The sequence below is a fragment of the Neodiprion pinetum genome, chromosome 5, assembly GCF_021155775.2.
Source record: "Neodiprion pinetum isolate iyNeoPine1 chromosome 5, iyNeoPine1.2, whole genome shotgun sequence".
Taxonomy (NCBI): domain Eukaryota; kingdom Metazoa; phylum Arthropoda; class Insecta; order Hymenoptera; family Diprionidae; genus Neodiprion; species Neodiprion pinetum.
This window is the reverse complement of record NC_060236.1, coordinates 14,130,212-14,202,300: the sequence shown is the minus strand read 5'-3', so window position 1 is coordinate 14,202,300 and position 72,089 is coordinate 14,130,212. Positions and strand designations below refer to the sequence as shown.

Sequence of the window (72,089 nt, the reverse complement as noted above, 5' to 3'; positions counted from 1 at the left end):
ACCAAAACTTTTCGGCACAAAAACTGGAAAAATAGTACGACATTTTTATCGAAATCTTTGCGATTTCAACGAGTGTTGGAATAGGTTTTCCAATGCACTGTTTCGACGTAATTTTGCCGAAGAAATTGATTTTTCGCAGTCACAATACGCTGCTATTGATTCATCAAAAGTTACAACTGAATATCGGAGAATTTTGATTGATATTCCTCTGCGGTTGATCTCACGCTTATTCGGCTGCGTTTTCCGAGTCACTGTGTGTCCAATCAGTCAAAAAAGGGTCATTTCAATCAGACCTGGAACGAGAACTTTTTGGCTTTGAAACTGGCGAAATATCAGGACATTTTCGGCGGAATCTTTGCGATTGCAACAAGTGGTGTTATGGGTATTCTCATGCTCTGTTCCGACGTAATTTTGCCAGAGACATCGATTTTGCGCAGTTACATTACGCTGCCATTTACACATCAAAAGTTACAACCAAAAAACGGAGAATTTTGTATGCCTTTCCTCTCCGGTTGATCTCACGCTAGTTCCGTTGCGTTTTCTGAGTTCCTGGGTGTCCAATCAGTCAGGAAAGGGTCATTCTGATCAAACCTCAAACCTGAACTTCTTGGCTCCAAAACTGAAGAAATAGTAAGACATTTTCGGCTGAATCTTTGCGATTGCGACAACTGCTGTGAAAGGTGTTTTCATTTACTGTTCCGACGCAATTTTGCCAGAGAAATCGATTTTGCGCAGTAACAGTACGCTGCTATCAACTCATCAGAAGTTACGAACAAAAATCGTAGAATCTCGATTACCATTCCTCCGCGGTTGATTTAACGCTCATTCGGCTGCGTTTCCCGAGTTACTGGGTGTCCAATCAGTCAGAGAAGGGTCATTTTGATTGAATCTGAAACCATAACGTCTCGGCTTCGAAACTCCAGAAATAGCAAGTCATTTTTGGCGAAATCTTGCCAATTTCGACAAGTGCTGGAAAAGGGTTCCTCATGTACTATTCTGACGTAATCTTGCTAGAGGAATCGATTGGGTGCAGTCAGAATACACTGCGATTCACGCATCAGAAGTTACAACTGAAAATCGGGGAATGTTGATCGCCATTTGTCTGCGGTCGATCTCACGCTCATTCCGCTGCGTTTTCTGAGTTCCTGAGTGTCCAATCAGTCAGGAAAGGGTCATTTGAATCAAACCTGGGACCTGAAATTCTTGGCTTCGAAACTGGGGAAATCGTAAGAAATTTCCGGCGGAATCTTAGCGATTGCGAAAAATGCTGTAATAGGTATTCTCATGCACTGTTTCGACGTAATTTTGCCGGAGACATCGATTTTGCGCAGTTACAATACGCTGCTATCAACTCTCTAAAACGATCCAACGCTCAGTCGACTGCGTTTTTCGAGTGACTGGGTGTCCAATCAGTCAGAAAAGGGTCGTTTCAATCGAATCCGGAACCAAAAGGTCTCGTCTTCAAGACTACAGAGATAGTAAGAAATTTTCGGCGAAATCTTGCCGATTCCAACAACTGCTGGAATAGGTTTCCTTGTATACTGTTACGCCCCGACGTACCGCCTTGGCGAACCTTTTTCAAAATTCCATTTTACTTTATTTCTTTGATTCCTTCAATGCACAAATATTATTTCATCAAAATCTCATATTCCTATAACGGCGAGTTTCACCCCTCCTGGCAAAAGTTACGTAGAGACCAACAATGATCCCTCGTATAAGGTTTAACTTACTTCTGTTCAACTGGTACCAGGAACGGAGATAAGGGACTGCTGAATTAGCATCAGTAGCGCTTAGTCTGGAAATATCCCTTCTCTCAAGTTGAAACTGTAATCAATAACTAGGATAAACCACTAGCTTTGGAACCACTAAATCAAAATAGATTACTTATTAGGATGTTTGAATGAATGTGTGAACATTGCATGTATACATCTATCGTTTATATCTTCAATGTGTCACCGACTAGATTGAGAATCGTCGGAACACCGTCGAAGAGCGAGAAGTAACGCTGACCATGTGGATTCGGGCGCTAGGAGGTCGCCCTCGCACCTCATTGGCTAGTTACCGTTGCAACTTATTACAACTGCAGCTCCTTGGACCCTCGGGCCCAAGAAGCCGCGTCTTTCGTCTGTCAAGTCGCGAGGTGCGTGGACGTCAACCCGTATTAGCCCTTCTTGAGCAATAGCAGCGTTCGGAAAATCTTAGTTGTGACCGGCCTCAAGTCTCGCGCTAATTCGTCAAATTCGAGCATTCAGTTATTCTGTTAGCTGCAGAAGACTCACTATCTTCTACGTTTCCATCTTTTCTGTGCTTCACTAAATCTCATCATTTCAAGAATAGACATTTTTATGCCATTCCATTTTCCATGATCAAATTGAGTTCGGCCCTGATTCAACCGAATCAGGTAATTTTAAGTGCTAATAATAATAATTACACTATCATTTTTAATAAATAATCGTTGGAATCATTTTTAACATACATCAAAATCAGAAAATTGACACTTTCAACTATAGCTTTCAAAAATAAGATATCATTCTGAATCTACAAAGACTAAGTGACCGACGTTCAACATCGTTCGATTGATCAACTCTTCCGAACTTGAGGTGAGGCCCTGGTCCAGAATTGTACTGACGCGGACCGACACGATTCGACGGCTCTCAATCTCGTCGACCGATTCACCCGAAGATAAGTCAATCCGAGTGTTAATCTTCGAAATTGAACAAATTCTTGTTTCACCTTTGTAATCAAAATTTAGTTAAGTAATATTCATTTAAAAGCAAGTCTAGAATTGGTGGCTAGCTTCACTACCCCCAATTAAATTATACTTATTGTTCCCAAGAATTAACCAACAAGACTTAACAATGGGATGTATAATTGATTTAAGATAATCTAAAAAGAGAGATACAATATCGAATAATCACGACCAGCTAGTTATAACCATCGTTCAGAGTAGGTGTTCCTGGTACCAAATAATAATATCCTTTAGAATAGAATAACACACGATTTGTATAAACTCGAATACTTTATAAATTGTTACTTTCGGCTCTTATGTCATTATCAGCATTGATTGTTACTAGACATTTCAATCACCAAATCGGAACAGAATATGCTTCATCTTTTACCGGTTAAAACATAATAAACCATTTATTTTGAACGACCTTTTTCCCATTCTCATTATTATAAAATTGCCTCAACAATTTGAACAAACCTCACAGACCTGTACAGAACTATAGCAACACGATCCTACAAATTACCGGCTTATCGAAAGGTAGGTCTTTTCTCAGTTTTAATATTTGTTCATTGTCATTACGTGGGAGCTTGATTATTCAATCAATCATTCACTACCACCGCTCAGTACACTCTCACCCCCACGTAACACAAGAATTGATGGCAGCGGTTGGATATTGTTGCTAAAAGTGAGATTTGTCTAAATAAGAATAAAAAAAAAATTAAAAAAAAAAATTCTAGTTTTTGTGTTGAAATTGAAAGACTGGTCTAACGCATGAAAAAACAAGGTATCTTTCTTTCTAGATAATAATTATATAATTAACGACAAATTGTGCATGAAACTCCGCGATTTATTACTTGTGTATTTCTATGTATATGTATGTCATAATATCCTTATATCGTATATTGCCGAATTTTCCACCGGTCATTTGTGTAATGACTGTGTTCTCAATATTCACCTTAAAGTTGGTCTGAATTATTTCGTGTGCATAAACAACCCGTTACGATTTTGAAATGCCTAGCGACACGGGAAATCAGAGTGCGGAACGAACCAATGTATCCGCCCCAGACGCGAGTAATGCGATGATGACGTCAATGGCGGAGTGCTTTGCGTTGCAGCATAGCACATTGAATATTTGATATTTTAACGGGAAAAACATTCGTTTGAAAGATTTCTTACAGGACGTGCAGAACGGTTTAGTGTATGTTCCGCCGAATTCGGAAAGCGCATACGTAAGGTGCGTTCTGGGAAAATTGCAAGGAGCAGCTCGCGATAGTACATATGGCGAGACGTTCAATACGGTCAACGAATCAACAAAACATCTGAAAAGTCGATTTGCAGCTGAAAAGACTTATCCGTATTATCAACAAAAGATCGCGAATATACGGATGAAACGTGATGAAGACGTGAGCGATCTCTACGATCGATTAAAAATCTTGGTCAGTGCAGCTCGCGTAGCTTTAGAAGACGAGTACGGAAAAACTGACGTCGACGTGGTAATGAAAGTACTACAAGTGAACGCGTTGGATGCTTATATTCGAGGACTGCCTGAAGCTATCGAAAGATATGTTGAAGGACGTGTAAAGACATTGGAAGAAGCGTTTAAGTTAGCGCGAAAAACAGAAAATCGTATGCGTCAGGGAATAATATCTTCCGGAGAAACACAGAGAGTACAAATTCCGCGACCGAACTCTCCAATAAACTATAACCAAAATAATGCGCCGCGATTGTACTCGAATTATGGCATCTCAGACGGAGCGGAGACACGCGCGAGGAGCCCGTCACCGAACGCGGCGATGTACAGACACCCGACGGCAAACGTCACCGATCGACGATCACCCGAACCGAGGGGTTATTACCCATACGGCATGCCCGCTCACTCCCAGTCTCAGTACCAGCAACCGCGTGGTTATCAATATCCGCCTTATTTTCCACAACACCCGTATTATTATCCGCCGATGACATATCCGTATTTACCACCTTATGGATATCCGCCCACAATAAATCCTGCATCGTTTCCACATAGATTGGGATCGCCGGGAGCAAATTTAAATACGGGCAGATCGAATTCGCCAAATTCAAACACCCGTTCATACGACCCGAATCAGCAGTCCCGCTTTAACCAAGCAAGGTTTGATAACTCAAACGTCAGAACACGGTCACCATCTCCGCGTAGAACGTCCGAAACAGCTGAATCTTCAAACTTGAACGCGACTCGTCGTCCGGACGCAACGGCGAGGTACGCGACACCCGAGCGTCAACCGACGGTCCGTTTCGCAGAACCGCCGGCCGGTGCATCGATACGTGCGGAACAGATCGAGAATCGCCACTGATCAGGATGACAGCTCCTGAATTAAAAGAACACTCAGCAATTTTTCTAATAGACACCGGCGCAGATATCAGTCTAATTGAAGCTAATGTTTTACATCCTGACGTTTTAATTAGTGTACACGAAATTTCTACGATAACGGGAATAACAACCGATAAAGTTAAAACTTTGGGAATAACAAATTTGACTTTACAAAACGAACCAAGTAAATTTCACGTCGTACGGTCAACCTTTTTGCTAAATTGCGACGGTATATTAGGTAAAGATTATTTGCGCGAGCGTAAGGCTGAGATCTCTTTTACACATAACACCTTGGTAACGAAAACTGACCCGATTAGACCGATACGATTTATCGGATACGAAGAACATTCCGATATCGAAACAAAACCGCAAAAACGATTCTCTAAAATTCGTGCGCGCACAAAGCAAGCCATTGGCATTGACGTAATCCGTTGTGGCACAAAAGAAGCATATTTGCCACGCGTAAAAACCATAGACGGCGTATACATTGGTGAGGCTGCAGTCTCGGTACAAGATGGCGTATGCCATGTTCTTGCGATTAATACCTGGGATAGAGATATTGGGATAGAAATTCCACCACAAGAAGTGATACCTTTTGAATATCACAACTTACCGGAGGAGCATGAATATCACGATTCAAGTTCAGAAGACTTAAATTTAGAACCTGTAGTGACTGATCGATTTACAGAAATTCAATGAAATTGCATTTAGATCGTTTAAATATAGAGGAATGCGACCACGTATTAGATATCATCGAGGAATTTCCAGAATTATTTCATTTACCTGGAGATAAATTAAAATCTACACCCGGCATTCAGCATCGTATACCAACCGAGGATGATATACCGATTAATACGCGACAATATCGGTTCCCTCCAATTCACAAAACCGAGATTGAAAACCAAATCAAAGTTAAAATTGACAACGGAATAGTTCCTTCAAATTCACCGTATAATTCACCCGTGTGGATTGTACCCAAAAAACCCGGTTCTGCGGGTAGAAAACGATGGCGCATGGTAATCGATTTTCGGAAATTGAATGAAAAGACAATTGGGGAAGCGTATCCATTACCTAACATTACAGACATTCTTGATCATCTCGGTGAAGCGCGATATTTTTTAACTTTCGATCTTGCCAGCGGTTTCCAACAAATTGAAATGGACCCCCAAGATAGAGCAAAAACCGCATTCACAACACCAAACGGTCATTACGAATATCTCAGAATGCCTGAAGGGCTTAAAAACGCGCCCGCTACATTTCAAAGATTAATGGATCAAACATTACGCGGACTACAAGGTGTCGAAGTTTTCGTTTATTTAGACGACATCGTAGTTTATGCAAAGAATTTAGAAGAACACGGTGAGAAAATCCGCCGGTCATTTAACAAATTAAAAGACGCTGGATTAACGTTACAACCAGACAAATGTGAATTTCTAAAAACAGAAGTGGCTTATTTGGGCCATATTATTGGCAGATCAGGAGTTAGACCGGACCCGAAGAAAATTAACGCGGTTCGACATTTTCCACAACCTGAAAATCCTAAGAACATTAGACAATTTTTGGGACTCGCCGGTTACTGCAGGCGTTTTATTAAAGATTTTGCGGGAAAGGATAGGCCTCTTACAGACTTATTAAAGAAGGAATCACCATTTATTTGGGGAAAAGATCAAAAGAAAAGTTTCAAAATATCACGGAAGTATCTATACCAATATCCTATCTTGCGGTACCCAAATTTCAAGAAGCAATTCACGTTAACTACCGACGCATCCGACTATGCAATCGGAGCCGTTTTGAGCCAGGAAGTGGACGATTATGACATGCCCGTCGGCTACCTGTCTCGTGCTCTGAGCTAAGCGGAACAAAATTATTTCACAACTGAGAAAGACTGTTTAGCAGCTCTATATGCCGCACTACGTTTTCGACCTCACCTTTATGGCCGGAAATTCAGACTGGTTAGTGATCATGAGCCATTACGCTGGATCGACTTGATTAAAGATCCCGGGCAGCGACTAATACGATGGAGGCTTAAGTTACGAGATTACGAGTATGAATTTAAACACAAAGCTGGACGACTGAACATTGACACAGATGCATTGTCGCGCAATCCAGTCCCTGTTACCGACGGCATTAACCAATCGTCGGAGTCGTCTGATAGTGGAAACGATAGTGACAATCTGATAATCAAATCTGTAGACTTATTTCCAAAATATTCAGACTATTTGAAAATAACTAGAACAGCTGATATTGAAAATCCAAACATTATTGAAGTACACGAAAGCGTTTTCGATAAACTTGACAATTATGCGCATACTGTTTCTGTAGATCTTGAAATGAGTTCCGGTATAGCAAGCGATTTTAGGAAAAAATATGGGGTACCGGAACACCTTCGCAGTCAAGCCGATATGCATTCAGTAGCTGAATTAGAACTACTAAATCAGAAAATTTATTATATTATGACAAAATTAAACTTTTGGGACAAACCAGAGTGTGAAGACATGTACCTCAGTCTGATCAATTTTCGGAAAATTTTAAAGGATGACTCAGTTAAAACAGTTAGAATACCTAGAATGGGATGTGGTCTAGATAAATTAGCATGGAATAAAGTAAGAACCATGTTGCGATTTATTTTTAAAGGAACGGGAATCAAAATTTTTGCTTGTACAAATTTAAAACTAATAGAAAATCAAAAACTCCAAACGATATTTGCTATTATGAACCCTTGGTCAAACTTGAAGGTCAGGACTAAACGCAACCAATGGAAGATATCACCCATTGATTCAAAAATTTCAAAATGACCTGCTCCAAAAATAAATCAACCATTAGCTAGATCAGACTCAGTCCCAACAAAAAAATCAGCTGACGAAACATTCCGTCCAAAAACAAAGACTACCATAGAGCCTGATGAGAACGCGATCTCAACAAGAACTCGATCGAGAGCTAGGACAACAACAGGAAGTAGGCAAGCTCTTTCTGAAGACTCATCCGACGATGAATCTTCCGAACCGCCGGCCTACCGGAGGCAAAGAAGCGTATTGCCGAATTTAGGTCTTGAACAACCCACTACATCCCAGGGAACACAACAACCTGAACAATCAGACATACAGACTGACGCACGAACCGACGACGACAATGAATCTGATTCTGAGCCTGAAAATATAACTGTGAAATTAAAATCACCGCGTGACAGAGATAGCGATTCGGATGATGATGTATTTTTGCAAGCACAAGCGAGTCATAAAGCTAAATAATCTATAGATCCTAAAGAACAAAGGAAATCATTTCACTTTTTAATAAATCTTTGCGCAAAAGAAGTAATCTGAATCCGAAGGAGTTGCAAGATTCATTTGAAAGCTTTGACAAGACCTTGCACGAAAGGAGTCTTCTAGACGACTCCAGTAACTCGAATGCAGATGAAATGGAGATACCAGGCCATATATCAGAGGGTGAAGGATTAGACGAAACCATTCGTGAGGTACTCGACGAAAATGATGAAACTGATGACGATGAACCAAATAATAAAATTGAAAGATTTTTAGAAAAAGTTGAGAGAAATCAAGGAAATGATAGCGAGGCTGGACAGACTAGTACCAATCAAACTAATTTGAATGAGTCAGTAGTTAGTCGACCTTTGCAGAAATCGGCATTACCAACACCTATAGTCGCAACCAGGCCAATAGCACTCTCAACCCCGTATCCTTCGAATATGATACCTGAGTTGAATGAGGTGGGGGACGTTTCAGTAAAAAGCAAGGTCTGCAAAACGCCAAGGCGTCTACAGCCGCAACTAGAAGTCCGAGATTTACCAAACCGAATTGAAATCATGGAAGGTATATTACCAGATTTAGATACAGTATTGCCATTAGAAATTCTAAAAACGGGTTACCATTCACGGAATAGAATTTCATTCAGTCGGGAAAATTTGACATACAGAAAAGACAATTATGTTCATTTCATATCAATAGATTCAGAATTTTCTATACCAGTGGGCAGATTATATAAACGATTCGGAATTAATAAGTGCAGACGATCATCGTGATGCAAAACCAAAATTAGGCCAAGTCATTATTACAAAAACGGGAAAATATAGCATATTTAGCCTCGTAGTTAAACGAAAACACTTTCACAAAATTGAATTACATAACGTCAAGGTAGCCTTGGGAAATTTGAAAACGACTTTATTAGATTTGAAAATAAAAACATTTAGAATTTCAAAATTAGGGGATATGACTGACGAACTATCAATAGATATCTCGAATTTATTAATAGATATTTTTGAGGATGAAGACATAGACATTACCATCTGTTCAGGTATAACCGAGATACCACCATCAGAAATACGACTGGACATAATTTCGGAAATGAATAGTGGACTAATGGGAGGACACAAAGGCGTGACCAAAACATATCGAAGAATCCGCGAAAGATTTTATTGGCCACGAATGGGAGAGGATATCAGTAATTTCATTCGAAGATGCGAAAGCTGTCAAGAACAAAAGCTAGTTCGCGTAAAGACTAGAGAGCCAATGCTAATAACGGACACTCCGGCTGAGCCGTTTGAGAAAATTTCGCTAGACACAGGAGGTCCACTTCCGCAGACCCCTAGTGGCGATAAACATATCTCAATCTCGTCAACCGATTCACCTAAAGATAAGTCAATCCGAGCGTTAATCTTCGTAATTGAACGAATTCTTGTTTCACCTTTATAATCAAAATTTAGATTAGTAATATTCATTTAAAAGCAAGTCTAGAATTGGTGGCTAGCTTCACTACCCCCAATTAAATCATACTTATTGTTCCCAAGAATTAACCAACAAGACTTAACAATAGGATGTATAATTGATTTAAGATAATCTAAAAAGAGAGATACAATATCGAATAATCACGACCAGCTAGTTATAACCATCGTTCAGAGTAGATGTTCCTGGTACCAAATAATAATATCCTCTAGAATAGAATAACACACGATTTGTATAAACTCGAACACTTTATAAATTGTTACTTTCGGCTCTTATGTCATTATCAGCATTGATTGTTACCAGACATTTCAATCACCAAATCGGAACAGAATATGATTCATCTTTTACCGGTTGAATCATAATAAACCATTTATTTTGAACGACCTTTTTTCCATTTTCATCATTAAAAAATTGCCTCAACAATTTGAACAAACCTCACAGACCTGTACAGGACTATAGCAACACGATCCTACAAATTACCGGCTTATCGAAAGGTAGGTCTTTTTTTAGATTCAATATTTATTCATTGTCTTTGCGTGGGAGCTTGATTATTCAATCAATCATTAACTACCACTGCTCAGTACACTCTCATCCCCACGTAACAACGTACTAAATTTTCTTTGAGTTCCAACTATTGATGCGTCAATTGCAGCGTATTGTGACTGCGCCCAATCGATTTCTCTGATAAAATTGCGTCGGAATAGTGCATGAGAAAACCTATTTCAGCACTTGTTGAGATCGGAAAGATTTCGTCAAAAATACCTCACTACTTTTTCAGTTTCAAAGCCGAAACGTGTTGGTTTCAGATTTGATTTAAATGACATCTTCCCTACTAACTGTATAGCTAGGAACTCAGACGACGCAGGGGAGAAAGCGTGTGATGAATGGGTGAGGAATGGCGGAAGAAATTCTTAGTCTTTCGGTTGTAACTTCAGATGTGTTGATGGTAGCATGTTGGCACTGCTCGCAATTTATTTCTTCAGCGTAATGACCTCCGAATAGTGCATGAAAGAACCTCCTCCAGCACTTGTCATAATCGCGGAAATTTTGCCAAAAATTTCTCACTATCTCACTAGTTTTAAAGCCGAATAGTTTTGATCACTTATACGATTTAAATGACACTTTTCTGACTAATTAGCAACCAAGGGACTTAGAAAACGCAGCGGAAGAGCGTGCAATCAACACGAGAGGAATAGCGAACTATATTTTTTTGTTTTCCAGTTGTAATTTTTAAAGCGTCAATCGCGGCGAATTGTGATTCTCCCTCTCGATTTCTCTAGAAAAATTACGTCGGAATAGTGTATGAGAAAACCCATTCCAACCTTTTTTTAAAATCGCAAAAATTTCGCCAGAATCGCTTGACTTTTCCTCCAGTTTTCAAGCCGGAATGTTTTGGTATCAGATTTAATTGAAATGACCAGTACCCGACTGATTGAACACCCAGGATCTGAGAGAATGTGGCGGAATAAGCGTGAGATCAACTGGAGAAGAATGACGAACCAAATTTTTCGTTTTTCAGTTGTAACTATTGATTCGTCAATCGCAGCGTATTGCGACTGAGCCTTATCGTTTCCTCTGGCGAAATAACGTCGGAATGGTGAGGAAGGAGACTCATTCCAGCACTTGTCGAAATTGCGAATATTTCACCAAAAATGCTTTACTATTTCTTCAGTTTCGAGGCCTGAAACTTTAAGTCTCAGATTTGATTTGAATGACATCTACCTGACTGACTGTGTAGCAAAGAACTCAGAAGACGCAGCAGATATAGCGTAAGATCAACGGAAGAGAAATGGCGAACAAAATTCTCCGTTGTTCGGTTATGAATTTTAATGTGTTCATAGCAGCGTGTTGCGACTGCTTTCAATCGATTTCTCTAGCAAAATTACGTCGGAATAGAGTATGAGAAAACCTATTCCAGCACTTGTCAATATCACAAAGATTTTGCCAAAAATGCCTTACTATTTCTCCAGTTTTGAAGTTGGAAAGCTTTGGTATGAGATTCGATTCAAATGACCCATTTTTGATTGATTGGACACCCCGGAGCTCGGAAAAGGCAGCGGGATGAGCATGAAATGTAACTGAGACAAATGGCGAACAAAATTATCCGTTTTTCGGTTGTGACTTGCGATGTGTTGATAGCAGCCTATACCGACTGCGCTCAATCGATTTCTCTGAAAAGATTACGTCGGAATAGTTGATGCGAAAAAGTTTACCAGCAGTTGTCATAATCGTGTTACGTCCTCCAGACTTCTTATTCCTTTCTCACGCTTGATTACCTTACGCTCTGTAGTCTACTCTTATCGTCCGCGAGTCAGCAGATTCTTCTGTAACTCGCGGCTAGCTTGCCTTCTACATCCCGCTAAACTAAGCTGATCCATCCTAGCGCTCAAGCAAGACACCTATCCCTCTAAACCAAGACCATACCCTTTTCCCTCGACCGACTCCGTTGCATTGACTACTGATAAACAATCATATACCTTAAATCGTTTACCTTCCCTTAATACCGATCCCTTTTTATTCCATTCACTTCTTGCATTGGGAGTAGTAGCACGCAAGTGGATAGTCGACGTGAACGGACCCTTCAATAGCCAAATAACATCTTGGCTGGGCGTGGAGTAAGCTCCGATTACCGCTCATCGGAGCCTACGCAATCTACCCCGTAACATTTTGGTGGCAGCGGTTTCGCCCGTCGACCTACCCGTCAGTGCAGTGCTGCATGTTTTCTACGGAAGTGTTCAGTGCTCAAAATATCCAATGCCGTACCAATCAGTGATAGCCGTGATACAAACGTACTCTGGCCCACAAAGTACTGTGACAGGCATGCAGAACCTATTCAACTCGCCACGAACATAGGCTCTGCAAAGAGTCCCCAATTTCATTAACTCCGTCACATTTTGGTACTATTGAAATTCATCCATACGTACGACGTCGAATAACTGTGTAGCGAGTGGAAATTCAGTGCGATAGCTGAGTTAAGCTGCACACCGCATCTAAACACATCACTTTTCGAACCGACAAATATTAAATGGACCCTTCCCGCTCATTCGGACTCCTGCAACCCTGTTAAGGCGAGAATCTGGACCCGAAAGTGGCATCGCCCTAAGACCTGGATTACCACACTCATTTATCAACACGCCACGGAGTACTTCATCTATACCCTCCTCGTGCCGACGCATGACGTGTATCGCCTCTTTAAGTTTCACCTGCGTCCAGCTGCCTACAATCATGCTGTTCTCTGTTTTTGCGTTCACCTTCGCCCTGTGAGTCTATTTTAAGTCTTAGTGTTAAGTTGATATTTTCATTTCTGTACTTGCAACACCCTGCCTAAATCAATATGGCGCCAACTAACGAAACCGGTTCAAATTTTTGGTCAGTAAAAGATGACATGCCGACAATCCCCCCTTTCGACGGCCACAACATGCCCTTTGACTCATTTGTAGAACAATTACGTTACGAAGAGACTCTTATAAAAGCTTCGGATAAAATGACTTTCGCCAAATCTGCGCAATCAAATGTTACAGGCCCGGCTTCTCAATATTTAATAGGCATTAACTGTAATGACGTCGAGGACCTCATAATTGCCCTCAGCCGAGCATACCGCCCGGATATCCCCATACGTCAGTTATCTGCTTAATTAGATAGAATTACACAACAACCATATGAGCGCATCATAGATTACTCGTGCAGAATAAGAGCAATATCAAAAGAAATAAAAACAGCGATCATAACCAAGCGAGCACCAGACTTAGCAACGCTTCTACTGAATGATCTAAAGAAGAATACCGCTAGATCGTTCATTAGGGGGCTTCGGCCAGAATGGGAGTGGAGAATCGCTACTATCAGACCATTACCGACCTTCGAAACTGCCGTCACCATCGCCGAAGGTGAAGAAGCCGAGCTAATTAACCGTCAGATGCAATTCTCTGCACAATATTTTACCCCCGCTACACCCATGTGCCTGCCGTTACCCCCCCATACTGCCCCTCCGTCTCAGGTGCCCACCGCGGCCTCCTTTATCCCCCCCCCCCCCTGATGTCATTGCCCACACCTGGTTACGCTCATCAACCAGCGCCTCGTACCGAGCCCGGACCTTACGCCCAAGCGCTCGAACCGAAAACCTGTTCTGCTGGCTACATTAATGCTCTGCCCAGCAGTTGTCAATTTTGTAACCGGCAGGGTCACTCCATCACGTAATGTCACCGTCTGCAAAGTAAAAGATATTGTACCAAACGTCGCAGAATGGGCCACTTCCACAATGAATGCAACATAAACCAAGAACTACACTGCGACAATTGTAATCGCAGATGCCACACAGCAGACCGATGTAGATCTTCTCCGCGTAATATGTAAAATCAAGGCAATGCAGGCTCAAATAAACATTAAAACGGGAACATCGCCCGCGGGGAGAACGCGCCCGCGAGCAATGCAAACAACTAGCGTTCTGATCTTCAAGTCATATCCTCATAATAGCTTTAGCTGACCCTCCACTAATTTCGATCGACACCCCCGAGCTAATGAAAATATCTACATTTATTATTGACACCGGTGCAGACGTCAACTTGGTCAAAGAAAGTTCCGTTAGGCCCCTCGTACGACGAACAACCGACGAACGTTTGACGCTGACTGGTATAACAGACAAAAAGACGCAAACTATCGCAAAAAAATAAATCTCATACCTTTCACTTAGTCCCCGACTCGTTTCCGATTCCGCACGACGGTATCTTAGGCCAGCGCTTCTCACGAAAAGAGAAAGAAACTATTTCTTTTAACTCAAACTCGGTGATGCTTGGATCCTCATTGCCAATTCACTTTGATAAATTCGATGAACCCTCGTCCGCGCCCGAAAAAACGCGCGTAATTACAATACAGGCCCGTACCGTGAAAGCCATCCCACTAATAGTTGCGAACCCATACACTAGAGTAGGCTACCTCAAACGCATCGATTTAGGCAACAATGTTCTATGTGGTGAAGCGTTAGTTGAAAACCAGAACGGCATCGCTTACTCGTACGCGTTCAATTGTAACAAATCCGCCGTAGAGATAAGACTCCCAACAGTAACCCTAGACGACTTCGACGAGCCACTAAGTACAGTCATGCCCAACGCCACGCCCACTGCACCGAGTAACCACCACAGCGATGCCCGCGCCAAAACCCTCGTTTCGCACCCAGGCCCTCTCCTCAGCAACTCATTAATCCTTTCTGCCGCCAAGCGTACATCGCGACCGACTAATAATCCCCCCTCCTGCCCCATCCAGTCCACTGACCTCGCGCAACTGCAATCCGATCCTCCTATCCCTGACGACAGTACACCCTGTCCCGGTGCCGCAACAGTGCTCTTGACTGACAGTAGGTCAGAAAGATTGGACGTCCTAAAGAGTAGCTTACATCTTGATCATTTGAATGACACCGAAAAACAATCTATATTTGACCTCGTAACAGAATTTAATCATCTCTTTCATCTTCCAGGTGATAAATTAGGCCACACCAATTTATCTCATCACACTATCCCCACGACGGACAATGCGCCTATTCATACCAAACAATACCGTTTTCCCAAGATTGACAAAGACGAAATTTAATCCCAAGTTGATGAACTACTCAAGCAAAATCTCATTCAACATTCCTCATCTCCGTATAACTCCCCGGTGTGGATCGTTCCCAAAAAACCGGATAGTGACGGCAATATACGATGGCGTATGGTAATCGACTACAGAAAACTTGACGAAAAAACAGTCTGCGACGCATACCCCTTTCCCGATATCACGGAAATCCTTGACCAGCTTGACTCAGCTGAATACTTTTTCACATTCGACCTTGCTTCCGGGTTGCACCAAACTCCCATGCATCTGGATCACAGCACGAAAACTGTATTTTCGACACCTAGAGGCCATTATGAATTTTCTCGTATGCCCTTCGGACTAAAGAACGCCCTCGCTACGTTTCAAAGGCTCATGGGCCAAGTCCTCCTAGGCCCACAAGGCAACTAGATGTTCGTATATTTAGATGACATAGTTATTTACGCTCGAAACTTGCAAGAACATGAAATTAAATTTCGGAAATTAATGAAGTGACTAACGCTGCTGGTTTAACTCTACAGCCAGACAAGTGCGAATTCTTGGGCAAGGAAGTCGTTTACCTCGGACACCTCGTAACTGACTCACGAGTAAAACCTGACCCTGGTAAATTAATAGCTGTAAAAGAGTATCCTGTCCCCAAAAGTCCCAAAAATGTTAGACAGTTCTTTGGCCTTTTAGGTTACTACCGAAGATTTGTTCCAAATTTTGGAGAAATTGTTGAATGCCTTAACAATTTAACGAAGAAGGATACCCCTTTCATCTGGACGTCCGAACACCAGTCTGCCTTTCAAACCGTACGCGATTGTTTATGCAAAGAACCATGTCTACAACACCCAGACTTCAACAAACCATTTGCGCTCACTACAGACGCGTCAAAATTCGCGATAGGTGCAGTTCTCAGTCAAGATAAAGACGGTGCTGACCTACCGGTTGCATACGCATCCCGAGCCCTCAAGCCCGCTGAATTAAACTACTCAGTACCTGATAAAGTATTCTTAGCCGCCTACTGGAGTATGAATCACTTCTGCCCCTACATGTATGGTCAGTAGTTCACTTTAATAACAGACCACGAGCCACTCAAATGGGTAAAAAGCGTCAAGAAGCGTAATTCCCGTTTATTACGATGGAGCTCAGAACTGGCAGAGTACGACTTCGATACGAAATACAAGTCCGGAAAATCTAATACCAACGCTGATGCTCTGTCCAGGAACGCACCGCCCGACACCGCTCAAATTTTTCCTATAGATGCAAAACGCCCCCGTCCAACGACTGAAGCCTCTAGCGGTAAACCAAAAAAACGCACTAAAAAGACTCATCAGTACCCCAGACGCCCTCGACAGACCACAGACGAGTCCACCAACCCAGCTTCGCTGAAACACCCTAAAATCTCACAACCTTGTAAGATGATATACTCCTCTGATTCCTCTGATTTCTCTGATTTCTCTGATCTCTCCGACGATGAGTTCAGCGATAAAGAAACCCCGTTGCTCCTCAAACCCTCCCTTGTTACCCCGGCACCGATCCCAGTACATCGCCAAGCTAAACGCCATCGCGAAACAAATTCTTCAACAAATCCTGGGCCTCGTGAAAGACCATACCTGGGGGTCGATTCTGTACTAGGCGCAATCGAATAGCGTCCGACGCAAAGTCGACATAGCGTCGGAAGCGTTATATAATGCGTACGACGCGATTCTGTACCATCTCAAATTGGCGCAGTAACTGCGTCAGTGACGATGTTTAGCGTCAGAATATTGTGCAGGCTGTCGATCCCGTGCAATCGGGATTGCGTCTTTCATTGCGTTGTAAGGTGAGGTAAAATGTAACATGTGACGTATCTTATTATTGAATTACTTGTGGAAAGTGTGTTATAGTGAGGTTAGAGTCCCGTACTTTCGTGTTTCGCGCTACATTATCTTTTGTATTGTTAAATATTTGTGAACGGAGTGTTAAAATGTAAATACACTGCACATACGATTTACGCCATATACTTTAAGAACTAAGCAAACCAAAAATTTTATTAAATAAAAGATGCGCATCATATACATATATGTGTGTAAATTATACAACAAGGACGATGTAAAAAGAAATTACGATACACTTGTAAATGAGTAATTAGCTCAAGAACACAGGGGGAAACGATTACAGCGAGGCGTCAGTACGACATAACCTCAAACTAATACTAACAGTTTTTTCTGAAAGATCGTTTGACGGATTGGAAACTAAAATCATTGGGCTGTTTTTCTAATTGCTAGATGCAGAAGCCTTCACTATTTTAAATGCTTCTAGTCATTCATTTAAGGGAAAAATATGTTATGAATTTTTTGCTCCATTTCCCTCGCGCTAATCGCTGCGAAAAGGCAGAGGAGGGACTTAATTGGACCTCTTCTTGAGAGTATGTGAAACACCGACGGCCGATATCAAAAAATATTTAAAAATTTTTTTATGGGTGCTTTAATATTTTGGAAAAAAGCAAAATGTTACGGACTACGTTTATAAATTTTACGTAAGCCAATATTTTTCTTATTCCCAAAAACTCATCACTCTTTTGAAAAAATCTGCATCTAAGATTTGAGGAGGGAATAGGGATTCAACATTCCCTTAAAGTGTCTGGCTTTAGTACACATATAATATTTGAATGATGTCGAGTGTACGGCAATTAATATAAGGTGCTGCAAATTCTGCATTAATAGTGGTATGCTTAACAGCAGTGAAGTGCTGTTTCTATTTCTTTCCATAGATCATGTATCAAATATTAAATTTTTAGATGGCTATGGTAATGTTACTCGTCGATATAGCAGATTTTGAAGAAGAGGACGAAGAAATATTACAGTTACGAATCACCCGCAAGAGGTTGCGCCATGAGCTGAATGTATTCAATTTACCAGATATTCAGTTCAAAAATTTGTTCAGAGTTTCAAAAGATTTAGTGAGGGACCTCGTGACAGAACTGAGACCACATCTGCAACGTGAACGCCCAAATGGTCTTTCAGTGGAAACTCAAGTAAGTATATAATCTGAAAGTATGTCGATTGAGTTACAAGCAAATGTTATCATACGCGCATTCTGTGCGCTTATCACAAAAGAATTTCACAATTAATGATCCTTTCTTTATCTTCCTACAGGTTCTTTGCGCCATTCGGTTTTATGCAGTTGGTTCTTATCAAAGAGCAATAGGACAGGATTTTGCATTGGCTTTGAGTCAGACTGCAGTCAGCCGGTGTATCAGATCAGTGTCCGTTGCTATCAATGACCATATGCTTCGCCGATGAATTAAATTCCCTGCCACTCCGGAGCAAAGAGAGGCAGCTAAAATAAAATTTGCTAATGCTCCACAACCATTTCCTGGAGCAATTGGCGCAATAGACTGCACTCATGTCGGAATCGTTGCTCCTAAAGAGAATGAGGAAGCTTTTGTGAATCACCATGGTTATCATTCTATGAATGTTCAAATGGTTAGCTGAAATTGAAGTACAAGTGTAATGCATGATAGAATTAATGTAGGTATATTATCATACATAACGCATGAGTTCACTACCAGGTAATCACTCGAATATGTAAATAAATGGGTGCTTTTGATTATCATTATTTTCTTGATACTATCCATAAACAATAATGCAAAATACATTTCACTGTCGATAATGAATCCATTGAAATGAAAATGCTGTTTTTAGATTTGTGATCCAGAACTCCGTATTTTAAATGTGAGCGCCAGATTCCCAGGATCTCGTCATGATGCTGCAATTTGGATGCAGTCACCTGTGCGCAATCTTATGGAGCTGTGTCACAGGCAAGGCGAGAGGCAAACATGGTTGTTGGGTTAGTAATTCCGGAATCGGAATGTCAATTTTATTCTTTCCTTCTCCCTAGTTATATATTCCCAATTTCATCTACCTATCTTACTACTTAGGTGATTCAGGCTATCCTTTGGAACCATGGCTCTTGACACCAATACCGAATGCTCCAAATGGATCACCTGAGTATGTATATACCGCTGCACATTGTAGTGCCCGCTCAGTTATAGAGCGATGTTTTGATGCACTCAAATCGGTATGGAGATGCTTGTCACATGTGAGTTTGTGGTCAGAATAGTCAACAGTTATAAACTCAATTCAGAGCGAATTATTCTCATTGTCATTTTATATTTTTTTCTACTTCAGCAACGTTTATTAATGTACGAGCCTGATATGGCGGGAAGAATAATCAATGCTTGTGCCATGTTGCATAATATGCGTTTGCATTATCGAATACCATTTGAAGAGATCGCCGAGGAAGATGTCGCACAGGCTAATGCTATGCCAGCACCCGGACCTTATATTGCTGAACCTCTTGAAGGAAGAGCACGCCTTGCTGAGGGACGCCGTGTACAACAGCAACTTATCCGAGACAACTTTATGCACTTGTAGTTGGCGGTGTATATGTGACTTCGTGAAAAATCCGGAAAATCATATGAAATACAGTAGCGCCCAAAAGTATTTTGACAAACACAGTAATTGAGTTAATCACATGCAAGAATAAACTACAAAAATCAATAATATTATTTGTTGAAACAAATTCGATGTTCTATATAGTTGTTAAAAATGATCTCTCGATTACTCGAAAATAAAGTTGAAATAAAGAAAAGTAAGAGAAACGATCGATCAAAGTGATAACGAATTTTATATTCTCAAAATACTTTCGAGCATTACTGTATGTTTGTGGTGAGACTTGATAGATATATATCTTATACCATATCTCTAGCGTTGAGATGTCCTGTACGTGACGAAAATTGTATATAATTTGAATTTTTTTGAATGAGAAAGAGCGTGTGAGTTTAAATTTGTATTGCTTCCTTAAAGTCTACCGTCTTTCATCGATTTTTCGCTATGAAAAGTAACTTTTGTGATTTACTCTGCTGCTGACTGTGTTTTAAGGTTTCCATGGGAATCCTACGGAATTTAAGAAAAAACGAACAAAAAAATGTGCATAACCTGCCAAAAAAGATGGGCGTTCAAAAAAATTAAAAACTTTATTTAACCTGAACTCATTCGGCGTTTTTATTTTACATCTCAATTTCTGAGCATGTCACAGGAAAAAATTCTTAAAAACAAAACCACGTCCGTATGTAAGAAATCATACATAAAGTTTTACATAAAAAAAAAAATTTTAATAAGAATATGATAGAGATTAATGGAACCCTGTCATCGCTACCGCTATTGAATTTAGGGCCTGGCACATCTGCCTCTTTACTTCTAATTTGTCTTTCTCTAGCTCCAGTCGTTTGGCTTCGTTATTTGCAGACATTACCATCGCCTGTGACATTCTCTAAAACATATAAGTACAAATATTTGCACAACTCACTGGCATAATAATTTGCAGATCGATTTATTCATATACAGTTTAAACAGAAATACCTCAAGTATTTTGTTCTGCTTTTGTTGCATTTCTACAACCGTCTTAAAGACATCATCTCTTTTTTTGTTTTTCTTCCTGCGTACGGCTCTGACAGGGTGTGTGGCTGTTTTTATCTTTGGGGTTGTCTGCTGTAATGATGGGCGTGACAGTGTGTGCGATGATGATGCTATGCCATCATCACTGCAGACAACTTCTACCAATGTTTCAGCTTCTTGGATGGTGTTTTCCTCCTCCTGTCCTATTGCCGTGTCTGATTCTACGAATAAAACACGTTGCCACAACATCATATCATACATCATTATTGTTAGTAATAGACGTGGCTGCTCGGGACATACGCTTACCAATTGTGGTGTTTGCCGAAACTATATTGTATTCTTCAAATACTGATATATGAGTCGGTATCTCGGTTAAAACCGACTCGTCTGCTTCCCGCAGTTGTGTAATTCCAGACTGAAATATGTAAATGAATAAACATGTTTGGCTTTTCAATCATTTAAATGGAAGGGATTAATTTGTATACCATTTATGGGGGCTGAGCTAGAGCAGTTGATCCGACATAAATGAGTTTCTTTGTTCAGCGTTAAATTTAACTTACTTTAATACTATCAGTTATTATCGTTCATTCACGCATATTTTTCAAATTATTTGCCACAATTTTGATTTCGTCTTGTACTCGGTGTATAATCTATCTAAAAGAATATCTTCTGTAAGCAGTTTTTGTATTTCATGTTCTCATTACATACCATCTCTTCAGGCATCGAATCAGGGACCCTGCACCCTTCTGTTACAGCAGGTCCTATTAATCCGAGGATCATTAAATCTTCCTCGGATAGCGTATTGCTATTCACAGGAAAATTGCCAGTTTCAATGCGGGCATTTTTGAGGCTGACAGCTTTGGCTCTGACGCGACTTTTTATATCCTTCCAAACCTAAAAAATGCCATAAGAACTGTTCTTCAAAAACAGAGTTTCCACCGTCACAAAATTTTCAGTCTCGTTTTAAAACTTTTATTTCAGTTCTGGTAGAAACTTGGTGAATGAGAATAAAAAAGTTTACCTATTATGGTTTCATCTATAAGTAAATTACACTAACTGCAAATAAACAGTGTTAAAAAAATCAACGTTTTTATAAGGAATAAAGGTTTTCGAAGTTTACTCACTTTCTGCCACTGAATTTGGGTTTTCTCAAACCCTAAGGAGTTCAATTCCCTTGCCAATGCCTTCCACAATTCGTCTCCTTTTGCTTTTCCTTGAGCACCTATAAGGCGTCCTGCTGCAAATTCTCTGTGGTTGTACATATATTCAATCAAATATTTCCTTTGCTTAGTGTTGTGTTTGTGGGAACGTTTTGCTGCTTCAGTAGGACTGTAACAAATCCATGTTCATATTAATGTGACATCATAAAACCTGCCATTATCATCTTATAAATATGCCTAGTCTTATAACGTCTTATAACAGATTTTTTAAATAGCAATTTTGTGAATAAATGTAGCTAACAGAAGTAACACACAGAACAATGAAACAAAAGTTTTCTAGAGATCATAATTAAGGTTATGATCTCTTATATATTAATATAAATGTATTATTTCATTACTTATGTATTAATTTCATATAAATTTAATCTTATATATTATTTCCTTACTTACTTCATTTTGTACGTTGATTCTTCACAAATTTCGAAATCACAAAAATTTTATGGTTTATTTATGCAATACAATGTAACAAAACTGCAAATACAATGTAACACGTAAAAACTGTTATGTCGCCGCCTGACAAGTCTAGGCTCACGGCTTCCTTTAGAACGTTAGGTTCAAACCACGGTTTGAACGCAACCATTGCGCCGGCGAAACCGCTTGCTTGTAACGCCTGACGCAAAATAGCACCCGGTACAGAATCGCTTTTTATAATAGCGTCGCTTTCGCAAGCGACCTTTCGTGTTGCGTCGCTTCATAGCGACCCTTCATTGCGTCTAGTACAGAATCGACCTCCTGAGCTATTTTTCAGATTCTTCCCTTAGCTCGGATGACTTACAGACCCCAGAAACTGAATCAGGAACTGATGACTTTTGTCCAGCCACTGATTAACCGGGCCCTTCTTATATCGATTTCCTCATAGAAAGCGAAACTTTTCCTCTCATGCGTAATAGACACATCAAAGAACATAAAGCTGACCTTCCACAGCAAAAGGATAACTTGGCTCATTGCATATCGGCTGACTGCCAAATGTCAAAAGGAATTGCTCCAGAACTGACAGAACGTAAATTCATAAACCGCGAACAACTTAGAGAATTCGACCTGACTGTGACTGACGTTATTTCTGTGGTACATGGAAACCGAAAAATCTATAACCTAGTGACAAAGCCCAAATACAGTGACAAACCTGTGCCCCACTTTTTTTTTTAACACCTTGGTTAACTTTAGGAAATCCTTGCAAGAAGATGGCGTAACATCCGTCTCGATACCATTGATAGGTTGCGGACTCGACAAATTGGAATGGAGTGCGGTACGCAGAATGATCCATTATGTTTTTAAAAATTCGAAAATAAGTATCACCGTTTGCTGCCTCAGCCCTCCGCTTCCTGCCAGCGCGTGCCCCTGCATTACACCCCCACCCGTTCATACTAACCCCTCTGACCCTGCCCCTTCCACATCTGGATTACCTCCCCGCCGTCATCTGCTAAAGAAATCGGCACGTCCAACTAAACCTGCAGCACCTCGTCCGATTCCATCTCCGCCCCCATCGACTGACGTCCTTATGCCCCCCCTCCCTTCCTCTGTCGGGCCTCCGCGTCGCGCTCGGAAATACCCCCTAGCTACTTCCAGGCCGACGAACCCTTCCTTACACTCTTGTTCTCGTCCCCCCTCGCCTCTCCCGCCCACTTCTGATAACGACGACAGTTCCGACTTGCTCACAGACACCGAACACTATACGTGCACTCAACAATTCGACTCCCATACGGAAATTACTAACCATAACCATGACAGTGCTCTCAAAACTGACGATGATCAAATTAATGACCCTCACGGTTTCGCATATTTTATTGACAACTTGGACGACATACCAGTATCAGACAATGTCAAAGATACCAATGATGGACTTTTGATGCTCAAAACCAACTATGCGCACTTCATATCGACAGACTGCGCTTGGATTAAGAGTATACCAGCCCAACTTGCCGACGAGAATATCGTTGACCCAAAAATAGTAATGAGGCCTCGTCCGCGAAAATTTGATATCATTGAATCTAAGCACAATAGTCAACGTATTTTCACCCTAGCATTGAAAACGAAAAGCTCAGATAAAAGCAACCTATACGATATCTTCAAGCTATTGTCCAAACTCAAGACGGCTCCAGCCGATTTAAACCTAAAGTCTCTAGCCCTTCCGATAACCGATAATAATTTGGACGCTCTCGATCCCCGCGTTTTTCGAAAACTTCTATCCTATATTTTCGCAGACTTAGAAATTCAAATCATGCTTTGTCGAAACACGACTGTCATCCCAGACGAATGTTTATGAAAAGAAATAATCAGAGAATGCCACGAATCATTAGTCGGCGGTCATCAAGGTGTCACTAAAATATGTAACCGCATTAGACAGAAGTATTTTTGGCCATGTATGGAAGAACAAATCCAAGATTCCATAAAAACTTGCGAGAGTTGCAAGAGAAAAAAATTGGTCAGAGTAAAAACCAAATTGCCAATGATGACGGACACGCCTGCCGATGCATTCGACAAAGTGGCATTAGATATTGTCGGACCTCCACCCCTTACTCAATCGAACAATAAATATCTCTTGACGATACAATGCAATTTGACAAAATTCCTGGACGCCATCCCTTTACCTGATGCCACCGCCAAAACTGTAGGCGCAACATTCGCAAAAGCATACATTACACGTTACGGTGCTCCTCGAGCAATACTTACAGACCAAGGACAGAATTTTATGAGCACAGTCATCAAACAACTTTGTAAACTTTTCAAAATTAAGCAAATACGAACCACAGCTTACCGCCCACAGTTTAACGGATCGCTAGAACGCAGTTACCTTGTTCTTACTGAGCACATCAAACACTACACGGATGCTGCTAAAGACTGCGACGATTACATCCGCTTTGCAATTTTTTGTTATAACACCGCGAAGCAAGAAGGTACTAACTTTACCCCCCACCAACTAATTTTTGGCTCTCAAGCCGGACTCCCAACAGACGCGAACCCTGCCAGCGCGTATATCCGTTCCTACGATTTCTTCCTTCTAGACTTCATCGCTAATCTATCTAGCATACGAAAACACGCTAAGTCTAACCTACAACAAGCAAAGCATCGTTCTAAGACGTATTACGACCGTAATGTCAACAGCCAAAATTTCGAAGCAGGTCAAAAGGTCTATCTACTAAATGAAACCCGATCGAAATTCGACGACCACTATAAAGGAGTGTATACGATTAAACGTACAATCGACAATAATAACGCTGAAATTTGGATTACCCTCCGAAAAACTAAAATCGACTATTTCAGTAAATTGACATTGGCACACTTAACCGACTAATTGACCTAGACCGACGCTTGAACGAATACGAACTTGACCTGCCTGGCTTAGTAGATGCTATCCTCTTCGCCCAAAAGGGTATCGTCCACCCTAAAATTCTATCACTAGAACAAATTATTTCCAACCTGAAACATATCCCTCACCTGCGTCGTACAAAACTCCAAGTTCCTACGCGCCATGCCATCCACCACCCGCACCTAGAAATAATATCATTTCCCGATGACCTGCCTCCTCGCTCTTCGTCGCTGCTCCGGACCTAATCGGAATTGAGATGACGGAAATAGGCATATCCAAGCCGCGTAAATTGCTCCCCGAGCAAAGCCTTAACGATAGCTCCGAACCACTCGAAGTCTGGCGCTAAGCCCTCCGCTATTAGCGAACATATTCTTTCATTGCCTTATTCTGCCCGTAATAATCTGCAGCCATAATGTAAACATCAGCATGTTGCATAAGTTTCGTTTATAATATACACAATATCTTTCATATACAGGGTGTCCCTAAATTGCCTCCCACGGACTAGCCAGCATGATACCTCGTTAAAATCCAACCGAGAATTTCTTTTCCGGAAGCTCGTCCGACGCATAGTTTTTGAATTATAAGCGATAGCGCTAGGCCAATCAGAGTGCACCATTTCATCTAGATTTACCGCCACGGAAATTGCTGTTTTGTTCGACTGGGTGAATTATTATTATTCGTTTACGAATTGAATATCGGCACCTCCCCTCTCTTGCTGCTGTACCCTTTCTCGGGCGCTGACCTCGGTATTGTTGCCGCGGCACACGCTGCCGGCCGCACATCCATGGGCGCACACTTGTGTGTGTAAACAGAAGCGCATCCTCAAGCATAAGGAGTACAGCAGCGAGAGAGGGGAGGTGCCGATATTTAATTCGTAAACGAATAATAATAATTTACCCAGACGAACAAAACAGCAATTTCCGTGGCGGCAAATCTGGATGAAATGGTGCACTCTGATTGGCCTAGCGCTATCGCTTATAATTCAAAAACTATACGTCGGACGAGCTTCCGGAAAAGAAATTCTCGGTGGGATTTTAACGAGGTATCATGCTGGCTAGTCCATTGGAGGCAATTTAGGGACACCCTGTATACCACCACATCTATAAGATGTCATTCAGAGAAACTTTGTTCAAACGTATACTAACCTACTTAAACGCGCACTAACATCTAGGCGCTATATTTTAAGACTCTTCTTTGTAATATTTCGTAAGTGCGTCAGTACGATTAGATGTCATTTAGAAATTTTTTTTTTTATTTAAATGCATACTAACCCACTTGAACGCGCACTAATATCTAGGCGCTAGATTTTGAGACTTTTCTTTGTAATATTCTGCAAGTGAGTCAGTACATTTCATGGCATTCCACTTCCTTCTGAACATCCTATTCCGTACCCTCACCGAATGTTCTTCCCCAAGGGGGGGCATGTTACGTCCTCCAGACTTCTTATTTCCCTCCCACGCTTAGTTACCTTACGCGATGTAGTCTACTCTCATCGTCCGCGAGTTAGCAGATTCTTCTTTAACTCGCGGCTAGCTTGCCTTCTACATCCCGCTAAACTAAGCTGATCCATCCTAGCGCTCAAGCAAGACACCTATCCCTCTAAACCAAGACCATACCCTTTTCCCTCGACCGACTCCGTTGCATTGACTACTGATAAACAATCATATACCTTAAATCGTTTACCTTCCCTTAATACCGATCCCTTTTCATTCCATTCACTTCCTGCATTGGGAGTAGTAGCACGCGAGTGCATAGTCGACGTGAACGGACCCTATATCAGCCAAATAACATCTTAGCTGGGCGTGAAGTAAGCTTCGATTACCGCTCATCGGAGCTTACGCAATCTACCCCGTAACAATCGCGAAAATTTTGTCAAAAATTCCTTACTATTCCTTCAGATTTAGAGCAGGAATGTCTTGATATCTGATTCAATTACAATGACACTCCCCTGACTAATTCGACACCCAGGAACTTAGAATCCGCGGCGGAATGAGCGTGAGCTCAACCGGAGAGAAATAGCGAACAAAATTTCCCGTATTTCTGTTGCAACTCTCGATGCGTTGATCGCAGCGAATTGTGACTGCGCCTCTTCGATTCCTTAGTCAAAATCATGTCGCAATAGTGCATGAGAAAGCCCATTCCAGCACTTGTCGGAATCGCCAAGATGTCGCAAAAACGCCTCACTATTTCCTCAGTTTTGGAGCCGGAAGACTTGGTCTCCGATTTGATTGAAATGACTCTTTCCTGACTGATTGAACACTCAAGAACTCAGAAAAAGCGCGGAATGAGCGTGAGATCAACAGGCGAGAAACGGCGAACAAAATTCTTTGTTTTCCGCTTGTAACTTTTGATGCGTTAAGGTGCCGCTGACCTGGCATGTCCTATATATGTTTCGTGACGTCAGAAGCGGGGAAATCGCCCGCACAAATCCTGATAAAACGGGGGTACGAATCTGACTGGAAAAATTTTCAAAAGATAGCTTGAATAAAATTGTACGTCTGTATCTCAGTCACTACTTTCGCAGATCACTGATAAAGTCTGATAAAAATAATGATGAACTCAATAAAATCACGTCCCGTCAAACATGGCCGATCGGGCTAGCGACTTGTTGAATATTCACCGCTTGTACGAACTCAGAATTTCTTTTACTTTTGCCAGGGAGATACCGACGTACAAAAACACACACGTAATCCGGGAAAACCTATAGCACTAGTCAGTTTTCTGTAAATATGGCACAATTTGTGCGGGCGATTTTCAGGTGACAAGAGCCCGTTCTGATGCACGAGAAGTCCGTAATTTAGTTCAACGTTGAACCTCCAGAAGCGCTGTAGTCGACCGAAGTGGTACCAGATGGTAAAACGACATGGTAATACGCACACGTCCTATGTTTCTTCTGAAGCAACTATCTGCAGTGCCGACGAGAGCATAGGCTTTCAGGTGGATACGAAAAAATGTACAACTCACTCAGAATAACCGTTAGATTTTCAAATTCGTGCATATTATAAGGCATCGTTTGGAAATGGTAACATCAGTTCACAATCGCGGTAACTATTCGTAATCGCACGTAGTCCGACTATACGTGAACGGGGCATTCCATGCGAAACCGACCAACCCGTGACCCCGACCAATTTTGATTTTATTGAAAATTTTACACTTTCTTGTACCTGCCAAAAGCAGTCTTTCTGAAATATTTTAGATGTTTGTCTCAACCCATCCAAACACCATAAATTTATCAAAATATCGTACAATTTTTTTTTAAATGCTCATGGCTTTTCCAAAACCCGATATTAAAATAACGTACTGTTTCTTTTCTCGTTTTGAGTCGTAGTTCCGCAAAGAAAATTATTCTCTTTCATTTCATTAAAGGGTTTTGGGGCATTCTACATCGAGTACGCACTACTTAAATCTGCCTTTTTTCATCGATTTGATAGAAAATCATTAACAAAAACGAAGATACCTGTCTATTAATTCCTGTTCGTCGAAAAGGCAGATATAAATGGCGAATAATTGACATAGCATGCCCCATCTACGCTCCGGATATCCTCATCTAATAGTAGCATCGATGTCCGCGAAATTGTCATACTTAGAGATTATTTACCGAAAGATTAGATGCGGCAGTAAAATAAATATCGAAATTGCAGGAAAGACGCAATTATAGGCGTGAGGGTTTAGGGTCAAGATAAAAAATTGTGCTCTTGAACACACCACTATTTATTTATTTATAGAAAATTTGGGGGGGGGGGGCCGGTTGATAATCGTCCGAGCCTGTTTTGAAGATTACCCTAATACATACGCGAAATTGTTTCTGAACCGGATGTGTTTAACAATACTAGAAATACATCCCGCAAAAAATCTATGTCACTATACATACATACAATTACTGCATACTATGGTTCAAGATTTGTGGCAAATATTTTACAGGGCCGATCCTTGTTAAAATTCTGATGAAGATTTGCTTGCCAATTTTTTCTGTTTTTAATTCTCAACAAATAAGGATTTCATACTTTATTTGCTTCGGTTTATTTGTCAATCACGCCTAGTTTTGAATGATGCTACCAAAATTTTTTTTTACATCAGACGAACTACCTGAAATTTACTCACCAGGTGGAAATCGTTGTAAAAATACATACCGTGACTTATCGTAGATGGTATACGTTACGGATACGCCAGCGAGTTTTGGGTTGGTTTCTGCATCGTATACGACCTACGAAAGGTCAGGGTATGTGTTACTGCTGTACATCAAAGTCCAGCACAATCCTATAATATTTCACAGAAATTTGGAACTCTCGAAGGAATCAACTTCTTCGGATTCCAAGTACTATCCCTCACGCGCCACTGTCCCCACTATCCGCGCGGCCATCACTTCTGCGTTTCCTCGCGTACCGTCCACATCCACTTTTCGCGGCGAACGAAGCTAACGCGAGTGTTATGGTAATTTGCCGTGTCACGAGTTCTAATCACGTGCAAATTTTCACGCGGCCAGTGTGTATACATATATTTGTATCAAACAACAATAATCTGGTGAGTGCAACAATGGATAAGTTACGTCGCACGGCTGAACCGAAAAAAGGTTAAATTTGACGCGCCGATGAACGAATCGTTTGTTGCAATGGTAAGTGTTTTATACTGCAAATTTCTGTTATGCAATGAAAGACATCATTTACAAGAATCCTGCCAAATCTGCACTTGCTATGCAGGGTGATTCGTAATTCACAGCAAATACTTGACAGGGCGAATCCTTGTCAAAATTGGAGTTGACAGTTCCTAAGAAATTTTTCGGAAAAACGCCTTTTTTCATTCAAAGAAATCGAAATTTAATTTTTTCGGATTTCTGTTTCGATCAACCTTTTAATTTCTTGGGTCATCGTCAGAATTGATATCGAAATTCCCCGGTTAATTTGTAAATAATTTTGTACAAAAACTTTTTTCTCACAGCTGTCTCGCAGGGGTCACTGGGAGTGTAAATTCAAAATGACGACCAAATCATGCTTATGCGTATATTCGAAAAATGGTTTTTTAGGTTAAAATGGTTTTTCTTGAATAACTCGGCCGGTTTTGATTTTACAGAAAAACCGTAAGAACAAAACAAAAGTGGTATAAATTTTGATTTTCTGCAAGTTTAGTTCTTACAGTTTTTCTTCTAGGATCAAGATTTTTGGAATTAAACCTGAAAAAAGCGACAATTTCGAAATATTTCCATTATCTCGTTTATTTTCAACTTAATGGCATAAATTAATAGCAACAAACTTGTTGGGAATCAAATTCTGAACAACTTCGGTTCCCACCCCTTTTTCCAAAAATCGATATTTTCGGAATTTAACCCGAAAAGGAAGGATTCTCCGTCAACTCCGCCATTTTTTTTCGACCATCTCAGATCTGCCCCATAATTGGTTACATCAAAATACTACTAAAACGTACTCTGTGTGAATTTTTTCAGATTTTTCAATTCATTATTTGAGAAATTGCCGTATTTTTTGTAAATTAATATACACTACCGTTCATAAGTATGGAAACACTCGCCCCAGAGTGTTCTCACTGTACCCATGATGCTCATTGTATTTGTACAAAAATGTATACCGTTGAGGAGTGGGGAGGGACTTCCAGCATTTTCATAGTATAGAAAAGAAATGTGGAAAACATGTCTGTTTACGTTTGCTTCGAAAGAGTGGCGTTCGAAAGATCGTCGTTTTGTTGACATTTGTTTCGATCGTCGTTTTGTTATACATTTTTCAAAATATTGAGTAACCAAATTGTATACGTGTTTCAAATTTTCTTTTCTCTGTTCTCTTCATATATAATCATTCTGATTTTTCGTTAGGAGTGTGCAGAACATAAGAATTGTTGAATGCTTTGTTGCGAATACCACAATTTTATCGGAGCCTAGATTCGAATGCTCGGAGAGTTCAATTATTATAATCGTACGGTAATTTTCTTTTCCGATAATTAGAGAAATTTACACGTGTTGACATATACCCCAAGTACGATGCAAATATGCAAGAAATTTCAAATCTTAAGGAAAATGAATATTACGACTGTTATTTTTTCATCATATAAACCATAAAAAGTCAGTTGGGACGAAATTTAGGTTCTTGAGTCAGAAATATCATTGTGACAAAAAATGATCGCGTATTTTCCAAAACAATGAAAGCTTTTTCGAAGTGATATGTGAGCATAAAAAATCGAAACCTATTTCTACGATTTTTTTTTCCGGAAGCGCCGAGTCATTCAATTTTGTTGCAAAATGAGCGCGCAGTAAACTTGAAGAATCAATATCTCATCTCTGGTTCTATTTGACGTAGAAAAATTATTCACAGCACATTCGCGAGTAGAGAGGATAAGCTTTCGTAGAAAACTTTGGTTTATCCGGAAACATCGAACATTGTAATTGTTATTAACGAACGAATTGTTTAATGGTACCATTTTTTGGCGAGGCTTCTACCATTTTATACATTTTGTAAAAAATCTTTTCGATTACAAATACTCCGTCGGGTTTGACGAGGAATTTCCCATTCATATTCATTCCGAATGACCATACATCAGATATCTGCTATCGGTAGTAAAATATTGAACACGGTAAAAATTTAGAGTGATTCGTAAAAAATGAACATCTTAATTTCAAAAGAATTATCTCAACTTTTCGGATTATTCAAGATGATCAAAATTTTTAATCACACTATTCCATTTCATCAGTTTCGACCATTCACTTTGAACATTTTTGGGTATAGTGAGATGGCGCCGACACATGGTTGTAAGAGAACAGAAGAGGACCCATGTATTTGTATGTGTCTTTATATGATAAGGAGGGGAGGACACGAATTCTCTGCCAAAGTATATTTTTATCGACAAGTACTAATCATGTTATGGATTCTGCATTGAAAAAGTGAAACAACCAAATGAACACGCTTATATTTTACAGGATAATCCGTCGTAACCGTTGGACGGACGCAATGTCACATGCCGCGAGGATATCTTCATGGAGTGGTGAACTATGTTCAAATTACATTACTTCGCAAAGGATGTTAGAAACTCCCATCAACCGGGAGAAGGAACTGTTTCACACAACCCGCAGCTTCATAGTTACCTCGAATCTCAGATACTATTTCCTTGCATTTAATATTTCAGAGGATATAAAAATAATCGTCAACGTCGATGTCAACAATTGTTTTATATATCCATAGTAACACGAATAAAGTGTTCCAATATTATATACAATCATTTTTTGAAACCCTTTTCACTAGTAAAATAGCTTCGAACATAAAATTATTTCATTATTGTTAGTAGAGTTGTGTGTAACAAGCGATGTACAATTTCAGAATGATTTCGATACAGTAATACCCCGAAGTTACGCTATAGGTCGTTCCGGCATTGACGGCGTAAGTCGAAAAAAACGTAAGTCGGGGTGCACGTTTTATACAACTGTATAATGTATATATATATATATGTATGAATACTCACCAGAGATAATCATGTATGTACTGTAACGTGGCGTTTCAGAGTCGCCCGTCACAAGGGCACACAACCCTTATTATTTCTAGTTTACGCGTCCTCAGCAGGGTACTCCAACCGAACTCGATACAAAATAGGCAATAACTACCTCTAACTAATTCTTTCTTTGTAAATTCTTTATTCCGCGCTTCGGCGCAAGCTAATAAGGTACTTGGACGACAACGATCCCGACCAACGAGGGACCAATAGCTACCGTTTCCAGCTCTCGACGACTTCGCCTACCGACGGTCTAATCAGACTATACTGGCTACCTTGGTGCACCTTTATATACACCTGGGGTAGCATCCACCCGAACCTTCCGTATCGCCTCGACTGCCGGTGAACAGGGAGATAAAAATCCTCCCGGCAGCCGAGGGCACCGTTTCCCGAAGAGGAACCAGCCGCACGCTCTATCGGATGCCGTAAGGATGGCGCGAAGGGCAGATCGTAGCCTGCCATCTTCCGACTTACCGGCCTGGTGCCGGACCGACCCCAAACCACTACGTTCAGGTTGATAAAGCCATCGTTCCGAGGATCGACGCAGCCTTCCTGTCGGCAAGGACTAATTGTGTGGGTCGTGGTCCACGGTTTAGCTAGCCGTGTGACTGCACGACCTCGAGTAAAGGCAGCTAGCTACTGCCTGTACAAAAGCCGGTGGAGGTGAACAATGAGGCGTCACTCTCCACTCGGTAACTTTGGCCGAGAGGCACCCTGTGTATGCCTCTGTCAAAGAAGTCCCCGATGATAGGCAGCCTGGACCGTAAACCGAAGCAGCTACAAAATCGTACGAGATGGTGTCAACGACGAAATCACGAGCAGCACATTACACATCATCTAGCGGTAATTTTGGAAAACGCATGACCACGCCATAACCAATATTCGCCACAGGGGTGTGACGTTGGAACGGTACCTGGTGGAAATTTCCAGATGTTAGACACTAGAAACATTCACACAGCTACAGCTAGACTCACATCAGTAGTTTGGGTCACCAATTACCGATTAAGTATTGAAATACACTGAACAACGGACATTCTGCCGCTCTAATCGAACGAACCGAAGAAGGAGTAATTGTTGGATAAAAGATTTAATTAATTGGCTTACCTCTTGAGAACACTCTGGATGTGATGACTTGCAGCGTAGATTGGTGAGAGGATTTGACGGAATAACTGATTCTAATATATTTGAATACTTTGATTAACTTCGATTTATTTTATAAGTTTAATATTTCAAGTTACAACGGAGTTACAGAGTGTAAGATGTTAAATTAATATGACAAAATGGAGCTGAAAGCTCGCTGGACTTTTGGGCAGAGTAACGTTGTATGAAAAGTTTAAATGCAAAAGGCAAAAGGATATTACCGCGAGAATGTACCGGAACAAGATGACGAATCTGGTGGTAGAAACCAAGAGGACGATCGGGTGATCGGTCGTCGTTTTTATAGGGGTCGATCGTTGCGCAGAACGATCCCCCTCTTTAGATTTTTTGTCACCTTTGCCCCCCTCCCCCTTTTTCTAGGAATTCTAATTAGGACACGACATCTTCGCTGCATGCACGTCTGTTATCTTAGTTCATTAGCCATTACTATATTGTAAGTTTTTACATATGGTATAACGCTGCACTGGTGCGGTGGTGTAGGTGCGGGGACTTTGTTCCGTAATTTTCCTTCTGCGTGAGTTTCGTTGTTGAGGCGCAAGCCCCCCGTGGCCCCTCGGCTACTAAGCTTCTTCCTGTTTACTTCTTAATATTTTTACTATCTTGCTCGTTACAAAGTCCATATGTCATATTGGTTACCCGTCGTTTGTTAGTTTTATAGCATGAATCTATGTAAAATTACATATGTATTTTAATCGATTACTGTCGTTATTCACCTGGAGTACAATAGCGATTGTTACGAAACATAGTTGCTATTTGCTTAACATTATTAGAATCGCGCTGCTGCGAATATTCTTAGGTGTTTGTGTTATAACTATCTCAACAGATTTAGGGTATTTAACAATTCGATAATTCATATCTTCAGAGCAGGTTTACATGTGTGACTTTGTATATAATTCTCTTCTGTAATTATTAATTCTCATATTGATATAAATCGGCTTGGAAGCTTCTAGTGTCACGAGCGCCGCATATTTACTCAAAACTGTAATATATTACCGATTATATCAATTATTTTTATATATTATTATCATTTTCTAGGAACAAGGAAGCATAGTTTCAGTTAGTCTATACAAAATATTCCATTATAACCAGTTCGTGGAATAGCCAAGCGCAACGGCGTAGTTGGACAGCCAGCAACGTCAGCATCTTCGCGCCCGCCAGCTCCCGGGTGTAACCAACACCGGGATGAGGCGAGCGCGAAATCACGCGCTTCGAGAATGACTGTTGCGAGGCGAGCCTTTGTTCGAAATTGTAAATTCAGCGGAAACTCGCTCGCCGCCCGACGTTCCAAGGGATGTCGGACGAGCGAGCGAAGACAGTCCCCGTTAGAGACAGCTAAGAACGACATCAACGGAACCCAGGCTCCTTCGGAGCTGCTGTGTGAAGAGTATCAGACTTAGAATCACCGACGATTAGAGCGAGAACACCTCTAAATCTACAAGCGGTATTCCAGAGCATCTCGCGTCGCTGCGTCAGTCTGTGAAGCTAGAAATAAGCGCAATTGTAAAAGCCACGAACTATATAGAGCAGTGTAGCCTGTAAGTGAGTGTGTGAAGGTGTGTAAACTTCGGCACCTCCGAGGCCGAAGCAGCAACCGAGAGAGAGAGAGAGAGAGAGAAAACGTGAGTAGTATAGGAAAATATTGTAAGCTTCCTTGTTTAGAACCTTTTCTGCTTTTAGTTTGAGCTATTAAACATTTTTTTACTTTGCTTCCCATTAAACATTGGTACGATCAATTGAAATCCTCTAAACCTATTCCCAGGGAACGCCCTGTAGAGGACGTTCACCTCCTAATCCACCTAAAAATTAAATATAAACCTCAGTAAGAACAAAGAGGGTGAAGTCGTCGCGTGCGAGACCGCTCCGCACGTGACACTAGAACGTTTTCTTCATATTTGTTGGTTGCCTGTCATTGGGCGTTGCCACGTATGCATCTTTGAGTTTATTGCGAGTTGATTTACCTTCGATCGTTTGGTCGGTAAGTTTCCTAATGTGTTCTCTAGATGAATCTCTGTATGGCTCCACATTGGAGATCTGCATTGCCTTCAAAACGTTGCGCGTGTTGCCTACAATACGGCGTTACGGAGGAAGGTATAGTTCATGCTGGATAATGAGTATTCACGGTTTTGACGGTTTTGCAGTCTCTGGTTTTATGGGTTATTGCAGCAGTGCTATCTTTACGTTATATTAGTTATACATTTATCTATGGTTTTACAGTCTTCTATACTCCAGGCTATATGGTAAAGCGTAAGTTGCTTATAGTATAGCTCTCAGCTCCGAATGCACAAATGGCATTGTCGAGTGCTACATAATAATTGGATATAATCGTGTTAGTTAATTATGGTGTTAATATGATAGTGATATATAGTAACGTATAATAATATTATAGCTCTCTGTAGTGCGAAGATCTCGTAACATGGTTTTTAAGCTTTGGTTAGTAAATGTCATAGTTATTTCCATCTAGGGATATTCCAAATAGTTGGACAGTTGTTTTAATTGCTTATGGTTACAAGATTCTCGTACTTCGAGTTTGGTTAGTTGATAAAGTAACATGCAGTAATAATAGTCGATAAAACATACGGACGTTCCGGTCGGATGTTACAGGGCGATGGCCTATTTGCGGTGGGGGTCAACCCAACCAATCAAAGGGAAGAAGAATCACCTCGCGACAACCGCGAGATCGGCGAGTCGAACTCCGACCTCCTTCTATTCTACGCTTGACTTGCTGAGCGACAGCTGTGTTTTCCGTATCCTCCCGATTATTCTCTCGATTTAAGCTACCGATCCTTCTTCCTCTCATTCTACCGTTATTTCATTTACCGTTTTTCCATAGCCTCTATCGTTGCACTATCGTTAACTTCTACCTGTAAATTCAAGTCCTTTCCTTCCTTTCTACTTTCGTTTGATTATTCTAAGTTTGATTCAAACTAAATTCAGTGTTGTGTGCCTGAAGTCACCAACCAAGGTAAGACTTCTGCCTGTGTATTGTATCGTTACGAAGTTGCTCATAATTTCTATTCTTTTTATGGTATTCATCGACTTTGTGTGAATCATGGTCCACGGCTTAAAGTTGCAGTAAGCCGCCGTGTGGCTGCATGATTTCGGTCATTAATATTATATTTATTGTTTCTTGGTTGCATCGTGTGATGCCAGTTTGTGTAAATCATGGTCCACGGCTTAGAGTTGCAGTAAGCCGCCGTGTGACTGCATGATTTCAGTAATTTAATATTTTATTGTCTGAGCGACCTCGTAACTGGCGAATAATTATTTCTTCTGTATTTGTGATTTTTCTGACTATTTGTGAATTACTATTAGCCTGCTTCCGTACTTTCTATCGTATTTTGAGCCCTATTGGCTTTACATTTCATTTCGTACTCTTTTGTAATAGTGGTGTGCTTCATATTTTATTTCTGTTATTGCTTATTATATTTTTATTTATTTCTGTGCTTATTGTATCGTATATCGAGTTCCTTGGAGTACAACCGAGCGTAGAATCAGCCCCTAGATATTACCGCACTTTTTCTTTATTGCTATTGGCAATTTTAAATTATTTTTGCCTGTTATTCATTTCTCTGTATTTTGTTAAGTTAAGTTCTACGAATTATTCTTTTATACTGCGGTGTATTTAGTGTATTTCTTTATTTTGTAAACTCTCCGAAATTCTCACTCTCTCACAATTTGGTATTTTGTATTCTCTTAAAAGTTATGTTTAGGAATTCATTGTTTAATTCCTCAAGTCCGTAATAATTATAAATTAATGATTCTATCGTTTATGAATAATTCTACCGAAAGCTATCTAGTCGATCGTTTGCCGACTTTGTAAATTGTTAATGAATGTCAATCTCTCGTACTGGTTATAATTTATGGTAAATTCGTCGTATCATCTACCGAACTATCGTTACGTTGTTTTCTACCGATTGCAGTAAAGTTCTCTCGTTTCTAATTGACAGAATAATAATTTTTGTAGCATCATTTTTATGTTGGGTAAGATCACGTCGCCCAGTGACGTGTAGTTTTAAGCAAATTCTTGCATTATATCGCATCTCCCGACCTACGTCATTTTTCTCTGTTAACTACCATCTCTCGTTTTAAAGCTACCGTTTACTGCTATTCTACCGAAATTATTGTGAACAACGATCGCTTATTTTATTAACTACCGCTGTCGATACCATTTTATTTGCCTGTCTCAACCATGTAAACTTCTCGACAATATATGATCGATTGACCTGTTCATTTTCCTTTTGACTTGAGTTTATTCTTTATTTTGTTATTTTCTTTAATTCTGTAATTACTGTTAGCTGCCTTGAATACCGCCACTCTACCGGGTTGTACGTGTGCGTACCTGAGCCTAGTTAGCCATACAACGGGTTCTCTATTTATTTTTTGTACGGTTTTGTGTTATTTTTATTGATTCGTATTATTGTTTGAAAATTGACGCTAACGCGTCTGGCGCCCAACATAATTGATTTTGTTATAGTTTGATATTTTGAATAAGTGGAGAATCGCGCCAAAGTGTCAACGGTAAGTCCTCATCCGAGGGCAACAGAATTTAGCGTTACATTACCTCATAGAAAACCTCTGAAGAAGAATGAGATATACTCTTTATTTTCGAACTACAAAATGTTCGAGCACAGTCGTCTGACGACACAAAGATTTTTTTTTCCCGCGCACAGTCACTATCCGTAGACTGAGCGAATAATCGAATACAATGTAATGCACGGACGGAAAGTAAACATGACAATTCAAGTTTGCGACAAGGAGAAGCGGAGTTTGGGGGGGGGGGGGGGGGGGCGACCGATGGCGTAACTTCATAAAACGAGACCACAACGATTCGTATCCGTTTTGTTTCAATCGTATTTTTCGAACATATTTCCAAATATCTACAAATGGTGAATGGTGATATTTATGAAATCATTTTGAAAATACTTCGTGCTGTGTAAAACAAATATTGCGCGATATGTTTTAATGTATATGGGACATTCTTTTACAACCGAACACCTTTGTGACCGACACATTTTTGATTCAGCTGAAATTTTTTTTGACGTGTTCTATACCGAAAAAATAGGGATACGTATTCGAGGATTTTTTATTTCACATATTTCGTAAGATACAGGGGATCGAAAATTTGATAATTTGGTGTTCTTTGGCTTGGAAGACTCACTTGCAAAAAATCATAACGCCGCCGTGCCGGTTCTGTTTGAGCTGGAAAGTTCGTTTTTTTCATCTCAAAGCTGATAAAATGAATTTTATTACAACAATTCTTTCATTAACGATTATTCCTAAATTTATACTGTTATAAACAATTAATATGTTTTAATCGATCTTTAACAATTGCCCCAACCTCGTAGTGAGTTCTTAGCACAACCATCGTATTCTACGTCAAATTTTTTATCCATAACGTATTTTGAATTGATGGAGAAATTATTATTACTCGAGGAAAAGAATTAATTTATCTAGCACGCCACGTCACATCGGCGCGTGAGTTCCATTGCACGCCTCATCATCTTGCCTCGTATCGTTTTCCTCTGTAATATAAATGATTACTCTATATTTCTAATTGAATAATATTATTTATTAGTATATAAGACTTTATAAAAAATTCAACAAAAAAATAATAAAATAAAAAATATTATCGTGGCAAATAAAAAATTAATTTACCAAGATTTGAATCCATTATTATTATTTAATAAACACCTCGTTCTGCATTACGTCTCACAATATTTACATTCACTTTTAATATGTATAGTATTTTTCGTTTAAATATTTGTACAACCGTCTTTTTGTTGACACAATGAGAATTGCTATGTTTCCAATTCCTCAAGAGAGGTTGGAATCACACAAATTTTCAAGAATAAATGTAAATATTGTACGACGTACTGCAGGACAAGGTACTTATTAACTAAAAATAATGTATTGAAATCTTAATAAATTGATTTTTCATTTGACACAATAATATTTTGTGTTTGATGATTTTTTTGTCACATTTTTTATAAAGTCTTTCTTGTGTTACGTGGGGGTAAGGGTGTACTGAGCGGTGGTAGTAAATGATTAATTGAATAATCAAGCTCCCACGTAACGACAATGAATAATTATTAAAACTAAGAAAAGACCTACCTTTCGATAAGCCGGTAATTTGTAGAATCGTGTTGCTATAGTCCTGTACAGGTCTGTGAGGTTTGTTTAAATTGTTGAGGCAATTTCACAATAATAAAATGGGAAGAAGGTCGTTCAAAATAAATGTTTAATATGATTTGACTGGTAAAAGTTGAAGTATATTCTGTTTCGATTTGGTTATTGAAATGTCTGGTAACAATCAATGGTGATAATGATATATGAGCCGAAAATAACAATTTATAAAGTGTTCAAGTTTATACAAATCGTGTGTTATACTATTCTAAAGGATATTATTATTTGGTACCAGGAACATCTACTCTGAACGATGGTTAACTAGCTGGTCGTGATTATTGCATTGTATCTCTCTTTTCAGATTATCTTAAATCAATTATATATACTATTGTTAAGTCTTATTCGTTAATTCTTGGAAACAATAAGTACGATTTAATTGGGGGTAGTGAAGCTAGCCACCAATTCTAGACTTGGTTGTTGTGAATTTACTGAAATAGTTTTTGATTATCAAGGTGAAACAAGAATTCGTCTAATTTCGAAGATTAACACTCGGATTGACTTAGCTATTTGGTGAATCTGTCGACGAGATTGAGAGCCGTCGGATCGTGTCGGTCTGCGTCGGTAGAATTCTGGTCCAGGGGCCTCACCTCAAGTTTGGAAGAGTTGATCAATCGAATGATGTTGAACGTCGGTCACTTAGTCTTTTTAGATTTGGAATGATATCTTGTTATCGAAAGTTATAGTTAAAAGTGTCAATTTTCTGATTTTGATGTATGTTAAAAGTGATTGCAACGATTTATTTATTAAAAACGATAGTGTAACTATTATTATTATCGCTTAAAATTACCTGATTCGGTTGAATCAGGGCCGAACTCGATTTAATTATGGAAAATGGAATGGCATAAAAATGTCTATTCGCGAAATGATGAGATTTAGTAAAGAACAGAAAAGATGGAAACGTAGAAGAAAGTGAGTCTCTTGCAATTAACAGAATAACTGAATGCTCGAATTTGACGAATTAGTGCGAGACTTTAGGTCGGTCACAACTAAGATTTTCCAAACGCTACTCTTGCTCGAGAGGGCTAATCCGGGTTTACGTCCACGCACTTCGCGACTTGACAGACGAAAGACGCGGCTTCTTGAGCCCGAGGGTCCAAGGAGCTGCAGTTGTAATTAGTTACAACGGTAATCAGCCAATGAGGTGCGAGGGCGACCTCCTGGTGCCCAAATCCACATGGTCAGCGTTACTTCTCGCTCTTCGACGGTGTTCCGACGATTCTCAATCTCGTCGGTGACACATTGATGATATGAACAAAAGATATTTACATGCAATGTTCACACATTCATTCATACATTCCAATAAGTAATCTATTTTAATTTGGTGGTTCTAAAGGTAGTGGTTTATCCTAGTTATTGATTATAGTTTTAACTTAAAAAGAGGGATATTTTTAGGCTGAGCGCTACTGATGCTAATTCAGCAGTCTCTCATCTCAGTTCTTGGTACCAGCTAAATAAACGAAAGTTGAACCTTATACGAGGGATCATTGTTGGTCTCTACGTGACTTTTGCCAGGAGGGGTAGAACTTGCTGTTATTAGAATATGAGATTTTGATGAAATGATATATGCGCATTGAAGTAATCAAAGAAATGAAATGAAATGGAATTTAAAAAAAAAGGTACGCCAAGGCGGTACGTCGGGGCGTAACACTTACTATTGAATATTATTATTCAATTGAGAATATACAGTAATAATTTATATTACAGAAGAAAACGATACGAGGCAAGATGATGAGGCGTGCAATGGAACCCGCGCGCCGATGTGATGTGCTGCGCTGGATAAATTAATTTTATCCTACAGTAATAATAATCTCTCCATCAAATAAGGATGCGTTATTGATAGATAATTTGACGTAGAATACGATGGTCGTGCTGAGAACTCGCTACGAGGTGAAGGCAATTGTTAAAGATCGATTAAAACATATTAATTGTTTATAACAGTATAAATTTCAGAATAATCGTTAATGAAAGAATTGTTGTAATAAAATTCATTTTATTAGCTTTGGGTTCAAAAAACCAACTTTTCAGCACAAACAGAACCGGCGTTATGAATTTTTGAAAATGAGTTCTCCGTGCCAGACAACACCAAAATATCAAATTTTCGATGCCCTCTATGTTACGAAATATGTAAAATAAAAAAATCCTCGAATACGTATACATATTTTTTCGATATAGAACCCGTGAAACAATTTTCAGCTACATCAAAATTGTGTCGGTCGATTTTTATCTAAATCTGTCCGATTCGTCAAAGAATGTCCCATATTCAAAGGTGTTTTACGGAACAATACATTGAATTTGCTATATTCACCGTAAAACTATCAAAATAATCAGTTCGGTCGTGGTGCAATCGCTATACACATGACGTCATCATTTACATGCGAAATTCGGGTCAATCCTGTTGGTATGGTTACCGACTCAGATCAGGTCTTTTACCGACCGCGTTTTGTCTAATATTGTGTTGCGCTACTCCCCGGTGGAGAGTACTACCTTCGAATAGTTTGCAACCGAGGAAACTTATGCAGAGGGCGCTTCGATCGATTACAACTTTTAGATCCAGGTCAGCGGCACCTTAACCGCAGCGTATTGTAACTGCACCGAATCGATCCCTTTGGCAACATTCCGTCGGAATAGTGCATGAGAAAATCTATTCCAGCACCTGTCAAAATCGCGAGAATTTTTCCAAAAATGCTCTATATTTCTTCAATTGATCAATTCTCATTCATCTATATATCTTCAGTTTCCGAGCCAAAAATGTTCGGTCCCAGATTTAATTTGAATGACCCTTTCACGACTCATTTCGCCCCAGAGAATTCAGGAGACTCCGCGAAACAGGCGCGGGATCAATAGAAGAGAAATGGCGAGCGAAGTCCTTTGTTTTTCGGCTGTAAATTTTGATGCGTTGATTCCGGCGTATTGGGATTGCGCTCAATCGATTTCTCTTGCAAAATGACGTCGGAATGGTGCCTTAGAAAACCTTGTAGTGGTCTTCTCCGTTTGAATCATCGCACCCTGTTGAAAAACCTAGATGGAAGGGATTTCTCGAACATCATCGATAATCCCTTCCCCCAAATATCGGCGAGCTGACCAGACGGCTGGTGAATTCGCTTTCTTTCGCCCCGGATCCACTGGAGAGAACACATCGCGGACTACGACAGATCTACTCAGCATCGGCCTCATTTCGATCTGATCAATCGAAATGAGTAAATTCTAACGTCGTGGACCACTTATCGATTCTGGATTCCGGGGTGAGGAGCCAACGAGGGATCTCGTCGCAATTGAAAGATAAGAAGAATTTGTTTAAATTTAGAAGCTTATTTCCGTTTGAGCTCACGAAATCAAAATCATCAATCTCGAATATTGTAAATGTTGAATGTGCGGATGTTTGTATAAGTGTGTGTGTGTGGAACGGTATAACGAGGATTTATTTGTTATTCAAACGTTTATGTAAAGAAAAAGAAAAAAATCAAATTATAGACACGTGTGCGAGGAATAAAAATTCAAGAGTAAAAATAATACATTGGCGCCCAACTAGCGGCACGAGCTCACGCAGCTTATTTCGATTATTGAAAAAAAAAGTGTCGGTTCCGTAGCAAACGAACTCGTTCACCTATGAATACGAGCCTTTCGGAAAAACTTGTTGTTGAGCCCAGACGAACGCGATCCTCGGTGAAAAGAAGTGCCTCGCTTGGAGAATCACCGAGATGCAAGAGACTAGAATCGAGTAAACAAGTTTTATCAACAATACAATCAGGCGATAATTTTAATTATAATCTTATTCCAAACAGAAATTCGTCGATAATGCCTGACAATGAGGGAACCCGTGCGGAAATTAATGAGTCATTGGAGCAAGTGAGAGAGAAGCGAAGAAAATTCGAAGAAGAGAGGAGGGCGTTCGAAAGAAGCCAGCAAATCAAACAACAAAATGTACAGAGTGCAAATGATCGAGAAATTTCACCGAATAATCATAATGCTCCAAATCAGCGGGATAATGGCATCGGCGCTCGAATCGTCGACGGTTTGGTAAACCATTTACAGTATTTACGTATAAACATTGAAATTCCGAAATTTTGTGAGCAAAAAAATCCTCAGGAGTTTATCGAGGATATTGAGCGGTTTTTCAAATTTAAGAACGTTCGCCCAGAGCATCAGATGCTGGTTATTGAGAGTTTTATTGAAGGTCGCGTAAAGGTGTGGTACCAAATAAACAAACACAGAGTCGGGACGTTCGAAGATTTTAAATTGGAATTTTACAAAGAATTCTACTCCATTCCGGTGCAAGTACTTTTGAAAGACCAATGGAACGCGCGTCGTTACAAATGGAAGGATGGCTCGCTGCAATCGTATTTTTTTAAACAAATTCAAGAGTCAAAACATTTTAAACCACCGCCATCCGATTACGAAGTAAATTTCAAAATAATGCAACAATTTCCAAACAAAATACAAACAGCACTAGCCGCGGTAGATTATGCAGACACAAATCGTGTGGCACAGACGTTGACACAATTAGACACAGTTAATCGCGAAGGGGAATTTGATCGTAATCGAGATTGGAAAACCGGTGGCAACCAAAGTTTGAGTCATAAAAACAATAATGCAAACAGTAATATTAGCCGAGTAGAAATACGTAATAATCGAAATTCAAATAAACGGCCCGGGAGACCAATGAAGCGTAACGATAACAACACAAATCAACAAAATTTCAGTCAACCGATTTGAAATTATAGATTCGATCCATATTTTGGTAAGAATTTCGTGTGTCTTCCCACATTCGGTTCCCCCCACCAAATTTTCCAAACGCGTTTCAATATACACAGCCGTTGAATAATAATAGTGGACAGAACCAAGAGACGAGGGAAAACCAAACTCGAGTCTTAAACTGAATCACGACACGACCCAAAGCGGTCCAGGGTCGTGTCAGAAATTTTATGATTTTGTTGAGGACCTCCAGAATGAATTTAAAGGTGATAGAGCCCAACCGTATCAGTCGAATGTCAAGATAGCACCGTCTTCTCGGGTTTTAATTAGGATAAAAGATGTAGAAGTAAGAGCCTTTATAGATACGGGGAGTCAGGTAACTTGTATCTCAGAAGAATTCTATAAAAAATTATGAACTATCGGAGCGTTATTGGAAATGCCCGTGAGCAACATATACGTAACGACGGCAATAACTCAGAAGAAAACGGCAGTTAAACGACAAATTATGTCACCAGTTACAATTGAACAACAATCATTATCAGACGTATTCCTGGTAATACCATTCTTGTCATCTGACGTTATTTTAGGGAATGATTGGTTAGATAGACACGGAGCACGAATTTAGTATGATACAAAAGAAATTTATATCCATGGAAAAGCCCTCAGCCGGCGCGTAGTTTCGTTTGAATTGGGAACGTCGGAAAGACTGTTATCGGTGATCAAAGGAAACAATATAGAGATCACTTTAATACAAACGTCAATTCACGAGCAAAATGAAGTTAAAAATATCGAGGTGCAACTGCAGCCAGTATATACGCACGAAATCGTTCGTACAGAAATGAGATCGAACAAAAATCAGGACCAGGAGGTCGATTCTGTACTAGGCGCAATCGAATAGCGTCCGACGCAAAGTCGACATAGCGTCGGAAGCGTTATATAATGCGTACGACGCGATTCTGTACCATCTCAAATTGGCGCAGTAACTGCGTCAGTGACGATGTTTAGCGTCAGAATATTGTGCAGGCTGTCGATCCCGTGCAATCGGGATTGCGTCTTTCATTGCGTTGTAAGGTGAGGTAAAATGTAACATGTGACGTATCTTATTATTGAATTACTTGTGGAAAGTGTGTTATAGTGAGGTTAGAGTCCCGTACTTTCGTGTTTCGCGCTACATTATCTTTTGTATTGTTAAATACTTGTGAACGAAGTGTTAAAATGTAAGTACACTGCACATACGATTTACGCCATATACTTTAAGAACGAAGCAAACCAAAAATTTTATTAAATAAAAGATGCGCATCATATACATATATGTGTGTAAATTATACAACAAGGACGATGTAAAAAGAAATTATAATACACTTGTAAATGAGTAATTAGCTCAAGAACACAGGGGGAGACGATTACAGCGAGGCGTCAGTACGACATAACCTCAAACTAATACTAACACATTTTTCTGAAAGATCATTTGATGGATTGGAAACTAAAATTGTTGGGCTGTTTGTCTAATTACTAGATGCAGAAGCCTTCACTATTTTATATGTTTCTAGTCATTAATTTGCGGGAAAAATATGTTATGAATTTTTTGCTCCATTTCACTCGCGCTAATCGCTGCGAAAAGGCAGAGGAGGGACTTAATTGGGCCTCTCCTTAAGAGTATGTGAAACACCGACGGCCGATATCAAATAATATTTAAAAAAATTTTTATGGGTGCTCTAATATTTTGGAAAAAAACAAAATGTTACGGACTACGTTTATATATTTTACGTAAGCCAATATTTTTCTTATTCCCAAAAACTCATCACTCTTTTGAAAAAATCTGCATCTAAGATTTGAGGAAGGGATAGGGCCTGAGTAGGGGTTTCTCATTCCCTTAAAGTGTCTGGCTTTAGTACACATATAATATTTGAATGATGTCGAGTGTACGGCAATTAATATACGGTGCTGTGAATTCTGCATTAATAGTGGTATGCTTAACAGCAGTGAAGTGCTGTTTCTATTTCTTTTCATAGCTCATGTATCAAATATTGAATTTTTAGATGGCTATGGTGATGTTACTCGTCGATATAGCAGACTTTGAAGAAGAGGACGAAGAAATATTACAGTTACGAATCACCCGCAAGAGGTTGCGCGATGAACTGAATGTATTCAATTTACCAGATATTCAGTTCAAAAATTTGTTCAGAGTTTCAAAAGATTTAGTGAGAGACCTCGTGACAGAACTGAGACCACATCTGCAACGTGAACGCCCAAATGGTCTTTCAGTGGAAACTCAAGTAAGTATATAATCTGAAAGTATGTCGATTGAGTTACAAGCAAATGTTATCATACGCGCATTCTGTGAGCTTATCATAAAAGAATTTCACAATTAATGATTCTTTCTTCATCTTCCTACAGGTTCTTTGCGCCATTCGGTTTTATGCAGTTGGTTCTTATCGAAGAGCATTAGGACAGGATTTTGCATTGGCTTTGAGTCAGACTGCAGTCAGCCGGTGTATCAGATCAGTGTCCGTTGCTATCAACGACCATATGCTTCGCCGATGGATTAAATTCCCTGCCACTGCGGAGCAAAGAAACGCAGCTAAAATAAAATTTGCTAATGCTCCACAACCATTTCCTGGAGCAATTGGCGCAATAGACTGCACTCATGTCGGAATCATTGCTCCTAAAGAGATTGAGAAAGCTTTTGTAAATCACCATGGTTATCATTCTATGAATGTTCAAATGGTTAGCTGAAATTGAAGTACAAGTGTAATGCATGATAGAATTAATGTAGGTATATTATCATACATAACGCATGAGTTCACTACCAGGTAATCACTCGAATATGTAAATAAATGGGTGCTTTTGATTATCATTATTTTCTTGGTACTATCCATAAACAATAATGCAAAATACATTTTACTATCGATAATGAAGCCATTGAAATGAAAATGCTGTTTTTAGATTTGTGATCCAGAACTTCGTATTTTAAATGTGAGCGCCAGATTCCCAGGATCTCGTCATGATGCTGCAATTTGGATGCAGTTACCTGTGCGCAATCTTATGGAGCTGTGACATAGGCAAGGCGAGAGGCGAACATGGTTATTGGGTTAGTAATTCCGGAATCGGAATGTCAATTTTATTCTTTCCTTCTCACTAGTTATATATTCCCAATTTCATCTACCTGTCTTACTACTAAGGTGATTCAGGCTATCCTTTGGAACCATGGCTCTTGACGCCAATACTGAATGCTCCAAATGGATCACCTGAGTATATATACAGGGTGTCCCTAAATTGAGGGACACGGACCAGCCAGCGTGATACCCGACTGAAATGCAACCGAGAATTTCTTTACCGGAAGCTCGTCCGACGCATAGTTTTTGAATTATAAGCGATAGCGTTAGGCCAATCAGAGTGCACCATTTCATCTGGATTTGCCGCAACGGAAATTGCTGTTTTGTTCGTCTGGGTGAATTATTATTATTCGGTTACAAATTAAATATCGGCACCTCCCCTCTCTCGCTGTTGAACCCCTTCTCGAGCGCTCACCTCGGTATTGTTGCCGCGGCACACGCTGCCGGCCGCACACCCACGGACGCACACTCGTGTGTGTGAAACATAAGCGAATACCCAGCTACACAATACTACGAAACACACATCTACGAGTGAAAATAAAAATAAATCTCCAAATAAATCTGCGGATTCAAGATTTAATGTTATAAAACACTTCCAATCATCGATGTATGCATAAAACTAGAGATTTTAGATGATTGATATGCCGTTCGGGTTCATAATTAGTCATTCAATCAATCTGAATTATGCTTTCCGAACATTTTTTGTGTCTTTGCAACATAACTTTTCCACTAGTTTGAAATTCATCATTGACATCCGATTTTTCAATAATGCGAGGGAACAACAACTCGCTGAATTGACGTGTCAATAGGTTTGTAAATCAATTACGATTCACCTGAGTTAACACAAAATAACTGAATAAATGAGAATTCACTGAATCACTAAAAATGATAACTGACATCATGAGAATTATTTGAGATATAACTGAATTAGGAAGAGTTGTAATAAGTCAAGTTACTTTGAATAACTTTAAATTCGTGCCAAAATTTTATTTTTAGAGAGAAAAATAATTAAATTCAAATAAAAAAGTAATTTTAAATCCAGAAGAAGAAAATTTCCAAATACCTGAATTCAAATGAAGCAATTTGAATTTAATAAATCTATCCGAATTTAAGGAAAAATAATAATTATTATTTGGACCAAAATATTTTGAATAAGACTATGAATTATCAAAATATCTCTTCTGATATTAAGACTACACGCAGAAATTTACCAAATCAATTAATTTTTACCAATTCAATCGAGCCGTGCCCGATTATTTTGTTGAAATCGATTAATCGATACATCGATTATTCTCAGATAAGTGGCCATCACTAGCATTGATCTCAACAATTTCAACGTTACTTGCCACTCCAGACCCACATTGAATCGACGAGGAAATAACTGGGAATTTGAATGACACCGTATTTTTTTGAGTTGAATTAATTGAATTTATTTATGTAATTCGACTTCATTTTTCTGGTCCAAATAATAATTATTATTTTTCCTTAAATTCGGATAGATTTATTAAATTCAAATTGCTTCATTTGAATTCAGGTATTTGGAAATTTTCTTCTTCTGGATTTAAAATTACTTTTTTATTTGAATTTAATTATTTTTCTCTCTAAAAATAAAATTTTGGCACGAATTTAAAGTTATTCAAAGTAACTTGACTTATTACAACTCTTCCTAATTCAGTTATATCTCAAATAATTCTCATGATGTCAGTTATCATTTTTAGTGATTCAGTGAATTCTCATTTATTCAGTTATTTTGTGTTAACTCAGGTGAATCGTAATTGATTTACAAACCTATTGACACGTCAATTCAGCGAGTTGTTGTTCCCTCGCATTATTGAAAAATCGGATGTCAATGATGAATTTCAAACTAGTGGAAAAGTTATGTTGCAAAGACACAAAAAATGTTCGGAAAGCATAATTCAGATTGATTGAATGACTAATTATGAACCCGAACGGCATATCAATCATCTAAAATCTCTAGTTTTATGCATACATCGATGATTGGAAGTGTTTTATAACATTAAATCTTGAATCCGCAGATTTATTTGGAGATTTATTTTTATTTTCACTCGTAGATGTGTGTTTCGTAGTATTGTGTAGCTGGGTATTCGCTTATGTTTCACACACACGAGTGTGCGTCCGTGGGTGTGCGGCCGGCAGCGTGTGCCGCGGCAACAATACCGAGGTGAGCGCTCGAGAAGGGGTTCAACAGCGAGAGAGGGGAGGTGCCGATATTTAATTTGTAACCGAATAATAATAATTCACCCAGACGAACAAAACAGCAATTTCCGTGGCGGCAAATCCAGATGAAATGGTGCACTCTGATTGGCCTAACGCTATCGCTTATAATTCAAAAACTATGCGTCGGACGAGCTTCCGGTAAAGAAATTCTCGGTTGCATTTCAGTCGGGTATCACGCTGGCTGGTCCGTGTCCCTCAATTTAGGGACACCCTGTATACTGCTGCACATTGCAGTGCCCGCTCAGTTATAGAGCGATGTTTTGGTGCACTGAAATCGGTATGGAGATGCTTGTCACATGTGAGTTTGTGGTCAGAATAGTCAACAGTTATAAACTCAATTTAGAGCGAATTATTCTCATTGTCATTTTATATTTTTTTCTGCTTCAGAAACGTTTATTAATGTACGAGCCTGATATGGCGGGAAGAATAATCAATGCTTGTGCCATGTTGCATACTATGCGTTTGCATTATCGAATACCATTTGAAGAGATCGCCGAGGAAGGTATCGCACAGGCTAATGCTATGCCAGCACCCGGACATTATATTGCTGAACCTCTTGAAGGAAGAGCACGCCTTGCTGAGGGACGCCGTGTACAACAGCAACTTATCCGAGACAACTTTATGCACTTGTAGTTGGCGGTGTATATGTGACTTCGTGAAGAATCCGGAAAATCATATGAAATACAGTAGCGCCCAAAAGTATTTTGACAAACATAGTAATTGAGTTAATCACATGCAAGAATAAACTACAAAAATCAATAATATTATTTGTTGAAACAAATTCGATGTTCTATATAGTTATAAAAAATAATCTCTCGATTACTCGAAAATGAAGTTGAAATAAAGAAAAGTAAGAGAAACGATTAATCAAAGTGATAACGAATTTTATATTATGAAAATACTTTTGAGCATGACTGTATGTATGTGGTGAGACTTGATAGATATATATCTTATACCATATCTCTAGCGTTGAGATGTCCTGTACATGACGAAAATTGTATATAATTTAAATTTTTTTGAATGAGAAGAAGCGTGTGAGTTTAAATTTGAATTGCTTCCTCAAAGTCTACTGTCTTTCATCGATTTTTCGCTATGAAAAGTAACTTGTGATTTACTCTGCGGCTGAGTATGTTTTAAGGTTTCCATGGCAATCCTATGGAATTCAAGAAAAAACGAACAAAAAAATGTGCATAACCTGCCAAAAAAGATGGGCGTTCAAAAAAATAGTTCAAAAAATTAAAAACTTTATTTAACCTGAACTCATTCGGCGTTTTTATTTTCCATCTCAATTTCTGAGCATGTCACTGGCACAAAATTCTTAAAAACAAAACCACGTCTGTGTGTAAGAAAAGAAATCATACATAAAGTTTCATATTATAAAAAAAAAAAAATTTAATACGAATATGATAGACATTAATGAAATCCTGTCATCGCTACCGCTATTGAGTTCAGAGCTTGGCATATCTGCCTCTTTACTTCTAGCTTATCATTCTCCAGCTCCAGTCGTTTGGCTTCGTTGTTTGCAGAAATTAGCATCGCCTGTGACATTCTCTAAAACATGTAAGTACAAATATTTGCACAATTCCACTGGCATAATAATTTGCAGATCGATTTATTCATATACAGTTTGAACAGAAATACCTCAAGTATTTCGTTTTGCTTTTCTTGCATTTCAACAACTGTCTTGAAGACATCATCTTCTCTCTCTTTTATTTCTTGCACAAGGCTCTGACATGTGTGTGTGGCTGTTTTTATGTTTGGGGTTGTCTGCTGCAATGATGGATGTGACAGTGTGTGCGATGATGATGCTATGCCTATGCCATCTTCACCGCAGACAACTTCTACAAATGTTTTGGGTTCTGAAAGGTGCTTTGATTCATCAGATTCTTGTATGGTGTGTTCCTCCTCTTGTCCTATTGCCGTGTCTGATTCTACGAATAAAACACGTTGCTACAACATCATATCATACATCATTATCGTTAGTAATACACGTGGCTGCTCGGGACATACGCTTCCAATTATGGTGTTTGTCGAAGCTATGTTGTACTCTTCGACTACTGATATATGAGTAGATATCTCATTTAATACCGACTCGTCTGCTTCCCGCACTTGTGTAATTGCAGACTGAAATATGTACATGAATGAACACGTTTGGCTTTTCAATCATATAAATGGAAGGGATTAATTTGTATACCATTTATGGGGGCTGAGCTAGAGCGGTTGATCCGATATAAATGAGTTCCTTTGTTCAGCGTTAAATTAAACTTACTTTAATACTATCAGTTATTATCGCTCATTCACGCACATTTTTCAAATTATTTGCCACAATTTTGATCTCGTCTTGTACTCTGTATGTAATCTATCTAAAATAATATCTTCTGTAAGCAGTTTTTGTATTTAATGTTCTCATCACATACGATCTCTTCAGGCATCGAATCAGAGACCCTGCACCCTTCTGTTGCTGCAGGTCCTATCAATCCGAGGATCATCAAATCTTCTTCCGATAGTGTATTATCATCCATAGGAAAATTGCCAGTTTGGATGCGGGCATTTTTAAGGCTTACAGCTTTGGCTCTGACTCGAGTTTTTATATCCTTCCAAGCCTAAAAAATGCCATAAGAACTGTTCTTTGAAAACAGAGTTTCCACCGTCACAAAACTTTCAGTCTCGTTTCAAAACTTTTATTTCAGTTCTGGTAGAAACTTGGTAAATGAGAATAAAAAATTCACCTATTACGGTTTCATCTATAAGTAAATTACACTAACTGCAAATAAACAGTGTTAAAAAAATCAACGTTTTTATAAGGAATAAAGGTTTTCGAAGTTTACTCACTTTCTGCCACTGAATTTGTGTTTTCTCAAACCCTAAGGAGTTCAATTCCCTTGTTAGTGCCTTCCACAATTCGTCTCCTTTTTCTTTTCCTCGAGCACCTATAAGCCGTCCTGCTGCAAACTCTCTATGGTTGTACATATATTCAATCAAATATTTCCTTTGCTTACTGTTGTGCTTGTGGGAACGTTATACTACTTCAGTAGGACTGTCACAAATCCATGTTCATATTAATATGACATCATAAAACCTGCCATTATCATCTTATAAATATGCCTAGTCTTATAACGTCTTATAACAGATTTTTTAAATAGCAATTTTGTGAATAAATGTAGCTAACAGAAGTAATACACAGAACAATGAAACAGAACTTTTCGAGAGATCATAATTAAGGTTATGATCTGTTATATATTAATATCAATGTATTATTTCATTACTTATGTATTAATTTCATATAAATATTAATCTCATATATTATTTACTTACTTACTTCATTTTGTACGTTGATTCTTATGTCACAAATCTCGAAATCACAAAAATTTTGATGGTTTATTTATTATTACCGCAAATAGCAATGTTACATGAAAAAACTGTTATATCGCCGCCTGACAAGTCTAGGCTCACGGCTTCTTTTAGAACGGGAGGTTCAAACCACGGTTTGAACGCAACCATTGCGCCGGCGAAACCGCTTGTTTGTAACGCCTGACGCAAAATAGCACCCGGTACAGAATCGCTTTTTATAATAGCGTCGCTTTCGCAAGCGATCTTTCGTGTCGCGTCGCTTCACAGCGACCCTTCATTGCGTCTAGTACAGAATCGACCCCCAGGATAATTATGTGAACAATCAGGTTAATTACGCAACGTTCCCAAAAATTGAGGGTGTCACCGAGGAAGTATCAAGTGTGAATAACACCGAAATCGTTTCAAATAATAAAAATAAAGTAAATAGGGAAGATTTCGAAACTTCGGAGACGACGTTGGGTGACGTGTTTGAACAATTCTTGAAGCACGAAACGGAGATAGATGGGGATTGCTATTTTTTGAACAGTCAAGATAAAATATATGAAAAAATCAAAGTGCAGGCGTTAGAAGAGTCAGTAGGCGAAGAGAAGAACTTTATCGATGATTTTAATGTAGTTACGGAAAAGTTAACGAGTTTTGAGCCGTCAAAACGGGAAAAAATTGTAGAATTAATAAGGGCGTATCGTCGATTGTTTTCGGACAAACCGGGTTGTGTTTCGATATACGAGCATCATATTAAGCCGATAAAGTCGAAACCTGTCGGTAAGCGGTCGTACCCAGTCCCACTCACTCTCCGTGACACGGTCGATCGTGAAATAAAATTAATGCTAGAAGCAGGAGTGATTGAGAGATCTGTCAGCCCATATTGCAATCCCCTTAGGATCGTAAAAAAAAATGACGGCCGAGTGAGAATCTGTTCAGATGCTCGGTTTCTAAATGACGTCATTGAAGGAGATAACGAGTCCCCTCCACACATTGAGGAATTGATGCAAAAACATCAAGGTCGAACTGTAATGTCGATCGTCAACCTCACATGTGGTTATTGGCAGATCCCTCTCGCCCCCGAGTCTCGTCATTATACCGCGTTTTTGGATGGAAGTACCCTGTATCAATTTCGAAGAGTTCCGTTCGGGTTGAAAACTGGCGGAAGTGCATTTATTCGCGCGTTGAGTATCGCTATGAAAAACGAATTTAATGACTTTGTAACGACATATATAGACGATTTACTCATCACGTCGAAAGATTTTGATGAGCACCTGTTCACCTCAAACGGTTGTTTGAGCGACTTCTCCGACAAAATTTTACACTCAAATTAAGTAAAATCTTATTATTTCAATCCTCTGTTCCGTTCTTGGGATTTGTGCTTACTTCCCGCGGCATTGTGCCAGATCCTACAAAGCTGGACATTATTAAAAATTTCGACGAACCGAACAGTAAGCTGCATCTTCAAAAATTTTTGGGGTTATGCAATTACTATCGTCGATTTAGTGTGTGCCATGCCAGGTTTGTGGATCCGTTGCGAGCGTTGTTGAGGAAGGACACGCCATGGAAATGGACGGTTGAACACTCAGGGGCGTTCCAAGCGTTAAAGAATAATTTCATTCAATGTGTTAAATTATCACACTATTTCCAAACCGATGCATCTGATCGAGGGGTTAGCGGGATTCTTTATCAATTTGATGATGAGAATAATCATCGAATCATTTCCCTTGCGAGTAGATGTCTTAACACCGCCGAAATAAATTACACTACAACCGAAAAGGAGCTGTTAGCTGTGATTTAATCGGTCCAAAAATTCAGGATGTATCTGGTTGGAAATAAATTCGAAATCATTACTGACCACAAGAGTCTCGTGTTCCTTCGGGAAATGCAGATTCAAACCGCAAGGTTAACGCGATGGACTCTTTACTTACAGGAGTATGATTTTAAGATTAGTTATTGTAAGGGAAGCGACAATATTGCCGCTGAGTTTCTTAGTCGTAATCCCAATAGCAAATTTTATCAGGATGATCCTGACACAGTTTTGATCTCCGCGCTTCGATTTCTCGATGTCAGTCCGGATGAAAATCGGTCAATTGACGCGTTGTATCTTATTTTTCAGCTTGAGATGGATCCCATTCTGAGAAAAAATTTGAAGGGTTTACGGACGTTGCAACGGGAAGATTTAACGATTCGGAAGTTAGAAGAAAATTTGCAAGACTTAGATATCGAACGCTATCAAAAATATTAAGACCTTTGGTTTCATAAAAAATCCGTAGAAGACAGTTGGGCCGTTGTAGTTCCCTTGGCCCTGCGAGATCGTATTGTCCAGTGCGAATACAGTAGACTTGGTCACGTGGGCGTGTTTAAAACATTAAGCTATCTAAAGCGCTTTTTTTATTGGAAAGGAATGTCGAGAGACGTAAAACGATACGTCTTAAAGTGTGACTTATGTCAGCGAGTCAAATATGTTGGTCGTCCGGTAGAAGGCGAATATTGTTTTGTAAAATCGGATCATCCCCGCGATCTAGTCACTGTCGATTTTTATGGGCCGTTACCTAAATCCTGTGGTGGAGTCCAGTATATCTTTGTCGTATTTGACGCTTTTTCGAAGTTGGTAAAATTATATCCCATAAAAAGGGCAACCACGCGCATTGTGCTGAAAAAGATTTTCGAAGGTTACATGCCCACTATCGGGAAACCGAAGAGACTCTCAGCGGATAACGGTTCGCAATTTACGTCAGCAGCATGGAAAAACGCTTTAGATCAGGCGAATATTCGGATTATACATTCCTCCATACGGCACCCGCAATAGAACCCAACTGAAAGAATCATGCGAGAGTTGGGTCGATTTTATCGAACGTTCTGCGCTGATCATCACACGAAGTGGGCCCGTTATATTCCCAAAATCGAAAAGCTCTTCAATTGCACGACCCATTGGAGCACCTGGTTCATTCCGTTTGATTTGCACTATGGCAAGAAAGTGAAAGACGGAATACCTGAATTAATTGCATTTCCGGTTGAGCGAGACATCCCTCACAAAAGACGGATTGTTTTGGCGAAGGAACGATTGTTCAAAAAATTCGAATCACGAAGAAATAATCAGAGAGCGAGACCTTCGCTGGATTTGCGAGTGAAAGATCTCGTTCTATTGCGTGTACCATACCTTTCGAGTAATTCCGACCGGGTGACCCATAAATTTTTTCATGTGTACGAGGGGCTGTATGAAATAAATTAAGTTATCGGCTCCAATGCGTTCGTTCTTAAACACCCAAATACCCAGAGAATTCTGGGCACGTATGACCGAACCAGCTTGCGAAAATACCACACCGACGACGGGCTTGACGAGGCTGTTGATCCTACTGAATAATTAGATATAGAGACAATTCTAGGGTTGCCCTCTTGATTCTGACTCTCTCGTATTAACTTAAGTCTAGGCTGACGATATGCGAATTGAATTGATGACGTGAATGATAATTCGAAATGTGACCCAGGTGATGAGATAATCAAATTAGTATTGCTCATTATTGATTAGGGATAAGTTGTACGCGAGTATGGATGAATGTCTGTGTAAGCGGAATATGAGTATTTATTCGAAATTTAACGGAAGAGTGAGAAAACTTCTCTTCCTCGAGATTATGTTGGTATGTTCGGGTTAAAAGGACGCGAGATTTCTCCTCACCGTCGATGCTCTTCTTAAGGATCATTGGAGTTTGGTCGAACTCCTCCACACGGTCTCACCCGCGGTCAACGTCCCCGTCGTGTCGATCTCGAGGGCTATATTTCACCGTTATGGCATTGGAGCGGTTCGCGCTTTTGGCCAGTCTCCCGATTCCTTGAAACAAAATTCTTTGTCAGTTTCCTCATGCATCTCACCGTCAATCAGGTGTCGCATTCGAGGGGGGAAAATGTAATGGTCTTCTTTGTTTGAATCATCGTGCCCTGTTGGAAAACCTAGATGGAAGGGGTTTCTCGAAAATCATCAATAATCCCTTCCCCCAAATATCGGCGAGCTGACCAGACGGCTGGTGAATTCGCTCTCTTTTGCCCCGGATCCGTTGGAGAGAACACATCGCGAACTACGACAGATCTACTCAACATCGGCCTCATTTCGATCTGATCAATCGAAATGAGTAAATTCTAACGTCGTGGACCACTTATCGATTCTGGATTCCGGGGTGAGGAGCCAACGAGGGATCTCGTGGCAATTAAAAGATAAGGAGAATCTGTTTCAATGAAAAGCTTATTTCCGTTTGAGCTCACGAAATCAAAATCATCAATCTTAAATATTGTGAATGTTGAATGTGCGGATGTTTGTATGAGTGTGTGTGTGAAACGGTATGACGAGGATTTATTTGTTGTTTGAACGTTTATGTAAAGAGAGAAAAAAAATTAAATTATAGACACGTGTCCGAACAATCGAAATTGAAGAGTAAAAATATTACAACCTTGTCCAGCACTTATCAAAATAGCGAAAATTTTACGAAAAATGCCTTACTATTTCTCTAGTTTTGAAGCCGGAAATGTTTGGTCTCAGATTCGGTTTGAATGACTCTCTTTTGACTAATTGGACCCCCGAAAACTCAGAAAACGCAGCGATATGAGCGTGAGATCAGCAGAAGTGAAATGGCGAATGAAATTCTTGGTTTTTCTGCTGTAACTTTGGATGGGTTGATCTCAGCGTATTGGGACTGCGCACAATCAATTTCTCTTGCATAATGACGTCGGAATGCTGCATGTAATAACACATTCCAGCACTTGTCAGAATCGCGGAAATGATCGCCCAAAAAACCCAACAATTCTTTAGTTTTGGAGCCGAAAATTTTTGGTCTCAGATTCGATTCATATGACCTCTTTCTGACTGATTGGACACCCAGGAACACAGAAAACGTGATGGAAAATATGCGAGATCAGCAGGAGAGAAATGCAGAACAAAGTTCTTCGTTTTTCGGTTGTAACTTTTTATGCGTTAATCTCAGCGTATTCTCATTGCGCCCAATCAATTTCTCTAGCAAGATGACGATGGAATAGCGCATCAGAAATGCTATCCAAGCACATGTCAAATTCGCGAAAATGCCAAAAATTTACTATATTACTTTAGTTTTGCAGCCAAAAATATTTCGTTACGGATTTGATTCAAATGACCCTTTTCTAACTAATTGGGCCCCCGAGAATTGAGAAAACTCAGCAAAACGAGCCCGGGATCAACAGGAGCGAAATGGCAAGCGAAATTCTTTGTCTTTCTGCTGGATATTTTGATTCGTTGATCCCAGCGTAATGGGATTGCGCTCAATCGATTTCTCTTGCAAAATGACCTCGGGCTAGTGCCTGAGAACACCTTGTCCAGCACTTGTCTGAATAGCGAAACTATCACAAAATATGCATTACTATTTGTTTAGTTATGGAGCCGAGAATATCTGGTCTTAGAATCGGTTGAATTGACCCTTTTTCGACTGATTGGACCCCCAGGAATTTAGAAAACTCAGCGAATCGATATCGGGATCGACAGGAGAGAAATGGCGAACGAAATTCTTCGTTTTTCAATTGTAAATTTAGATGCGTCAATCGCAGCGTATTGTGACTGCGCCCAATCGATTTCTCTAGCAAAATTACGTCGAAATAGCGTATGAGGAAACCTGTCCCAGCACTTGTCAAAATCGCGAAAATTTCGGCAAAAATGCCCTATATTTAAATAGTGATTATTCACAAGAGCGTCTAATAACTATAAAAATCACGCAGTACTCTATCGCGCGGATCGTCACCAGAGGAGTTCCCCAGGGATCCGTTCTGGGACCGCTCCTCTGGGATGCAATGTATGGAGTGGTAAAGGTGCCTGGACCCGACGTTTAATTCCAAACATCGAGCCATGGTACCACAGGATTCATGGAGAGCTGAACTACACGTTAACGCAAGTGCTGACAGGCCACGGGACCTTCGGCGAATACCTCCATAGATTTGGTAGAAGAAAGAGCCCAAAATGTGAGTACTGCGAGGAGATGGCTGTGGACACTCCAATGCATACACTCTTCGAGTGTAAGAGCTGGAAGAACTTCAGAAAGGATGACTGAGGGTACCACGAACCGACCCTGACCCCAGATAATTTAATAAATATCATGCTGGAAACGAGGGGCAACTGGGACGCCATATCCGGGAAAGTGATGGAACTCATATCAAACAAAGAGACAAGTGACCGGAACAAAGGGCACTCATCAATAATAGACCATGAAATCACCTATTCACCATTTTTACACATGCACTTGCACACGAAAATTTAGATATTCACAGATCAGTATATTGACATGTTTTTCATCTTTATTTTACTCATTATATTTACCTTATTTATCTTATTTTATCTCAGTGACTTTACATCACTTTTTATCTATTTATTTATAGTCAACTCGCTGGGTGGTAAATAGGCTTCACGGATACTTAGGAACCAGACTTCTTAAGGGATTCCTCCCTTCTAAACGATATAGGCAAAGAGTAAGAGTACAGGAAAGATAGGGCTCTAAATCCGATAGCGAGATAAGAAATAGAACTCCCTAACGTATATCATCTCTTGGAAGGGTGCTACCCGACGTTCCCACGGGGAGGAGCCACCGACCAGGAGCGACTGCCATAGCCGGTCCGAAGCCCAGTTGAGAAAAGTAGACGGGCCTAGCTGAACCTAACCTTAGTCCCACGCTGGCTACCCTTGGTGGGCGAGGTGTAGGCGTCCGGGCTGGTCTCTTTAGGAGGGCACGCTACGGTGCCGCATCGCGCTTCCTGGATCAGGTGCAAGATGTAATGCCGAAAGGCGGTTCCTTGCCCTAGAATTGAGGAACTCCAACTCGGCGGTAGATCTTCGGCAAAAAAAAAGGTTAGGTCGGGCTATGTTAGGAGAGGTTAGGTTAGGTTAGGTTCCCCTACGTCGGCTCTCACCTTGTCGCGGTGTAGGGGCTTGATGGCCGCAATCAATCTTGAGGATCCGACGCCCCGGGACTTCAAAATCCCAGGGCGGGAGTGATTTTAGACAAGTGTCCACTCAGAACAGCCGGCCCAGCCTCTTGGGCCTGGGTGTATGAATGGTGGTTCGAATAGGCGATGTGTACATGGGATGCGGTTGGGGCCCCTGGGGCGGTTTCTCAGAGACTCACCAAGGAAGAAGTAGTTGCCGACCGACCGGGGCTCGGGTGAAGTCAGTACCTTTACCGGACCTCTGTGGCGTACTACGGATGAACGTCAGTCCACGGAACCTCGGTTCCATGGCGAAGGTCCCAGGAAACCACATGTTCAACGTGGGAGAACTGCTCACCGCGTGTGGCCGGAGCCAATCTGGGAGTTGAACCTGGGGCCCTGGGCGCATGCGTGGAGGATTACCTGGTCAGTATTTCCTCATACCCGACGCCCGGTAGGTCAAATCCGGCAACCTCTTACTGGGTCGAGGCCTACCCTGTTTCGGATTGACAGGGGAATCCCCGGCCTGGCGACGCTGAGGATGCAGGGTCGGCGGGTTCGCGCGGATAGGGCAGACCACCCGTAGACCGACAGCGGCTTCCGTCCGAGGGGGCAGGGATTTTACCGGCGGGGATAGATGCCACACTGCGGTGTGGCTGCCATGATAGCCGAACCGTCGTTATCTATAATTTGTTTCAGTATGGATTATTCAACATCACCCACACCAAACCATGGAGTTGAGGATAGGGAGACGCGGGGATGTCCCATCATCAGGGGAATTAGCTGACCCCCCCCTTACGGCAGGGACGGGAACCGACCCAGCGGCAGAGGCATCTTCGACCAAGGCCACCGGAAAGGGAGAGAAGGAGGAGATCACGTTAATAGCCCGTGCCGAGAAGCAACCCCGGCAGCCTCAGTGCCAACAGGGGAGCAAGAGAAAGAGAATCGAGCTCACCCCGCCAGGAGTCGCGAGTTCCTCAGACGAGGAGGAGCCGACCCTGCCGCATAGGCCAGGAAGCACGCGGGGGGGTAGAACCGGAGCCCCAGAAAGCGGGACCGGAAAGGCGAGAGCCGTGCTTTCAGCCAAAGAGGGTGGAGAGGGCCAGAAGAACACAGGTACCCGCCCTGAGGATAAGAAGAGGCGCGTTGTCCCCAATAAGGGGGTCAGCGCAGTAGGGGGTTGAGATACCGATGAGACGGGATCTGAGGAAAGTACCCAGAGCCGGCGTCCGGGGAAGGCGAAAGCCCCCCCTACTACGACGACGAGAAAAAAGGTCACCGCCGTGGTGACGAGCTCCCCAGAGGATGCTCCGAAGGGGATAGGCCCCGTCGAATACACGCACATGACCGCAGCAGATCTGGGAGCCCAGATCAGGGAGTGGATGGTAGAAATTGACGGCATCAGGACAAAATGCAAGTCGATGAACGGTAGACTAAACAGAAAGATAAAGAAGAGAGTGGGCTGGGCGAAAGAAGCTCTGTTCACCCTTACTGGCAAAGCAGTAACGGCAGCCGGCCCCGCAGAGCTACGGGAGGAGAATAGGAAGCTGGAGACCCAGGTTCGCGATGGGCTAAGGGAGAGGAAGAAGCTCCAGAAAAGGCTGGAGGAGTACCGGGTAGCCCTAGCGAGAGCCCAGGCGGTGGCCAAAACCCCCGCAACGGACACCTACGCGAGGGTCACCAGGGGGATACCCCCAAAGGCGCTGTCGCTTGACATCCAGGCGGCGGCGGTGAACACCGCCGGGGAAACCAGCGAGGGTCAGCCGACAGCGACGTCGACCGGTGCCTCGGAACTCGAACTCCGACTCACGGGCTCCGAACTGAACCTGGCCCCGGACGAGGACAAGGCCTGGAATGAAGAGCTGGTCAGGCAAGCCGCGGCCCTCAGGCAAGTTGCGAGAAGAGGTCAGCCGAATCTCCCGCATGCTGCGCAGCACAAAAGATGGGGGAAATCCAAGCCTTACGGCGGCCATCCCGGCTGCCGTAAGGAAAATAGGTGCGGCCCTTGGACCGCCTAACAAGGCGCGCGTGGTATCTAGCGCAGCCTGAGACACCGCAGAACCCATAGAAGCCCAAGGCGCGGCAGGCTCTCCAATGGAGGTAGGCGACGACGCCTGGGTCGAAGTGGGAAGAAACGGCACGAAGGGGCAGAAGAATAAAGAGGAGAGAACAACCAAGGGGAACGCTCCAAGAGGGGCAAAGCAAAGAAGGCTGGCAGCGGAGGCCAGACCAAGGGTTCTACCTTTGACCCAGGAGCAACCAGGTGCGGACAAACCGCCCGGAGTTACCCACAAGGCCCCGAGAACCGCGGCGATTGCAATAAAATGCAGAAGGGAGAGCGCCCCTTACGCAGAAATCCTGCAATTTGCCCGCGGCAAGATCCAGCTGGAAGAGCTGAACATAGGGACGACCAGTGTTCGACGAGCAGTCAAAGGCGGGCTGCTTATAGAAATACCCGGACCCGAGAACGCAAAGACGGCGGACGCCCTGGCGGAGCGACTCTCCGATGTAATCTGGGGAAAATACGGCGACGCAGTCCAGGTGACGCGACCGTCAACCAAGGGTGAGCTGAGGGTACAAGGGCTGGACGACTCGGTGACGACGGAGGAGCTGGCCGGCACCCTAACGGAACTGGGAGGATGCGGATCACAGGAGATCCGAGTAGGCCTTCCTCGGAGAATGGCTAGCGGGCTCTTCAGCGCTTGGGTGCAGTGTCCTCTAAGGGCAGCGACAACCGTGGCGGCGAAGGGTGAGTTTAAAATAGGCTGAACCATAGCCAGGTTTGAGCTACTAAAGGCGCGGCCCCATCAATGTTGCAGGTGCTGGGGCTTCGGGCACATAGCCGCTGCGTGCAACGCACCGGCAGCGCGTGCGCGTGCGTGTTTCAGGTGTGGCGGCGAAGGACATTAGGCGAGAAGCTGCACTTCCGCCCCGAAATGCGCGGTGTGCGACAATAAAGGGAGGAACAGCGCCCACAGGATGGGATCGGGACGCTGCGCGTCGGTCAGTGAACGAGGTCGGGGGCCCGCAGCCAAGGACACCGTAGATGGCCAGGTTCTTTCTGCAGAGCAGCCTGAACCATAGCCGGGGGGCCCCAGGACCTGCTGAGCCAGTTTGCGCTAAAAGAGGGGGTGGATGCCTCATATCCGAGCCACACTCCATCCCGGGTGCAGACAACTGGTTGGGCAGCGAGGACGGCCTGGCGATCATATGCTGAAAGGGGGAGGGTGATGCACCGCGGTGCTCCCTACTGGAGAGAAGAAGGGGGTATGTGGCGGCCAGATGCGAAAACATAGTACAGTAGAGCGTCGATTATCCGAACTAATTGGGACCGGGAACCATTCGGATAATCGAAAATTCGGATAACCGAACAGTGTGAAAAAAACGCTGATTCGTTCAATGTATAAACATACGTATGTATTTAAAACAGATGAACTATCTTCTTATTATATACATAGTACATTTTGTTAACATTTATAACGGTTACGTAATAGAATATAGTGTACAAAATATATGTATTGAAAAACAAGTGTCTATACTAATTTTATAAGTGGTAGGTGTATGTACATACTTGGTTTACTTCTTTGGAAAAAAGTTCATGATTTTCCTCTGTTTTACAACGGAAGCTCGCTTCTTTGCAGCCAAATCCCGCAATCGTTTCAGGAGAAGAAGTTGCGTTTGACAACATTCAGGTTGTTTTTCGTACCACTCCATCGCCGTTTCCAGAGCCCCGAAGGCCTCACCGTGAGAGGGCTGCTTTGACGCTTCCACACTTTCGTCGCTGTGTTTGTCATCAGAATCACTATCTTCGTCGTGGAGAACTGAAGATACGATTTGATCGTCGGTTAAAATTTGATAGCCGGGATCGTTCGCGTCATCTTTCAGCCAATTTTCGGCGTCATCGTTGTCACATTCCGTGAATCCAGGGATGGCGTGGAAGATTTCAACGAATTCATTTATGCCACCTTGCTCGCAATTAGAAATATCTTCTTGAATCTCGGCCTGCGTTTCTTCTGAGGGTGGCCACAGTTTGTTCCAAGCGTTCTTCAGATTTCTTTCTGTTAGCGATGCCCACGCATCAGCTATCATGTAGCAACAATGTTTCAAATTTATGGTTTTCGCGAATTGAACAATACTGTCTTCGGTGTTTTCTTCTGCCATAAACAGTCTCCTAAGAACTTCTTTTCTATACAATCTCTTCATTTTCTCTATCACACCCTGATCCATAGGCTGGATAAGAGATGTTACGTTCGGTGGAAGGAATCTGACTTCGAAGTCTGGATCGAGACTGTTCAATACCTCAGCGGATGGATGAGAAGGCGCGTTATCTAGGAGCAGCAACACTCTACCAGTTTTATGTTGAGCCTTGCGCCATTCTTTAACGTTCTTCATAAAATCGTTTGTGTACCAATCGCAAAACAATCTTGAGTCCATCCAAGCACTATTCTGGGCTTTATAGATCACAGGCAAGCCAGTCACATTTTTGAAGCACCGCGGTTTCTTCGCCTTTCCGATAAGTAATAACGGTAATCTATGAGTGCCGGCTGCATTAGCACATGTCATAGCCGTTATTCGTTCTTTGGACACCTTGAATCCGGGTGCTGCAGTTTCACGCCTAGATGCGAGAGATTTGGTGGGCAAAGACTTCCAATTTAACCCAGTCTCATCTGCATTGTACACATCATCTCTAGAATATCCTTCCTCTTCTACGATGGTAGCGAAGTTCTGTTTAAACTTCTCAGCAGCCTCCGAATCTGCCGATAACGTTTCCCCTTGAACCTGAAGTTCTCGTATTCCATGGCGAGTCTTGAAGTTTTTCAGAAATCCAGAGCTGGCTTTAAAATCAGACGATCCGCCGATTCTATTGTTCAAGTCAAGAGCTTTCTCACACAAGATTGGACCGGAAATTGGTTGTCCTAAACTTCGCCTCTGCGTGAACCACTCGGATAAAGCCTTGTCGAGAACTGGATTCTGCGCGGATTTCAAAGCTTTTCGTTTCTGGGCCCCATGTTCACCGTCCGAAGTTGACACAAATGACAAAATTTTATCCTTATTCTTTTTAATGTCCGTGATTGTTGCATTTCCCACATTGTACGCGAGAGCTAGAGATGCACCGGTCTCTCCTTTATGTAGCTTAGAAAGAATCTCTCGTTTTTGTTCCAAGGTAAGAACGTGTCGTTTACGCTTAGAAGTTAAAGGACTAGACGTAGAACTCATTATGAACGTGAGTTAGGAATCACATACAATCAGATTCAATATCGGGGCTCGCTCTTTCACAGCTCTGTAGAAAAGTACATAAAGACTGACACTGGAAAACTAAATGCGCGCGAGCTCCTGTCAAGTGGGCGGAGGGGAGGTACGCCGTGCAAGTCTGAGCTCGCGACCAGGTAGAACCCGCGATACGGTCCTAACAGTTGCACGACTCGGCCATAAAACATCTGGTCGCCAAATGCAAACTGCACATGCACGTCTACGCGGACCTAATGGTCAACCTCGGTCAGGTTTTCCGTATACCTACCAACAAACCTAATCACTACCCCCACAAATCTTTCGGATAATTGACGTTTCGGATAAACCAAATCACCATTCGGATAATTGACGTTTCGGATAACTGACGTTCGGATAATCGACGCTCTACTGTAGTCGTGTCTGGTTACATATCCCCCAACGTCCCTATGCAAGCGTTCGAGGCGTTTATGGACGACCTGGCGCGAGTGGTCCGGTCAGCAGGCGACGGTGGCAGAGGGGTACTGGTGGGCAGTGATTTCAACGCCCGCTCGCCGACATGGGACCCAGCGGGGACAACCGCAGGGGGGAGTCTTTAGAGCGATGGGCGGCGTCGTGCGGAGTGAGCCTGCACAACGATGGGAGTACAGCAACGTGTGTCAGGGCGCAGGGCTCGTCAGTTGTTGACCTGACGTGGTCGACACCGAGCCTGACGCCGAAGGTGCAGCAATGGCGGGTCCTCACGGAGAGGGAGGCGCTCTTGGACCACCTTTATATGGCATATAAAATACAGGGCCGCCAGCGCGTGACATCTGGGGACGGGGGTGGACACGCACGGTGGAACTGGCGCAGATTTGATCCAGAACGCTTCGGGGAATCCCTAATCACCTGTCTGGCATGGAGACCAACAGGCGAGGACCAGACTACGTCGGCCGGCCTCGCTGCATGGGTGGAGAGGACCATGACGCAGGCTTGCGACGCGGCCGCTCCCAGTGCCTGAATCAAGGGCTATAGGAGGACCACGTACTGGTGGAGCGAGGACCTGGCTGAACAGCGTAGGCGCTGCGTGGCAGCAAGGAGACGCCTCACCAGGGACAAGAGAGCAGCCAGCGGCCCCCACGACGACAGAGAGGCCGAATACCGGGCCAGTAAGCAGAGGCTGCGGGACAGCATAAAAGCAGCAAAGGCCAAGGCCTGGGAAGACCTCGTGGGTTCCGTAGAATCAGACCCATGGGGCCTACCTTACAAGCTGGTGCTGGGTAGGCTCCGCCCCGCCTCGAGGGGCCTGACGGAAACGCTCGACAGCGAGATCTTGGGGACACTCCTTACAGCGCTATTCCCAAGGGGAGAGGGCAGCGAGCCTGAGAGCCAGGAAGACCGAAGCTGGAACGAGAGATGGGCGGTCACGGTCGACGAAGTGCGGTCCGCGATCAAGAAGGGGAGCAGGCGAAACACCGCCCCGGGACCAGACGGCATTAGAGGCGCCGCGTGGGCAGGGGTCCTCGAGGGGATGATTACACTACTCACGCGGACATTCACGGCGTGTCTACGGGAGGGGCTAATCCCACGATCCTGGAAGAGGGCCCGCCTAGTGCTCATCCCCAAAGGAGGCACGTCCAGCGGATCTCTCCCAAAGGTCAGACCCATATGCCTTTTGGGCGAACTGGGGAAGGCCTTCGAGAGGGTTCTGGCTTCCAGACTAGGGAACTGGATGGAAGAGAACCCCCGGGCCCGGCTGTCGGACGAGCAGCATGGCTTCCGAAAGGGGCGGTCAACAGTGGCCGCGCTAACCAGGGTGCGCGAGTTCGTCGAGGGCGCCACAAGGACGGAAGGCTGCGCGGTGAATGTATCTTTGGATATAGCCAACGCCTTCAATAGCCTCCCGTGGCCTGTTATCAGAAACACGCTGGCGACGAAGGGGGTACCCGCGTACATGCGGCGAATTATTAACGCCTATCTTCCCACAGGTACGTCGAGTATACAACGAAGGGTGGGGGACTGAGAAGCCTGGCGGTGACGGCCGGAGTTCCACAGGGGTCTGTTTCAGGTCCTCTGCTGTGGGTCCTGGCGTTCGACGAGGTCCTGCGAGTTGGAGCGGAGCCAGGCTCCGTGGTGGTATGCTACGCGGACGACACCCTTGTCTTCAGTTCCGCGGCGGAGCCAGTATCAGCAGTGGCGCTGGCCAACGTAATGGTGGCGAAGGTGTGCCGGCGCATAGCGGGCCTCGGGCTCAAGATATCGGCCAACGAGACGGAGGCGGTCCTTTTCGGCCGCACGGGAATGGGGACGGCAGAACTCCTCCCGGACTTAAGAGTAGGCTCGGAGAGGATCCCACCGGCGGGGTCCATGCAATATCTGGGGATATGGCTGGACTCCGGTCTCACATTCCGGGAGCACTTTGCGGCCATGGAAATGAAGATCCGAGGCATCACGAAGGCCCTATCACGACTGATGCCGAATTTCAGGGGGCCGTCGGAGGCAAAGCGGCGACTGTACGCCGGGACCCTGTTTGCGGCCATTCTGTACGGGGCTCCGGTATGGGGAGACGTGCCGCAAACGTCAAAGCCCATACAACGTGCCATGGGAAAGCTCCAGAGAAGGATATGTACGAGGGTGGTCGCAGCATACCGGACGGCGTCCCTCGTGTCTGTCACAATGCTGGCCCGAACGACGCCGCTACATCTGGTGGCTGGTGCATATCTCCGAACATACGGCTGGATGCGGGAGACGCGAGCGACGACGGCATCCTGCTCCACAGACAGAAGCGAGGACTGTTCGGGCGAGAGAACTTCTCGCTGCCCGCGAACGATGGAGGAGGTCCCTGGAGGGTCCCGACCTTCCCTGGTGAAGAAAGTTACCCGGTTTGTTACCTGGGTCTCATCGACAGATAACAGTAAAATCTTTTGCGAACCATGTCAATTGGGAAAATCACATGAATTGCCGTTCAATAGAAATTCAAAAAAGGTCTCGACAGTGGCCGGGAAAGTGATGCATACAGATGTGTGCAGTCCCATGTCGGAAAATTCACCGATCGGATCTCGATATTTTCTGACGTTTAAGGGTGACGCGAGCAGTTATCGTCATGTTTATTTTCTAGAGAAGAAATCGGAGGTGTTCCGAAAGTTTAAAATCTTTGAAAGCATAATCACGAATAAATTCGGGCGTCTGATGCAAATCTTGCGATCGGATAACGGGCGCGAATTGTGTAACAAAGAAATGGACGACTATCTCGCATCACGTGGTATCACACACGAGACGGCGGTGCCTTATACGCCAAAACAAAACGGGAAATCAAAGAGGGATAATAGAACGATAGTTGAGAGCGCGCGTACAATGCTTCACACGAAAAACTTACCAATAAAATTGTGGGCGGAAGCAGTAAATTGTGCAGTTTATGTTTTAAATCGATCAGTGTGGGCACAAGACCAAGTCACTCCATACGAAAGGTGGGTTGGAAAAGCTCCAAGCTTAAAACATCTGAGAGTTTTCGGATCAGATGCATACGCAAACATTCCGAAACAGTTTACCAAAAACTTCGACGCACGTGCTAGAAAATTGATCTTTGTCGGATACCAAGAAAACTCTCCAAACTATCGACTATACGATCCGGCAACCGGAAAAGTGAGCGAATTTCAAGATGTTGTGTTCAACGAAAAACTTGGAAAAATAAGAGCTGGAACAGCTAAGGAGGGCGACGACGAAAGAACAATGCTTCCTGCGGTTTCCACTGAGAATGAAGAAGAGGAAGAAGAGGAAGAAGAGGAAGAGAAGGAAGTTTTCGAAGATGTTGAAGTCTCGGAAGACGACGCAGCCGGAGCCGCGGCAATTCAACAAGAAAATCCTCGCAGACTTCGAGAACGAGGAAATATCAGACGTCCTAGCAGATACAACGAAGCAAACGTTGCAGAGTACGCAATTCGGAATACCTATGAGGAAGCGCGAAATAGTACAGAAGCCACGCAGTGGGCAGTTGCTTTAGAGGAGGAGTTTCGAGCACACGAAGAAAATCGAACACGGACATTTGTGGCGAGGACATCGGAAATGAAGCCTATAGACTCGAAATGGGTTTTTCAAGTGAAAGTAGACACAGAAGGAAAATCACATCGTTTCAAGGCTCGTCTATGCGCACGAGGATTTCTTCAGCGTGAAGGAATCGATTTCTTCGGGACATTTGCACCTGTTCTTCGAAACGAATCTCGAACTACGACAGTTCGATGTGCAGACAGCATTCCTGTATGGAAAACTAAACGAAGAGGTTGTCATGGAAATTCCGGAGGGGCTCAACGATGGACATGAAAATAGAATATATGTGTAAACTCGAAAGATCGCTATACGGTCTAAAGCAAGCACCGAGGTGTTGGCATGAGAGGTTCACGCAATTTCTACGAGAGTTTGAGTTTAAAGAATGCGAAGCCGACAGATGTGTGTTCGTCGAAAAAATTCGAGAGTGAAACAGTGTACTTAGGCTTATTCATAGATGATGGCTTAATTGCATCGGACAAAGTAGAGACTCTAGAGTTAATACTAAAAATATTGAGTGACACGTTTCGAATAACTATCGGTGTCTCAACTTTATTTGTCGGGATGCAAATCGTGCATAGTAGGGAAGAAAAGTCTCTATTAATTCGTCAACGCGCATACACGCGGAAAATAATAGAGAATTTTCGAATGATCGATGCGAAAGCTCTATGCGTGCCAGCAGATCCGAATGTAAAATTAGTTCCGTACGAGGAGGGGGACGAAAGATCAAGTAATGTGTCTTATCGCGAAACAACAGGCTCGTTAGTGTTCTTAGCAGCCGTAACGTGACCAGATACAGCTTTTGCAGTAAATACGGTTAGCAAATACTTGAATAATCACACAGGTGATCATTGGTGCGCAGTAAAGAGAATCTTTGCATAGTTATGCGGTACGATAAATCTCGGTATAGAGTACAGAAGGGGCGGTAGCAATAAATAGCTAATAGGTTTTTCTGACGCCGACTTTGCGGGAGATATCTAGACGAGGCGTTCAACGACAGGGTATGTTTTTGTCTATCTAACGGAGCGATCACGTGGTCCTCTCAGAGCCATTAACTGATAACGATGAGTACGACAGAGGCTGAGTACGTAGCCGCCTTAACGCGACACGAGAGTTGGTCTGGCTGCGAAGACTTTTGTCTGATATTGAATGCCCATGTGAAAATGCGACGACTCTGTTTGTGGACAGCCAGAGCGCAATAAAATTCGTTGAGAATCCGGTTTTTCACAAAAGAATCAACCACATTGACATTCAATATCATTTCATAAGAGAAAAGACTGATGAAGGAATAGTTGCAGTCGAGTACATTCCGTCCGAAGAACAGCGTGCAGATATATTAACGAAAACTATACATAAATTTGTGACGGGTTTTGAGTCCGCACTAATTCTGTGGAAGGGGGGGGGGAGGGGGAACAATTAGAGACGGGGCGAGAAAGTCGGGGCCGATAGAATAGGTAAAACTTGGTGTGTATATTTGTGAAGGGGGGGGGGTACATGTGTTGCGATCGGGGGGGTGAGTCGACTTAAACTACGAAAGGTACAAAAGGGTTGTAGACTTTAACGGGGGCTGATCACGCCTCAGCCCTTAGCGTCACTTAATCCTAACTTGTAGATACGCACGCGGAGGGGGGGGGGGGAGTGTGTAGGGTGACGGGGAGTGTGAGGTAGGAAGGGTCGGTATTGCGGGGGGGGGGTGTAGTGTGACGGGGAGTGTGAGGTAGAAAGGGTTGTTATTGCGAGGGGAGGAGCAGATCGGCTGTAGAATGCAGGCTAACCTGGTGTCGTCGGCGTGTGCGGGTAATGGTGTACGTGTAACTGTGTGAGTGTCGGTGCCTCTCTCGTTTTCTCTCTCTCTCTCGCTCTCTCTCTCTCTCTCTCTCTCTCTCCCTCTTCGCTTCTCGTGGATTTCTTTCCTTTTTACTTGTTGCTGCTTCGCAGGCCGTGGTCGTGCTGCTCGCTGGCGCTCGGCTCAGCCGAGCGTCGGTGGGCTTCGGTTACCTTCGGGTGTTTCCCGATGGGGCGGGACTCACCCGTTCGGCTCTTCCCCGCGGGTTTGGGGTTTGTTGTGACTTGCACTCTAGGTGCAACGTCACAATGGATTCAGGGGACTGTGCGAAAAACTAAATATGAAACCGGCGGAAAAGAAATGCTCGAACGGCGGTAGTGTTGAGAATGTTGGTCGCTTTTTGGGGCGACGCTTCTCTGGTGTACGGGCCTGAGTCGGTCATGCAACTTTCGACAATCTTCGGCCGGTGGGCTGGCGGTGCTCTGATCGACGCGGCAGCCATTTTTGCCTATTTGTCTAGTCTTCTTCTCCAGTCTCTATGATAAGCAAGTGTGATATCTCATTGTCAGTTAAATAAAAAC

General features: G+C 42.0%; 4 protein-coding genes across 9 annotated transcripts; 2 read left to right on the top strand and 2 right to left on the bottom strand.

Moving 5' to 3' along the window:
- The first annotated feature begins 17,087 nt into the window (after positions 1-17,087).
- LOC124219314 (putative nuclease HARBI1) lies at positions 17,088-21,933 on the top strand. Of its 5 annotated transcripts, none has more exons than XM_046626692.2 (6): positions 17,088-17,195; positions 18,153-18,389; positions 18,511-18,840; positions 19,060-19,204; positions 19,296-19,456; positions 19,546-21,933. In XM_046626692.2, exons 3-6 carry the CDS (start codon positions 18,826-18,828, stop codon positions 19,789-19,791), a joined length of 567 nt encoding a protein of 188 aa, XP_046482648.1. In that variant the 5' UTR covers positions 17,088-17,195; positions 18,153-18,389; positions 18,511-18,825; the 3' UTR covers positions 19,792-21,933. The 5 variants fall into 5 exon arrangements, with proteins under 5 accessions (XP_046482648.1, XP_046482647.1, XP_046482649.1 ...); XM_046626691.2 differs by having other exon boundaries at positions 17,113-17,200; XM_046626693.2 differs by lacking the exon at positions 17,088-17,195 and adding an exon at positions 17,201-17,341.
- On the bottom strand, positions 20,186-22,725 carry LOC124219313 (uncharacterized). Its single transcript, XM_046626690.2, has 6 exons — positions 22,425-22,725; positions 21,939-22,143; positions 21,523-21,708; positions 21,121-21,229; positions 20,779-21,035; positions 20,186-20,689 (listed from the first exon to the last, which is right to left on the bottom strand). Exons 1-6 carry the CDS (start codon positions 22,427-22,429, stop codon positions 20,552-20,554), a joined length of 900 nt encoding a protein of 299 aa, XP_046482646.1. The 5' UTR covers positions 22,430-22,725; the 3' UTR covers positions 20,186-20,551.
- Positions 22,726-45,761: 23,036 nt separating this feature from the next.
- On the top strand, positions 45,762-48,117 carry LOC138190998 (putative nuclease HARBI1). 2 transcript variants are annotated; one of them, XM_069136224.1, is made up of 5 exons: positions 45,762-45,927; positions 46,896-47,132; positions 47,254-47,583; positions 47,803-47,947; positions 48,039-48,117. In XM_069136224.1, the coding sequence occupies exons 2-4, from the start codon at positions 46,896-46,898 to the stop codon at positions 47,911-47,913; spliced, it is 678 nt and encodes a 225-aa protein (XP_068992325.1). In that variant the 5' UTR covers positions 45,762-45,927; the 3' UTR covers positions 47,914-47,947; positions 48,039-48,117. The 2 variants fall into 2 exon arrangements, with proteins under 2 accessions (XP_068992325.1, XP_068992324.1); XM_069136223.1 differs by having other exon boundaries at positions 45,762-46,073.
- A 15,935-nt stretch (positions 48,118-64,052) lies between these two features.
- LOC124218489 (jerky protein homolog-like) lies at positions 64,053-65,693 on the bottom strand. The gene has a single exon (XM_046625009.1). The coding sequence runs from the start codon at positions 65,691-65,693 to the stop codon at positions 64,053-64,055; it is 1,641 nt and encodes a 546-aa protein (XP_046480965.1).
- Positions 65,694-72,089: the final 6,396 nt, after the last annotated feature.

What these genes read in the sequence shown, in the direction of transcription:
- LOC124219314 (XM_046626692.2), top strand. An exon ending in GAGGCAAACATGGTTGTTGG is followed by an intron (nt 19,205 to 19,295) that starts GTTAGTAATTCC and finishes CTTACTACTTAG; the next exon opens with GTGATTCAGGCTATCCTTTG. An exon ending in TATGGAGATGCTTGTCACAT is followed by an intron (nt 19,457 to 19,545) that starts GTGAGTTTGTGG and finishes TTTCTACTTCAG; the next exon opens with CAACGTTTATTAATGTACGA.
- LOC124218489 (XM_046625009.1), bottom strand. Translation starts at nt 65,693, where the DNA reads ATGAGTTCTACGTCTAGTCCTTTAACTTCTAAGCGTAAACGACACGTT.
- LOC138190998 (XM_069136224.1), top strand. Translation starts at nt 46,896, where the DNA reads ATGGCTATGGTGATGTTACTCGTCGATATAGCAGACTTTGAAGAAGAG. An exon ending in GTCTTTCAGTGGAAACTCAA is followed by an intron (nt 47,133 to 47,253) that starts GTAAGTATATAA and finishes ATCTTCCTACAG; the next exon opens with GTTCTTTGCGCCATTCGGTT. An exon ending in ATTCTATGAATGTTCAAATG is followed by an intron (nt 47,584 to 47,802) that starts GTTAGCTGAAAT and finishes TGCTGTTTTTAG; the next exon opens with ATTTGTGATCCAGAACTTCG.
- LOC124219313 (XM_046626690.2), bottom strand. An exon ending in TTCGGCAAACACCACAATTG is followed by an intron (nt 21,036 to 21,120) that starts GTAAGCGTATGT and finishes TTTTATTCGTAG; the next exon opens with AATCAGACACGGCAATAGGA. An exon ending in AGCAGAACAAAATACTTGAG is followed by an intron (nt 20,690 to 20,778) that starts GTATTTCTGTTT and finishes TATATGTTTTAG; the next exon opens with AGAATGTCACAGGCGATGGT.